General features: G+C 40.9%; 1 long non-coding RNA gene across 1 annotated transcript; it reads right to left on the reverse strand.

Moving 5' to 3' along the window:
* Positions 1 to 28,169: 28,169 nt before the first annotated feature.
* LOC114893229 lies at positions 28,170 to 32,298 on the reverse strand. The gene is made up of 3 exons (XR_003792855.1): positions 32,186 to 32,298; positions 28,426 to 28,642; positions 28,170 to 28,265 (listed from the first exon to the last, which is right to left on the reverse strand). It is a non-coding gene; the product is annotated as an uncharacterized LOC114893229 (long non-coding RNA).
* Between the last annotated feature and the right edge of the window lie 39,791 nt (positions 32,299 to 72,089).

The following is a 72,089-nucleotide window of genomic DNA, read 5'->3' on the forward strand; positions in this document are numbered from 1 at the left end:
GCCATGACCTGGATCAATGAGCAAGGACCCTTAGGCCTCTTTCTAATGCTGGATAAGTGCTCATCTAGAAGAACTAACGTTCCCCTGTGTGTCCTTCAGAGGTACTCCAGTCATTGAGATGTCCCTCCTGAGTGATAAGATCCGGCTAACATTGTCTCCGTGGTCCAATTTGATGATGTGATCTGTGCTCATTTCCTTTGAGACATTAGAGTAGACTGAGGTTGATTTTCAACCTCAGAATTTGATTTTATTTCAGAATTTCCCCTAAAATGGTGGGTAAAAAATTTGGACACCAATTCCTTCAAGGAACTCAGTGTCACAGAGGTGTTTTATACTGGGAATGATGCTTTGGTGTTCATGTATTGAGAACAGAAGTGCCCCTTTAATTACCCAGTTTTACCCTCCTAAGGGAGTCTCTCCCCTTCTTATATCCCCCAAATCCTACCTATTCTTCTGGAAATAGCTGAAATCCTGCTCTTGTGAGGCCTCTGTCCCCCACTCCCATCAAAGGTGTTATGTCCCTTCTTAAACTCCCAGAGTTCCCACCATCCAGCCATCAGTTCATTATTTGTGGAGCGTGGGCACCTCTTCCACTGATGGGACCAATATCTGGATATTTTACTGTTCAACTTTTACACAAGCTTATATATTTGATTTCCTTCACTAGAGTAGATGATACACTGGTTTGGAGTGAAGAAAGTAATTCCTTAGGTGACTCAAGGACTTGAACATATCTGGCACTTAGTAAATGTATGTTTCTGTTAGATTTGATTAACTTGCCAATGAGAATAATGGATGAAAGTCATGAATTCTACCCTGAGGAAACAGATTTACACTGCCTTCTTAGTAATTATTTGTTTCCTTTCATTTTTTTCCCCAAAAAGAAGTTAGCTGTGAATTAGGTCTCCAATGGTGCCAGCAAAGACCATAGAAACATAAGTTCTTTTGTGTGTGTCTGGCTTGAAGATTTTCAGGGAGAAGAAATCAAGTTAGAAGGAACAAAGAAGAATGTGTTTTAGGAGTCTTAAAGGGAAGTGGTCAAGAAAGTCAATATTTCAGGGACATACTTATGATATTTCTATTTATGATGGGGTAGCAGGGTAGAGTCTAGTAAAAGATGCACTTGTAATCTGTCCCTTGGAAACTGACTTACCTCCAGAGTGATTCTAAAAATGCACATTCCAGGGGTGGAGTCAAGATGGCATCCTAGGGGGACACGGAATTCACATCTCCACACAACTAGGGCAGCTACCAGGCACCAGTAGGGGACCATGGACACCTAAGGGGATGGGAGGAATCCACAGCCACTGGCTTGTGGGATCCTGGGTTCCAGGCTGGAGGACAGACCTGAGCTCCTGTGGTGGGAGCTCCAAGTCCAAAACGCTGGACTAACAGAGAACCTCAGAACCTAGGGAATATTAATCAGAGTGAGGCCTCCCGGAGGTCCTCATCTCAGCACCAAGACCTGGCTCTATCCAACTACCTGCAAACTCCAGTGTTGGATGTCTCCAGCCAAACAACCAGTAAAACAGGAATACAGCATCACCCATCAAAAAAAAAAAAAAAAAAAAAATGAAATGACAAAAAAATATGTTACAGATGAAGGAGCAAGGTAAAAACCTACAAGACCAAACAAATGAAGATGAAATAGACAACCTACCTGAAAAAGAATTCAGAGTAATGATAGTAAACATGATCCAAAATCTTGGAAACAGAATGGAGAAAATACAAGAAACATTTAACAAGGATCTAGAAGAGGTAAAGAACACACAAACAGTGATAAACAACATAATTACTGAACTTAAAAATACTCTAGAAGGAATCAATAGCAGAATAACTGAGGCAGAAGAATGGATAAATGACCTGGAAGATAAAAGGGTGGAAATAACTGCCAGGAGCAGAACAAAGAAAAAAGAATGAAAAGAATTGAGGACAATCTCAGAGACTTCTGGGACAACATTAAATGCACCAACATTTGAATCATAGGGGTCCCAGAAGAAGAAGAGAAAAGAAAAGGGGCTGAGAAAATATTTGAAGAGATTATAGTTGAAAACTTCCCTAACATGGGAAAGGAAATAGTCAATCAAGTCCAGGAAGCCCAGAGAGTCCCATACAGGATAAATCCAAGGAGAAACACGCCAAGACACATATTAATCAAACTATCAAAAATTAAATGCAAAGAAAAAATATTAAAAGCAGCAAGAGAAAAGCAACATTAATATACAAGGTAATCCCCATAAGGTTAACAGCTGATCTTTCAGAAGAAACTCTGCAAGCCAGAAGGGAGTGGCAGGACATATTTAAAGTGATGAAAGGGAAAAACCTACAATCAAGATTACTCTACCCAGCAAGGATCTCATTCAGATTCAATGGAGAAATTAAAACCTTTACAGATAAGCAAAAATTTAGAGAATTCAGCACCACCAAACCAGCTTTACAACAAATGCTAAAGGAACTTCTCTAGGCAGGAAACACAGGAAAAGGAAAAGACCTACAAAAACAAACCCCAAACAATTAAGAAAATGGTAATAGGAACATACATATCAATAATTACGTTAAATATAAATGGATTAAATGCTCCAACCAAAAGACATAGACTGGCTCAATGGATAGAAAAAGAAGACCCATATATATGCTGTCTAGAAGAGATCCACCTCAGACCTAGGGACACATACAGACTGAAAGTGAGGGGATGGAAAAAGATATTCCATGCAAATGGAAATCAAAGAAAGCTAGAGTAGCAATTCTCATATCAGGCAAAATAGACTTTAAAATAAAGACTATTACAAGAGACAAAGAAGGACACTACATAATGATCAAGGGATCAATCTAAGAAGATATAACAATTGTAAACATTTAAGCACCCAACATAGGAGCACCTCAACACATAAGGCAAATGCTAACAGCCATAAAAGGGGAAATGACAGTAACACAAAAACAGTAGGGGACTTTGACAGCTCACTTTCACCAATGGACAGATCATCCAAAATAAAAATAAATAAGGAAACACAAGCTTTACATGACACATTAAACAAGATGGACTTAATTGATATTTATAGGACATTCCATCCAAAAACAACAGAATACACTTTCTTCTCAAGTGTTCATGGAACATTCTCCAGGATAGACCATTTCTTGGGTAACAAATCAAGCCTTGGTAAATTTAAGAAAATTGAAATCGTACCAAGTGTCTTTTCTGACCACAACACTATGAGACTAGAGGGAAAAAAAACTGTAAAAAATACAAACACATGGATGCTATACAATACGCTACTAAATATCCAAGAGATCACTGAGGAAATCAAAAAAATACCCAGAAACAAATGACAATGAAAACATGATGACCCAAAACCTATGGGATGCAGCCAAGGCAGTTCTAAGAAGGAAGTTTAGAGCAATACAATCCCACATCAAGAAACAAGAAATATCTCAAATAAAGAACCTAACCTTACACCTAAAGCAATTAGAGAAAGAAGGACAAAAAAAAAAACCCAAAGTTAGCAGAAGGAAAGAAATCATAAAGATCAGATCAGAAATAAATGAAAAAAAGGGAAGGAAATGACAGCAAAGATGAATAAAATTAAAAGCTCTTTCTTTGAGAAGATAAACAAAATTAACAAAATATTAGCCAGACTCATCAAGAAAAAAAGGGGGAAGACTCAAATCAATAGAATTAGAAATGAAAAAGGAGAAGTAACAACTGACACTGCAGAAATACAAACTATCATGAGAGTTGCTACAAGCAACTCTATGCCAATAAAATGGACAACCTGGAAGAAATGGACACATTCTTAGAAAAGTACAACCTTCCGAGACTGAACCAGTATGAAATAGAAAATATAAACAGACCAATGACAAGCACTGAAATTGAGGCTATGATTAAAAATCTTCCAACAAAGAAAAGCCCAGAACCAGGTGGCTTCACAGGCGAACTCTACCAAACATTTAGAGAAGAGCTAACACCTATCCTTCTCAAACTCTTCCAAAATATAGCAGAGGCAGAAACACTCCCAAACTCATTCTATAAGGCCACCATCACGCTGATACCAAAACCAGACAAAGATGTCACACAAAAAAAGAAAACTACAGGCCAATATCACTGAAGAACATAGATGCAAAAATCCTCAACAAAATACTAGCAAACAGAATTCAACAGCACATGAACAGGATCATACACCATGATCAAGTGGGGTTTATCTCAGGAATGCAAGGATTCTTCAGTATATGCAAATCAATCAATGTGATACTCCATATTAACAAACTGAAGGAGAAAAACCATATGATCATCTCAATAGATGCAGAAAAATCTTTCAACAAAATTCAACACCCATTTATGATAAAAACCCTCCAGGAAGTAGGCATAGAGGGAACCCACCTCAACATAATAAAGGCCATATATGACAAACCCACAGTCAACATCATTCTCAATGGTGAAAAACTGAAACCATTTCCAGTAAGATCAGAAACAAGACAAGGTTGCCCACTCTCACCATTATTATTCAACATAGTTTTGGAAGTTTTAGCCACAGCAATCAGAGAAGAAAAAGAAATAAAAGGAATCCAAATTGGAAAAGAAGAAGTAAAACTGTCACTGTTTGCAGATGATATGATACTATACATAGAGAATCCTAAAGATGCCACCAGAAAACTACTAGAGCTAATGAATGAATTTGGTAAAGTAGCAGGATACAAAATTAATGCACAGAAATCTCTTGCATCCCTATAAATGAATGATGAAAAATCTGAAAGAGAAATTAAGGAAACACTCCCATGTACCACTTCAACAAAAAGAATAAAATACCGAGGAATAAACCTACCTAAGGAGACAAAAGACCTGTATGTGGAAAACTATAAGACACTGATGAAAGAAATTAAAGATGACACAAACAGATGGAGAGATATACCATGTTCTTGGATTGGAAGAATCAACATTGTGAAAATGATCATACTACCCATAGCAATCTACAGATTCAATGCAATCCCTATCAAACTACCAATGGCATTTTTCACAGAACTAGAACAAAAAATTTCACAATTTGTATGGAAACACAAAAGACCCCGAATAGCCAAAGCAATCTTGAGAAAGAAAAACAGAGCTGGAGGAATCAGGCTCCCTGATTTCAGACTATACTACAAAGGTACAGTAGTCAAGACAGTATGGTACTGGCTCAAAAACAGAAATATAAATCTATGGAACAGGATAGAAATCCCAGAGATAAACCCATGCACATATGGTCACGTTATCTTTGATAAAGGAGACAAAAATATACAATGGAGGAAACACAACCTCTTCAATAAGTGGTGCTGGGAAAACTGGACAGCTACATGTAAAAGAATGAAATTCGAATACTTTCTTACACCATACACAAAAATAAACTCAAAATGGAGTAAAGACCTAAATGTAAGGTCAGACACTATAAAACTCTTAGAGGAAAACATAGGCCGAACACTCCATGACATAAATCACAGCAAGATCCTTTTTGACCCACCTCCTAGAGAAATGGAAATAAAAACAAAAATAAACAAATGGGACCTAATGAAACTTAAAAGCTTTTGCACAGCAAAGGAAACCATAAACAAGATGAAAAGGCAACCCTCGGAATTGGAGAAAATATTTACAAATGAAGCAACTGACAAAGGAGTAATCTCCAAAATATACAAGCAGTTCATGCAGCTCAGTATCAAAAAAACAAAAACCCAATCCAAAAATGGGCAGAAGACCTAAATAGACATTTCTCCAAAGAAGATATACAGATTGCCAACAAACACATGAAAAGATGCTCAACATCACTAATCATTAGAGAAATGCAAATCAAAATTACAATGAGGTATCGTCTCACACCAGTCAGAATGGCCATCATCCAAAAACATACAAACAATAAATGCCAGAGAGGGTGTGGAGAAAAGGGAACCCTCTTGCACTGTTGGTGGGAATGTAAATTGATATAGCCACTGTGGAGAACAGTAGGGAGGTTCCCTAAAAACTAAAAATAGAACTACCATATGACCCAGCAATCCCACTACTGGGCATATACCCTGAGAAAACCATAATTCAAAAAGAGTCATGAACCAAAATGTTCATTGCAGCTCTATTTACAATAGCCAGGACATGGAAGCAACCTAAGTGTCCATCAACAGATTAATGGGTAAGGAAGATGTGGCACATATATACAATAGAATATTACTCAGCCATAAAAAGAAGTGAAATTGAGTTATTTGTAGTGAGGTGAATGGACATAGTGACTGTCACACAGAGTGAAGTAAGTCAGAAAGAGAAAAACAAATACCGTATGCTAACACATATATATGGAATCTAAAAAAAAAAAAAAGATTCTGAAGAACCTAGGGGCAGGGGAGGAATAATGATGCAGACATAGAGAATGAACTTGAGGACACGGGGAGGGGGAAGGGTAAGCTGGGATGGAGTGAGAGAGTGGCATGGACATATATACACTACCAAATGTAAAATACAGAGCTAGTGGGAAGCGGCTGCGCAGCACAGGGAGATCAGCTCTGTGCTTTGTGACCACCTAAAGGGGTGGGATAGGGAGGGTGGCAGGGAGATGCAAGAGGGAGGGCATATGGGGATATATCTATACATATAGCTGATTCATTTTGTTATACAGCAGAAACTAACACAACACTGTAAAGAAATTATACTCCAATAAAGACGTTAAAAAAAAAAAGAGAAAGAATGAAATAGAACAGTCGGCATGAAAGGCCTGGGGAGAGGATGCTGGCCCACAGCAGATGCATTATATATATATGTCTGTCAAACTGAATTTAGAAGAACCAGCTTTGTGAGTGAAAATCATGTTAAATTGATCAAAAATCAGATGTAAACCCATAATTAATCAGTTATGCCATTGTTTTTTCCTTTCTGATAATTCTTCTCAAAGAGTTTTCACCTATAAAGTTGTGTTAGAAAGGGTTGCAGATTTGATAGCTGTCTTTCCAGGGCCCTGACCCCATGCACAACACACACATTTGTTAAAAATTAACATTGTCCCTTTTGTGAAGTCTGTTATCAAGAAATCTCAAAAATAGTGCTCAAAGGACGTAGCAGTTTCTGTTTCCTCCATTTTTCTGTACCTGTAACTGAGACACGAAGCTAAGTCACAGGTGTGACCAGGTCCTTTTTGTCATTCAGCTGACTGAAGAGCTTCCCCGCCTGAATCATCCACCTAGATGTCTTAAAAGGAGGCAAAGGAATGGGAATTAAGTGAAGTGGAAACGCATAGTTTTAAAATGCTACAGTTTCTAATGTCAATTGACCAGAATTGAGGTTAAAGACATATTTTGTCACCATTTTCTCCATGGACCATTTCCTGTCCTCTCACTGTCATGTTTAGAGCATAAAACAAACCACACAGATCCATCTCTGCTCCACACTCTGCCAAAAAGCAGAGTTAGTGTTCACCAACAGCAAAGTATGCACACTACATCTACAAGTGTGTGATATAGCCTCACATTTTGTGTGTGACCACAGCCTCAAAGAAACCAAAAAAACAAACAAAAAAAAAAGTAAGAGGTTTAATTTCACCAGAGTAAGAAAAAAAAAAATCCAAAAGCACAATCAAAGCAAAGAATGTTAGACTTGAGAAAAACCTTAGAGTCTGTTTTAGCCAAACTTATTCACTTTACAGAAAAAGAAACTGGACCTCAGAGAGATTTCCAATTTAAATGCAGGTTATATCTGAGTCTGAATCTGAGACCTTTCATGATACCACCCAAAGACAGGGTTGGAATTAACCTTATACGTGCTGTATTCTAAGTTCCTCACTTTATTGACGTGGAAACTGAGGCCAAAAGAAATCAAATGACTGCTTTGAAGTCGTATACTTACTTAAGACTAAATCCCGTATGTTTATGCTTCTTAGAAAGAGCTTTGGTACCTTCCTCCTCTGCCTCAAACCCCATCCAGCAGGCTTCACCACTCCTTCATTCTATGAGATGGGCAACTGATCTTTTTCACATGGTCTTATAACCACATCAATAAGGTTTGAAGACCCACATCTCCTTTCCAACCAGATTAGCACTCCTTTATAGAAATTCAGGAGCCACCAATTAAGCCCAGCCCAGTACAAACACAGCCAGGTAGCATCTGGGCAATTTTAAATATCTGTGTGTGTTTTATAACCACCCAAAGTTGGTAAGCTTCAAGAAGATCAACTAGAAATGTTCAGCGTTTTTCCATGTTGTATTCTGTCTCTATTTACCAAAATAAATAAATTAGGATACTGAAAGACTACAGTAAACACAGATATTTTTACTCATGGTTACAGTAGCCGTACTGCTCTTCTGCTCTTAGTGGTAAATATACTGAGATAATAAGATCGCTAGAATTAATCAAATGTAGGAAGTTGTATAAATTCTATGTGATCCTGTAAAGAACTATTCCAATAATAATTCAGAAAAACTCAAGCTTTAGAGCCATTTGTTTCATTCGTTTAATAGTTTAGCAAAAATGGCTTACTATGTGCCCAGAACTTTCTAGGTGCTGGAGATACAGCAGGAAACAAAGGTCCTGCCCTCTTGGATGTTACATTCTAATAAAGAAACAAGCAAAGCCATAATATGTCAGAAGTTCATAAGTGCCATGGAGAAAAAGGAAGTAGAGGAGGTGGGACAGTAGGTGCCTGACTGAAGAGGTAGGGAGGGTAGTTGCTATGGTTTATGTATAAGATGGCCTTGCTGATAAACAGGGATGAAAGAAATGAGAACGCAAGTTCTGTGTGTAACTGAAGGAATTGCTTTCAAAGCAGAGAGCCAACAAGTGCAAAGACCTGAAGCAGGAGTGGCGTGTACTTGGAACAGCATGAAGGTCAGTGTGGCTAGCGTAAAATGAGTGAGGGGGCAGTGGAAGGAGATGGTGTCTGAAAGGCGGTTGAGGCCAACTGTGTGGGACCTTTTAGAGCAACGTAGGGGATTTGACTTGTACTCAAGGTGAGATGAAAAGGCAGTGGAAGACGTGGAACAGAGGAGTGACATGGTCTGATTTCCCTTTAAAAGTATCACATTACCTATGTGTTGAAAAACAATTGTAGCCTATTATTGGCTATGACAATAATCCAGGTGAGACATGATGGTGGCTTGGACCATAATGGTAGTGGTAGAGGTTGTAAGAAGGAGTAAGATTCTTGGAGGTACAACCATGGGACTTCTTGGTGAATTGGACATGGCTTGTGAGGAAAAGAGAAGAATCCATGACTTCAAGCTTTTCCTCTTGAGAAACTCTTGGGGGGAATTGCCATTTGCTACAATGAGAAAGCCTATGGGAGGAGTGATTTGCAGGGGAGGGGATCATGAATCAGTAGTTCAACACTAAACTTGTATGGCTGGAGATGCCTCTTAGATATCCAATTAATAGATACATCCTATTTCAGACACATCCTATTAGAAATGTGTCTTAAGAATGCAGTTGAATATACAGTAGAGTTCAGAGCTAAAATCTAGACCTGATATACAAATGTTGGTATTGTTAGCATCTGGATGATATTGAAAGCCATGAGATCAAATGAGATCATAGTGAAGGTGGATTAAAAAAGAAAAAAGGGGGCTTCCCTGGTGGCGCAGTGGTTGAGAGTCCGCTTGCCGATGCAGGGGACACGGGTTCGTGTCCCGGTCCGGGAAGATCCCACATGCCGCAGAGTGGCTGGGCCCGTGAGCCATGGCCTCTGGGCCTGCGCGTCCGGAGCCTGTGCTCCTCAACGGGAGAGGCCACGACAGTGAGAGGCCCGCGGACCGCAAAAAAAAAAAAAAAATGAAAGAGAAAAGGGGCCTTGAGACACTCCAGTATTTGGAGGTCAGTGAGGTGAGGAGGAACCAGCAAAGAAGGTGGAGGAAGGGACCAAGAGAGAGATACAAAGATCAGAGACCAGTATTCTCTAGTTAGGTGAGTGATCAGCTGTATCCAAAGCTGCTGGTTCTGGATGCAAGCTCAGTTATAATGGGCAAAGTAAAAAGTAGCTGCCTGTGTCTCCTGCTGTCATATCCACAACCTACTGTGAATAGTAATAATAGAAGAATAGTAACAATTAAGAACTACCACCTACTGAGTGTCTATCAAGTACCAAGGATTGTGCTTTGTCAAATCTCCCATGCCAACTCTGACGGATTGATAGTGCTTACCTGGAGCATTGTGTTGAGGAGTCTAAGGCTGCCTCTTAGCTTAAGGAAAAGGATTGAGTCACAGTTTCTGCCATGGACACAGAATGAGAAATTCTGGCTTCGTATCTGCTAGGTATTCATGATCCCTGTAATAGGACTCTACATACATTTTCAGTAGGGCTAACAACACTTCAGCGGTAGTATAATGAGCCCCATTTTACAAATGCAGAAACTTAGTTCAGGAACGTTTACTAATCGCACTGAGGTGGCACAGCCAGATGTGGCAAAGGGGAAACTTGCCCCAGGTCAGCTGGCCTTTGTCCCATACTGCACAGTTTCGCTCTCCATCCCATCAGAAAAGTGCACAGAATTTCGGGTCCCCAGGGTACACCTCTTCTAACTGAAACCTAGGACACAGAAAGCATATAGTCAAAGGTATAAACTTCAAAAGTAATGGTTCCTTTATGCTCAAAGAAAATATGGTACGGCTGGATCGATGAACTGATTTAGAGAGATATGTTTGCAAACTTAAGTACAGGAGAAAAAGAAGCAAAACATGACACAAGAGTAGTCAAAGTGATTCAAGCAGAAGTTTTTTGTTGTTTTTTTTTAAATTTTTTTTTGGCTGTGTCGGGTCTTTGTTGCTGCGCTGGGTCTTCGTTGCTGAGAGTGGCCTTTCTCTAGTTATGGTGAGAAGGGCTACTCTATTTTTTTTGTGGTACGCGGGCCTCTCACTGTTGTGGCCTCTCCCGTTGCGGAGCACAGGCTCCGGACGCGCAGGCTCAGCGGCCATGGCTCACGGGCCCAGCCGCTCTGCGGCATGTGGGATCTTCCTGGACCGGGGCACGAACCCGTGTCCCCTGCATCGGCAGGCAGACTCTCAACCACTGCGCCACCAGGGAAGCCCAGGGATACTCTTTGTTGCAGTGCGTGGGCTTCTCATTGCGGTGGCTTCTCTTGTTGCAGAGCACTGGCTCTAGGCGCACAGGCTTCAGTAGTTGTGGCACATGGGCTCAGTAGTTGTGGCGCACAGGTTTAGTTGCTCTGTGGCACGTGGGATCTTCCCAGACCAGGGATCTAACCCGTGTCCCCTGCATTGGCAGGTGGATTCTTAACCACTGCACCACCAGGGCAGCCCCAAGCAGAAGTTTTTTCAACCTAGGGCAGTTGAAGATGACACAGTAAGAGCAATCATTAAAAATATGACTATTATTTTGTCTTCGTCATTCCCATAGCAACCTAGTAGTATTGCCTGCCAAAAAATAACTCAGTAGGCACCAAGAATTCTCAGCTTCTCTTTTAGCAGCAAGCCCTTCCCACAGTCATTTGTATTAACATTTGCAAAAGATTTATTTCCCTTTGATTCAAATAATTCCACATTCCCAAGAATATCTGGACTGGAACATGGCCAGCTGCCTGCAGGGGCCTGCAGCCGTCTCCCTGGTCCTGGGTAGCTCCCTGGGTGCCCATGAATGGCTCATTGTTAAAGACAAACCCGCTGCAGAAAACAGAGAAAACACAGAAGAGGAATCAGTGTCCTGTTCGGAGGACTGGTCTGGATTTTGAGCAATGAGACTGCGTGGGAGTAGCAAGCACCTAAGGCTGTTGTGAGTCAGTGATTGATGACTGTCGGCAGGCCTATGGCTCCTCCGAGATGCTGCCCCAGGTCACCATCAACAGTCAACTCACTCCAGGAGATTCTGAACACAGATCCTTCCATGTGGCCAAGCAGAAGCCCCAAATGAAAATCATCTTCATCAGCCCCTTGAATCTGTTAAGCACCAACTGGATGCAGGAATAAACACTAATGGAGAAAAGTGGAGGTCACCTTCCAACAGTGTGTAACAATCCAAGAAAAGTATGACCTTTAGACTCTTACATAATGGAGACTGGGAACCCATATTTTGCTCTGAGTTTTGCTACTGGTTTTCTGCATATATTCTTTCTCTATGCCAGCTAATAGGGCACTTTGGAGAAAGGTCCAGCTGCCCACTTCAAAGTCCCTTGAAATCAAAGATAAGAAGTACTATAATTTTAGTATTTCTTGGAATTAATCAACCTTCCACTAAATTTAATTGCAGAGTGGAGTAAATGTTTTCCTGATGTATACTTTCCACATTTAGACCATGTTTATTATTTCAGAGATGTACTGATAAACCCCACACTTAATGCTAGATGAGTATAATTTAGCAGCCACAGGCCTATAATTTAGATATGGCGATTTTCAAAAAGTTACACCTTCTGATACTTATTCAGATCTTTCATTGTCCTTATTTGAGCTTTTTCTTTTTAATATTCAGAAAACTACCATATTTCAAGATAAAATTCTCATGCTGCATTACTTCTCCCAGTTCTCAAAAACCCACCCAAACAGGGAAAATCAATGAAGTGATCTAGAAACAATAGACTAATTCAGTTACAGTCATAATTAATCAATCTGCCAAAACAATAGCTATATCTGCTCAAGTGAAAATATATGACTTTATGCCATGGAGAAAAATAAACCTAACTTGCTAAAACATGCCTCTATCTTTCAACTGCCCTACTTAACATTCTGCAAATAAGGCAAAAAAGCTATATGGGGTCTGAACTTCTATCCCTGTGGACACGTCTCCGTCTTCACTGAGGCCATTAATACATTAAAAACACTGATGAAGGGCTAGTTGTTGGGTAAAGTCATTTTTCCCTTGACATTTATTATCAGTAGAAAAGTTTTTCTGTTTTAATACCCACATTCTGGCATATAATTACTGTAATAAAGTCTGTTTCGCTCTGGGTGACTGCTGCCAGTATTATGAAATCATGGCAATGGTTGTAAACATAAGGGAGGTCACAACCTTTCCACACACACACCCCCACACTGCAGCTGATATTAAACAGCTTTGGTGGGAAAACGCAGACCTTTAAACTTTCTCTACCAAATTCAATGCATTCTGTATTTAACTTCTTCTTCTAAAAAGTTTGTGTTTTAAGAATTCAAAAACTGCATATGGCCATGGGGGAAAAAAAGAAGAGGAAGGCGCTTATACTTGATTAGTTACTAAGTCCAACTTGGACAAAGCACAATAACAACCATTTCTTTGTGCTAACTATTTTTAATCATATGCATTACATGCATTGGCCTGTCTACTGCCCAGACTGTTCCAGCCTCAATCCTGCTTTACCATTACGGTTTTGGCAAAGGACAGCATCGAGAAAAGTCTCCATTTCGATGTTTTGCCATTTTGATAGGGATAATAACTCCTAACAACATGAATTCCCTCTAAACCTTAAACCGCCACCATGGCTTCCTGACCATGAGAGAGTCAACATCCAAGTACATCAGATGCTGTACAGATGTCCTCCTTACACCCCCAGCAGTACTCAACATTTTGATATATCCTCTCTGGGCTTAACCTGCTCAAATATTTTAATCCAATTGCTTTCAGCTATTCTCTTACATAACTGTTGGATGTAATTTTTCTACTTCCAGCCAAGACCCAAGTCAAGCTAATTCAGGAACATAATAAAGACAGATAGGCCCAGGAGGAGTATCTTATGCATTTTTAAAAATTTTCTTTATTCAATAGGAATTTCTTTAGGGAGGGTCTAAGGAAATACCTATTTTAAAAGTAGAATCTTGGGATTCCAAATTAAAATAATCCTTAGTAGAAATGCTGTTTGGGGGTTCAGAAGGTCAGAATCTCTCCTTGCCCTTGGAATGCGAAATCACTGGAATCCCTTGTCTTTTAAAGCAACAGAGGGAATATAGAAGCAAATAGAATGTTGGAGAACAGGGTGTGTTAGACCCACAAGAAAGCACCAACAAGGGCACCATACAGAGAAAGCCAACCCTGGGACTGCTCGCTGCTTCGATCAGAGCTGTGCTGTCATCTACTTTATTTCCTGACCTTATGCATCAGGTTTTGTTAGGGAGGAAAAGAGCTACTATAAGCACATTGAAAAACAATTTGAGGCATGCATACCCTATGACCAGCAATTCTGCTCCTTAGATATGTATCCTGGAGAAATGTGTACCTATGTGCCCCAGACTGCATGTATATGAATGTTCACAGCACTGTTGTCCATAATGGCTCCAAATCAGAAGCAACTCAAATGTCCATCCTTAGTACAATGGATTGATACATTGTGGTGAATTCATACAATGGGAGACTATACAGCAGTAGAAATTAATAAGCCAGAGGTTTGTGCCACAACATGGACGAACTTGCAAACACAATGCTGGATGAAAAAGGCAAGACAAAAAAGAAAACATAAAATTATTGCATTTATATAAAATTTTTAAACCAGCAAAATGAATCTATATTTTTTAGAGGTATACATACAGGCAATAAAACTTAGGAAGAAGCAAATGAATGGTTATTACAAAAGTCTCAAGAATATTTCCTTTGTGGGGTGAGAGAAGGTTGTAATCAGGACTCAGGGTGGGAACTATGGGAAACTTTCGGATGCTTAGTAATGTTTTGTTTCTCATCCTTCAAAATTTTTCTATATGGATATTTTATCTTTTACTTCAAAATTGCAAAAAACAAAAAGCATCACTCTTAAAAAAGAAAAGTCTGAAAATTCACTGCTTCAATCCAACTTTTTTGTGGGAAACATAAGGAACTGGAGGTCAGGGAGATTAAGTCAATTGCCCATTTCTCCTGTCACCTAATATGCAGCTCAGTCACGGAGCCTCTTCTCCAGTGCTTTGGAGGCAGGGGGGTGGGGGGGTGGGGTGGGGGGTGGGTGGGGGGTATGTGGAAGGGAGGGAGGGGGATATACATTCTGGAGCCTCAGAGGGCCTGTCATTGTCCCATTTGGCTCTTCAGTCCAGCTTGAAAGCTGTCCCACTCCTTTCCCTCCCTCATCTCAACGCCCCTCCCCTTCATGGCCAGCCCCCAGCATCTCTCCTTGTGGGTCCACAGTCAAGGTCCACCTCTGAGTCCACTGGAAAGATGTCCATACTATATATGCGTTCGCAGATAGATATATATGCCCACTTGTACCTTGTACCCTCTTTTGGGTCTACTAGACTTGCCAGCCCTATATAGAAAATATGTCATATTTAATCTATACCTAAAACCTACCATATTTTGCATGTTACAGACATCTAAAACCAAAATAAAGTTTGTTAGCTACAAATATTAAATCCAATGCTTCTATAGATACTTTTCAAGCATCCCTCCAATAACCAGTGGAAGGGACCGTGCGAGTTGTAGACTTGCCACTGGAGGGGTCCCTTCCTGAACTACTGCTCCTGAGCTGCACAGGATACGTTGCTTTTATAATGGAGTTTTAAAAGTCTTTATTATCCTCTTTGTTTTTTTAAAATAATCAGTTGCTGAGAAAACATTTAGCCAGAACCTTTTTTAGAAAGTAAAATTGTGAGTTAAGAAATTCTAGGGAAGGCATTGCATACAGATATGAATAACATGATTTTCGAAGCTTATACGGGAGTCTATTTACTAAATTTCTCCAAATCAGTGGTATTCTTGGATGTTCTTTCATATTTAAAGACTTATTTTCTTGCAGTAGCAGGAGCAGTTTTAGACTCACAGCAAAACAGAGAGAAAGATGCAGAGATTTCCCCATATACTTCCTGTCCCTACAGATGTATATCTTCCCCCATTATCTACCTCCCCCATCAGAGTGGTACATTTGTTACTGTTGATAAACCTCCACGGACACATCATTATCACCCAAAGCCCATAGTTTACATTAGGGTTCACTCTTGGTGTTGTACAGTCTATGGGTTTGGACAAATGTGTGATGACATGGATCCATCATTATAGTATCATACAGCATCTTTTTAGTGCCCTAATAATCCTTTGTGCACCACCCATTTATCGTTCCCCTTTCCTTTATCCCCTAGCAACCACTGATCTTTTTACTGTCTCCATATTTTTGCCTTTTCTGGAACAGTATATAGCTGGAATCATACAGTATGTAACCTCTTTCAGATTGGCTTCTTTCACTTAAGTTATACGCATTTCAATTTCTTCCATGTCTTTTCATGGCTTGATAACTCATTTCTTTTCAGCAGTGAATAATATTCTATTGTCTGGATGTACTTCAGTTTACTTATTCATTCACTTACTGAAGGACATCTTGGTTGCCTTTAAGTTTTGGCAGTTATGAATAAAGCTGCTATAAACACCCATATGCAGATTCTTGTGTGGATATATGTTTTCAAATTATGGAGTAAATGCCAAAGAGCACAACTGCTGAATTGTATGGGAAGAGTATGCTTAGTTTTGAAAGAAACCACCAAACTGCCTTCCAAAGTGACTGTACCATTTTGCATTGGACCAGAAACTTCAGATTTGACAAGGTAAAGGTAGAAAAGTGAAGCTATATCTCATACATGAGGAATTCTAAGATAATTCTCCTAAAAATGGAACTACAGAAGAAGCCAAAAATCCAAGACAGACAATCCCACCAAGCAGAGCAAAAGTACAGAAGGGAAGAACAAGTACAAACATAGGCAACAAAAGAAAAACATTACATAAGAAAATCCAAATAAAGGGATAGAGTTCTTAGCCCCTGAACAACTTCCCTCCAAATAAAACTGCTATCATTATCAAAGAAGCCCTATGCAAGGAGTAGTTTTCCAGCCATGGATAAACAAGAAAGAAGTGTCATTTCAAGAAGAGCTGGCCATGGGGAAAAAATGCTTTTGTCAGAAAAAAGGCAGTATTTCCAGTCTCCCACATTATCAGTAAAAGGCCAATGTAACCAAAAGCACCTGAAGAAGTCAAAATCCTCTATGAGTCATGCTGGTATTATACCAGTAGCAGATACAGCAAAACAAGAGGGGTGATTGTTGTTTTCTTTGAAACAACCCCATGCACAAAGATTTGGTTTTCTCCTGGAGTGCACCTTCAGTAGGATGAACTCATTTCATTAAAATTCCAGACCATATCACTTCTTGAAAAATAATTCCTGGAGAATTTGCTCTCTGGTCCTCCTGTCTGTGCCTAACGGTACTCTTCCCATCCTTCCCCGTGCTGCCCACAGTGACAGCCTCCTGGCTTTGAATTCCTAGGGCACATCACTCATTTGGACTCAGTTCCACAGAGCCCTGCATAGGGGCTTAATGACTCCCCAACCATGCATGGTTTATTTTTCCACCCAGATTTGAAGGTCATGGAAGACAGACCACTTGTGCTTTCTTGTGCGTCCCCTACCAAAGTGCTGAGCTCATAGTAGGTGCTCACACCCTCCCCAGTGGTTCATTTGCTCCATGCGGCCTTCCCTTCAACAGCTCACGATCATCACCAGAAGTAAATTCCCTTACAGCACTACACATCATGGAGCCACGGTTTTCCCTGACCTCTGTTACTACAGTGCCTTCTCTTTCTCTGCTTTGCTTTAAAAGCAGATGGTGGGGGCTTCCCTGGTGGTGCAGTGGTTGAGAGTCCGCCTGCCAATGCAGGGGACACGGGTTTGTGCCCCGGTCCGGGAAGATTCCACATGCCGCGGAGCGGCTGGGCCCGTGAGCCATGGCCGCTGGGCCTGCGCGTCCGGAGCCTGTGCTCCGCAACGGGAGAGGCCACGGCAGTGAGAGGTCCATGTACCGCAAAAAAAAAAAAAAGCAGATGGTGGACAGAAACTAAAATCACATCCAGGTCAGTGAGTGTACATTTTATGGAGATGGTTCCCAACATTAGAACACAGATCAAGTCACCACTACACTTTAACATACCTTGATGGTAACACAGTTCATAAATGGTAATAAACATGGGCAGGATCACTGTGAACAACAAACCAAAACAAGGAACAGATCGAAGCTTTCATAGTAATTTGGAATTAGACTCTCAGAGCTTTCAACACTACTGTTTGTTCTGCTATAATGGGATATGTAGATTCCTAAAAATAACCTGGTTTGCCAAAAATTGTGATATTAAAAGACTTGTTTTTGTGGAAGAGGAAGGTATTAAGGTTAGGATTAAAGTTTCAGTCACAATAACCAACAACAGAGGAATTCCCATAGTTATAAGTAAATGTTATTATCATAATCTAAAATGTATATATCCATTGATCAACGATGACAACACACACCCAAATGTTGCATTCCACATACTCAGGAATTTCAGTCTTCTCCATGCCCTTTGTCTTTTATTTTGCGATTCTGTTTGTTGAGCCCCTAATCTTAAACCAAAGGACAAAGGAGTATACACCAAACAGCAGAACAACTCACCAGGGTGACACACAGCAGCATCTTCCCAGGCTTTGCAGGACCATAACTTTCCTCCCTCTTCTTGGGTTCCTAGTCCCTCAGTCACCTACATAACCAGAGGCAGTTACATAATACAAAAATGCTCCTCAATTGATAAAACACCTCATATCTAATTTCCATTATAAAAACTCCCAATGTAGGAAAAATGGTTGAACATCAGGCTCAAAATTAAATTTGGGCTTTTCACATCTATCACTGGCTTCCTGCGGCCACATCTGTGATGTTTCTGCAAGGGGTCTATGGCCATAAAGACGTTAGCCTTGCCCATTCTAAACCAGCCTCTCCAGATTCACTTTCCCCTACCAATGGAGGAAAATGGTCACTGCACAATAAACAAAACCCAAAAATCTAGTAGAAAAGGCCAGGTGTGTTTCCTTAAGGTATAGGCACCTCTCCACAGCGAGAATGATTTTGGAGGTGAGACTTAATGGGCCTGCGGCCATACCTCCAGGACAGCTCTTCATGTCCTATGGCTCATTGGGATATGGTTCCTTAAAGGAATGTCATCAACTGTGAAAACTAGCAGATTCCTGAGGAAGGTAGGAATACAAATCTATATTTTAAAAAGTCATCTTGTTCGGCTTCTATGGAATCCACCAAATCCATCCTAGATGAGTGGGTGAAAACTCTTACTTCCGTGCTATCTAATTAAGACCATTAATCCCTTCCAGTACTAACATATCAGTCTGACCTTATCTGCGATTTTGACTAAATAGCTTACACAAGTTTTTTAACTTATTCTAAGTTATTGTGAGGCCCTGGGAGAGTCAAACCTGGCTGCTAAATGCTCTACCTGGATAATATAATCCATCCCCACAATATTTCAAGGAAGATTTCAATAGCCCCATTTCACAGATGAAGAAACCAAGGCTTAGGGAGGTTAAGTACCTTGCTCAAGAACATGTGCCTGGTAAACTTAGTGGAATCAGGATTCAAACCCAGATGCTCTGCTATAGCCGCACAAGGTTAACCACTACACCACACTGCCTTTCCCGTATAAGCCACAAGGACAAAGGGTAGAAAACATGATTGGTGATTTCTTGGCACCCATATCACATCCCCTCAGCCCACTTCTGATTTCAGCCACATTTTGGCAGAAAGTTCCATGAATCTCAGGCCAATTTTCTGCTTTCCTGCCTCATGATTTCCTCTGAAAGTGCAGGAGCCCACTCAGCCCATGTTCAAGTTGGCTTGGAAGTCCTCAACCAATGGGCCATGGGGACCTGGAGAAATGCTTTCCAAAGGACAATCCTGGAGACACCCCATATGCTTCTCAGAACCCCAGTGTCATCAGGGCCCTTTGCCCACCGCAGCAGCCATGATACCCTTTGCCTTTCTGCCACTCTCTCCCTGTTCTCTCATTCATTTCCCAAATAAACAACTTGCACCTGAGATCTTCTCACCAGCTTGCTTTTGGGGAATTAAGACATCCTGCCTTTGTGGTGTAATTAACTAGACAGTTTCTTATGGCTCCCTCCCAATCTTTTATTCAGTGACTTTTAAAATCACACACAAAATTTCAACAGTCTTCCAGTCAATTAAGCCTGAATTCATTAGCCCTGAATGAAGTCCATTAAGGCATACATTCTAGAAGGGGCTGCTGCTGTTGTAGGAACGTGGAGACACAACCATGGGACACGTCCCCCATGTTACAATTTACTGGAGTGTGAACAGCTGAATATGCATTTCCATCTAGATTTTCAGAGAAATGGCTGTTTACCTGGGAAGGCTCATTCTACTCACTCATCTATACAGAAGGCATGGCATAATTTTGTATTAAATTATCCAAAAAGACAGTTCTGGTCCTCACATTATCATTTGCTGTCCTTTTATCCAATCCAGACAAGTCTTGAAGCATAATTGACAAGTTCTCTTCATCCAAGTAAAAAGTTTCTAAGGCCAATCCATTTCTAATTATGTGACCTTAGGGGCATACCTATGACCCTATGGGGGACAGTCCCCCCAGATCTCTGAGGGTATGTCTACAGAAGGAGTAGGGACAGGATAAGAGACACAATGTTCACCTAATCCAACGGTATGTTTTCACAGGTGAGAAAAGTGAATTGCTCGGAGAGTTATTGGACTGTGCACCATGCCCCCCAGCCATTAAGAACTGGGAGAACAGCCCAGGTCCCTGCACTGCACTGCCTTCTCCACAGAAAGCCAACTGGTGACAAAACCCAGCCTGAAAAAATCCTTCACAGTCCCTGTCTCCAGTTTCTCTAGAATCAGTGTGGGATACTGCCTTGTGCAAATATTATAAAGACTCCCATCCTGCCTATACGAACAGTAATGAAAAAGCCATAGTCCCTCAGAAACATACCATGCAGTCAGCGGTATAATCGTTGTATAATAATCACAGGTTTGCAGTTTTAGAGCTGAAAGGTCTGGTGGATGGTTGTTCACTGTTAGGTGTCATTAAATTAGAAAAACTATGTATTTCTCATAATAACTAGCAAATTGGGTTTTTTTTTTGCATTTCTCCAAATATTTTATTTTTCAAGAGAGCAATAGCAATAATACTAATTAAGATTTATTGTGCGATTACCATGCTAACTGCCTTAAATGTATCATATATTCCCTATGTTGTAGGTATAATTCTAATCCCCTTTAACCCCCATAGCTGCACCATAAACTCAGAGTAATAAATTAACATTCAAGAAAAATAACAGAATCTATATTTGCAATTCCTGACATAATAAGGCGTCGTTAAATATTGTTTAGAGTTCTGTGACAGTAATGTTACTTTGGTTTAAGACCTATTTTCAGCACACTGATCGTTATGGGGAATGCTACTTCTTTGTTTGTTGTGGTAAAATACACATAACATAAAATTTACCATCTTAACAAATTTTAAATGTACAGTTCAGTAAAGTATATTCATACTGTGGTGCAACCCATTCCAGAACTTTTTCATCTTGCCAAACTGAAACTCTGTACCCACTAAACAACTCCCTATTTCCCCCTCCCCCAACCCCTGACAACCACCATTCTATTTTCTGTTTCTAGGACTCTGACCACTTTAGACACCTCAGATAAGTGGAATCATGCAGTATTTGTCTTTTTGTGGCTGGCTTGTTTCATGTACTGTCACATCCTCAAGGTTTATCCATGTTGTAGCATGTCAGGATTTCCTTCCTTTTTATGGCTAACATTCCATTGTAAGTATATACCACACTTTGTTTATCCATTCGCTGGTCACAGACACTTGGGTTGCTTCTTCCTCTTGGCTACTGTGAATAATGATGCTATGAATATGAGTGTACTAGCAAATTGCTCTTAAGTAAAATAAATTGGTTACATTCTGCAGTGTTCATTTCAGCTCATAGTCTTGCATTCACGTTCTCAAGAAAAACTAATCTCAGTCCGTCTTATCCAGTTATTTACACTTGGAATAATCTTAGCCTGTTGGCCAGTCATGACCAGGTGTAGCCATTCATCTCACAGCCCAGATGAAGAGGCAATCTGCCTAGGAGGAAACAGGTTCACAGAGGGCTGGCCTTGCAAAACTCATTTTATGAAGTGGTGATAAAGTTCTTTAGGGAGACAATATAAGCATAGTGATTATAAACATGGGTCTGGCCTCAGAATCCCAGCTCTAGCACTTACCAGCTGTGTGACCTCCAAAAAGTTACTTAATCTCTCTAAGCCTCTGTTCCTAATCTCTAAAACAGAAGCAGTGATAATAATAGTACTTACATCCTAGGGTCATGGTAAGAAATAAATGAAATAATCCGTGTAAAGAATTTAGCGTAGCGTCTGACATACAGTAGCTCAAGAGTTGTCAGCCTTTATTCCGTGGTTATAGGTCACCAATTCCAACCCCCTCATTAAAGATGAGGTCCAACAAGATAAAGCAGTGCACACTCCTGCCTTGATAGCCACAGAGCTCTGGATGGGCAGAGACCCCTTGTCTGACATGAAAGTGATCAGAGATTTACTCTTTTTAATCACAGAAGTTTGTTTTATTTCAAAACTTTGATAAAAAAAAATACACCACTTAACCTAAGGTTGACCATTTTAAGTCCACAGGCTTAAAAATAAAAGCTAAGAAACAGGAACTGAAAATATTAAAAAATAAAATCTGAGCAAAACCAAGTAAACATCACAGACATCTTTCTGCTAAGAAAGCCCTTGACCTTGTAAGTGTGTCTTAAATATTGTTTAAAACATATTTGGTTTTCTTTTGCTTTTGTATCAAATGTGGATCATCACAGCCATCGTGCAAAGACCACCACATTTTAAATAATAATCTATGCTTTTACTTGGCCTCTTCTCAGGCTGTACCTCAGCATTTCTGCCTTTGCAATTCTGACAGACTTAAGAGTTTAACACATTTGGGCAGTTCATTGGACGGCAGTCTAAGGCTTCAGGGCAACTAGGGGCCACTTTAGGATAGAATCAAAAACTTTTCCCTCAATCACCCTGCAGCTGAGCAGCTCCCAGCCCCAGAGAGGAGCCTTCTAGCTCCAGCATCCTCTCTAAATCCCTGGACCACAGCACTTTTCAAGCACATGGTGTGCTTCCTCTAGCAGTCCCAGACAACTTGAAGAACCTACCTGGCCTTTCTTTGATCAGATTTACATTCCACGATATTCAGGGTTCATGGTGATAAGCAACACTAAAGACATCTTTCTTTCCCAGGCTACGCTGCTTTGCTCCCGTTCACTGGTGATACCCCCAGGCCAAGAATCACCCAGCACATAAGTGGTTAGCAACCCTTGCTGTGCATTAGAATCCCCTGCAGCGCTTTTTTGTAAAACCATGGATGCCTGGAGATCACCCTAGGTCATCTGAAACTGAACTTCTGAGGATAGAGTAGAGGGCTCAGCAGTCCTCAGGAGCTCTGCAGGTGGCTGCGATGGGTAGTGAGGTTGAGAACCTCTGCCCTAATCAAAACAGGAAGTCAGAGTGTAGCATCAGGCACCGTGCTCCAAGGTAGGCCACACTCAAGCTGAAGGGCAGAATCTTTCAAGCCACACCACAGATTCCAATAAGTGACCTCAATTCACCACTAAAGGGGAAGAGGTCCTTCCCCAGCTCATCTAGACATCAAACCAGGACAACTCATTTCTAGCTGGGGCTACTGAAGCCCTGATCCACACTCCAGCCAACTTCACACCCTGAGTGCTCATCTTATCCAGCCAAACTCTGCTTCCAGTCTGTCTGCAGTGACTACACCTGCACGACTAGACTCTACTGAAGAGTAAGAGAGAATCGTATTCAGTCACGGCTCATAGGAAATCTCAGGGGCCACCAGCAGCATCTTTATAAGCAGCAGGACCAGTAAACATGAAATGGTCAAGACCCAGAAAGTAGGCAGACCACTGAGCGGGGCATCACTAAAGAAAGATGAAGGAGGCAGACATGCTGAAGGTGTTCAGCAGCAAAACTGAAAGGAGAAGAACATACAGGAGGCCCATCCCAGTACAATCAGAGTGGCAGACAAAGAACCAAGGCAGAGACTGAATATAGAAGCAGGGTGGCATGGTGTGTACACAATTGGGCTCCGGTTATAAATTGCCTGGATCGAACCCTGGCTCTGATCCATGACTGGAGGCAAGCAAAAGAACAACAACAAAAATAAAATAAAACACTCTAGGGCTTCCCCGGTGGCACAGTGGTTGAGAGTCCGCCTGCCGATGCAGGGGACACGGGTTCGTGCCCCGGTCCGGGAAGATCCCACATGCCGCGGAGCGGCTGGGCCCGGGAGCCATGGCCGCTGAGCCTGCGCGTCCAGAGCCTGTGCTCTGCAGCGGGAGAGGCCACAGCAGTGAGAGGCCCGCGTACCACAAAAAAACAAAAAAAAACACTCTAAGCCTCAGTTTTCTCATCTGCAAAATAGGAATAATATTACCTTTCTCATAGGGTTATTAAATACGATAGTGAGTATGAGGACAAGCACAATAGCTGGTGCTTAATCAAATGTTAGCAATATCATTATAAGAAAAAGAGGCAGATCCTAGGACCCAAGACAGAGGCTTAGGCAAAAGGAAATAAGACAAAAGGCCAGTTACAAATCAGAGCAGACCCTGCAGTAAAAACAGAAGCCTTGTCACCACAATGGCAATAGACTAGAGCTCTCAGTTCTAGTTTCTTTGTAAAAACAGGGTTGGCTCCAGAGCCTTGGGCCAACTGGACAGCTGTGACCTTAGCTGCAAAGGTTAGAGGCCTGGAGGCGGGGGAACCAAGCTGACTGTTATGCCCATTGGCTTGCCACAGGTTCAAAGCTGAGGCCACTCCCTGGGACTCCTAGAGCCCACTTTCCTTTGAATCCATAGGTCCTTCCCAGTGTGGCCCTTACCTTCAGGAATTACTTTAAAAAACAAAAAACAAAACAAACAAACAAAAACTCCTAGTATTTTCTACCTCCAGCTGCAGGTTCCCATTCTTGCCCTGGCCAGGGGCCCCCCTCCTGTGCTACAGTCATTTTAGTTTCTCTAGCACCTCCCCTGCTTTGCTCAGTCTCCCTTCCAGCCTTCATTCTAGGCCCTTTAAACAGGCCCACGGAGTCCCCAGAGTCCAAAAGAAGGCTTTCTTCCCTACCCTTTTTCCCCACTCCCAACCAGTCCCACACCCTGCCCACCCCCAACCAGCCAGAGTCTTATTAGCTTCCAGCTCCACCCTATAAAGCCTTCATTTAGGAATTCTCATACATATTTCCATGTTAATAACACCCACCATCTTCCCTGGAAAGTTCCCATTAGCTTTTCCTTAAGCACTCAAAATACAGTAAGACTTCACACTCATGTCTTAACACAGAAACCTCTGTCCTGCTGGCTCTTCAGTTCACTGTCATTAGGGGGAAGGGAAGCATTTGACAATACTCTGAAAACAAACCAAACCAGGAAGTGGATAAATGGGGACATTTTTCTTAACATGTTTACTTCTGACCTTCTCCCCTCCATCCCCCAAAGCTGACATACCCAGTGGACTGGACCAGTACTCTGCTTCTCACTGCAGCACAGAGATATTTGGGGTCTGTCTCCAGCACAGACCAATAGATCTGTTCTCTTCCAGGGCAAAGCTTGAAGCTTTAATCTTGTCCAGCCGTTTCACAAATTCATTGTAGAGCAGTTACAGATCTGTGATAAGGGGAACCAAGCAAGAGTGCCCACCTGGAGCCATCCGAGAGCATCAGTGTGGCTCAAGATCAATAGGCCCCCATGGTAGAAGGCCAAGAGGTAATTATCCTCCCGGCAGAAAGTACTCCTATCTGTGCCTGCAGGGTTCTATCTCCTGCTTATTTTCTGCACTCATGCATAGGAACTGAGGGAAAAAAAATTCAATAATGATACTGTGGTCAGCTGTACTCTCGGGTTAGGCAGTATTGGAAGAACATTCCCATTTTATAAAACTACCAAGTCTAGAATATTTTCAGAGCTGAAGGAACCTCAGGAGTAATCTCTCCCACTGCTTCATTTTAGAGATGAAGAAACTGAGACCTTGAGAAGTAAATGGACCCACAAGGGTCACCAGAGCAGAAGAGGAAGCAGCTTCTCTCTTCCTGTACTCTAGCCATTGTACCACACCAACCCACGGACAGCTTCATCTTGGCTATTTACAAAACGCATTTTTTAATGTAAATATATGACAGGGACTGAAAAACAACATGAGTGGATTTTTTTTCTTTGAAAAGTATTTATAATACCACAATGTTTTTACAAGAAATATACGTACCTGAATTGTCCTTAGAGAATGAGAAAGCACTAAGGATCAAAGAAGTCATTTGGTTGCAGAGAAGAAAAGGGGAAGAAAGTCATGGGTGTGTGTGTGGAAAAAAAACAAGATGCGAGGTTTAAATAGTATTGAGATTGAATGCAGCATGAAGAAGGGAAGAACGGGGCTGAAAAAGAACATCCGTGGAAGAAGGATATAGGAGATCAAGAGAGAAGAAAGACTCCAGAGAATCCTGAGGAAGTACTTTGAACTGTAAAGTGTGAGAATTCTTAATGTTACAGCTTCAAAATACTGTGAGTAATGGAAAAGGACAATGGGGAAATGACCTCTGTTAAGCAGGTGATTTACATATTTTCTCATTCAATCCTCACAAAATACCATTATATCTATTTTACAGATGAGAAACTATGTCTCAGAGAAGTTAACTTACCTATGGTCACAAAACTAAAATGTAGTAAAGCCAAGATTTTATTCAGGGTTGACACTGAAATCTGTCTAACAATCTAGGTTATGGCTTCCTTTCCACTGGAAACTGTAAAACAAGTTATAGTGCAGAGTTAAAATCTCATAGCTGCATTTGAAAAGCAGCAACCACGTGTCATATTAATACATTTAACATTACAACCTGGAAATGCTCTATTCTACTAACTTTTACTTTGGGCCATAAGAATTATCTCCAAGCATTATAGGAAGTTGAAGCTGGGTTTTGGGCCAATCAAAGAATGATCAATGTGAGAGGTCCTTTTATTAACTTAGTGATTAAAAAAAAAAATTGTATCAAGGGTTCATGTCCCCATTTCAAAGTAAAACAATGTGAGTCCTCACCTAGCAACCAAAATTTACGTTCCTAGCTCATTTCAATTCAGATTAGGTTTCAGAAGTCCTAGTACGTATTCAGTTTCCATTTCTTCATTCTTATGTATTTTTTAATTAAAGTGTGATATTTTCGACATAATTTAGCTCCAAAAGTTTTAATAGTTCCTCCATTAAGAATATACCACTAGATAACCACATACTGCGAAAATGCCAAAGAACTGATTAAAAGTTCAGATTCCCTTGTTAGTTTATGTTACTTCACGGGAAATGATTGCATATATGATAACAGTTTCTCTGGGAGGTATGTTTTGCTTTCTCTTATGATTACTACACAACTGGAAATTAATTTAATTTTCACCATCTCTTGTGCAGTTTCTTTTGTTCTACAGATCTTCTTCATCTCCCCCTCCCCCAAATATTTTAATATCAAAATAACTGAGCTGATATTATTTTTTAAAGTCCTAATAGAGAAGACTTTTAACAGTTACAAGAAGTTGATTTTAATAGACATTGAGTTCAGCAGATTAATTATAATTTCAAATGACAGTGAAAAGTTGAGGAAGGAATTGAAGAGAACAAGAAGAATGTGAGAAAAAAGGAGTTTCCCCAGTAGGACAATTTTTTGTTAATTTTTAACCCAAAATTGAATCCACTTTTTATTCATTTCCACATTAAATTATAAACACATTTTGAGGTGTTGTTTTTAGATGTTTTTTGTTTTGTTTTGTTTTGTTTTAGATGTTTTTAATTTGTCTAGTCTAACACACAACCTAAAAATTTTCCTTTAGGGTGTGACAATGCTTAAAAACAAAACGAAAACAAACCCTTTTTCCTGTTCTGTTTAAGGTGGGTGGATCAAAGAATGTCTGGGAAGATAAGAGAGCTTCAGACATTGGGCAACCCCAGTTACTGAGGAGAATAAAAAGGACGGTTCTTACAATCATGTCTATAAACAGTTTCTTGCTCAAAAAGGCAAGAGAATTCTCCAAACACTTGTTGGTAAATGTTCAATTCAGTTTGCTACATTTCACATCTTCACAGTCTTCAAAGGCTACAAATTTGAAACATTATTGGGTAGGAAGGTTTTGAAACTCAAGTTCCATTTATTCTTGGCCAAGTTCAATAGTCTGGTTCCTGGGATGGGGACCAGGGAGGGACAAACAGAAATAGTTTCTGATGATTTCCTCATCACTCAAGCTCCCCAGAGAAGGAGTCAAAAATGTTTGTTGTTGTTTTATTTTGTTTTAAGTATGAGTCTAAAATACAACTGAGAAAAGTGTTTTACTTTGTTTTGTGTTTCAGCAGCCAAGACCCAAGGTGCTCTGATTCTGTAGATTGAGTCCCACTTTTCTTCTTGGGTAACTTCTGTTTGGTTGGTTGGTTCATTGGTTGGTTTTTATTCTGGGCACACTGATGCTTTGAAAGAAATCTGAGACTTGTTAGAAAGAAGAAAAGAAAGAAGAGATTTTGAGTAGGTGAATTAGTTATCTGTTGCTGTATAACAAATTACCCCTCCCCAAAACTACCAGCTTAAAGTAACAAACATGTATTATCTCAAATAGTTTCTGAGGTAGAAGGATGGAGAAGCAGCTTACTTGGGCGTTCTGGCTCAGAGTCGCTCATGAAGTTACAGTCAAGCTGTCAGCCAGGGCTGTAGTCACTGAAGGCTCAGGATCCATTTCAAGGACACACACATGGCTGTTGACAGGCCTCAGTTTCTTGTTGGCTGTTGGCTGGAAACTTCATTTCCTAATCATGTGGGCCTCTCCATAAGGCTGCTCACAAGGCTTGCTTTCCCCCAGAGTAAGTGATCTAAGAGACAGAAAGACAGAAAGACCAACGACAAACAGATGCAACATGCCCATGATGGAAGTACAGCCTCTTAGAACCTAATCTCAGAAGTGACATTCCTTCACTTCTGCTGTACCTTACTGCTCACACAGAACACCCTGGCACATGGTAGCAGGGGCTTGCATGAAGCCACAAATACCAGGAGATGGGGATTGTTGGGGGCCATCTTGGAGGCTGACTATCACAGAAGGCACCTAGCAAATCTGCCAAACTTTGACCCCTTTTTTTTTTGCCATGCAGCGTGGCTTGTGGGATCTTAGCTCCCCGGCCAGGGATCGAACCCGGGGCCTCAGCAGTGAGAGTGCAGAGACTTAACCACTGGTCCGCCAGGGAATTCCCAAGCCCTTAATTTATATTTCATATGCCATTATTGAGACTTCACACAGCCACAGAACCTGGGACGCTCAACAAATATTTATGGGATGAGTGAGTTGAGAAACGCACATCTCAAGCTCCTGTGCTGTGCTGCTATCTCCCGGCCAGCAACTGGCAACATAACCGTCTTATTAGGACTTCGGCATTTCTTTCTGCAAATATTTCACGGGAGTGATTTTCAAATGATGCTCCAAGGGGTCCCAGGTGGAGCCCCTGGAAGGTACCCCCTCAACCCTTCTTGGTTCAGTCAGAGCAACTCCCCTGACATCTATTTTTACATGTTGGATTTCCTTTGAAAAACAATTCTTCAGCTAAGAAAGGGGGTGGGGGGTTGAAACTAAACCCTTCTTATGCATTTTACCTATGTTATTTTAAATAAAAATATTAGAAAATGTGGATAGTGCTGAAAAGTATTGTACTCTAAATTTAGAAATCCTTAGGGAAGCCCAAAGCAGTAAATCTTTAATGTCAATTCAGACATTAGGCTTAAGCTGGTTGACTTTGGATTCAATTATACAAAACATACACATGCAGGTGTGCACACACAAAAGACAGGGGAAAATATATGCAAAAATCTAGAAGGATGCAATTGAAGATTATGTCTTAAAAGTAAGGTAAAATTAAATTTTTTATATTTTTTCCAGCTCTTGAGAAGTGAGGACATTCTCAGAATATATGAGCCTATCTTTTGACTTTTGTGTCAGACTTTCCTATTAGTTTTGGGGGACAAAGTACATGGAGAGGTAGAATCTTGTCTGTGTGCTCCTAAATTTTTCTGGATTTATCATCCCATGTTTAAAATTCCCCATATTTCCATGGCTAGCCATACTCTAATCAAATACTAAAAGTGTTTCGAGGGACCCTTTAAAGCCATTGGGCCTTAACCTCACCTTAAGCCAAACAGAATATTTGGATTTCTATCAAAGTAACCTCTCTTCACCCAAGTTCGCAAAAACCACAAGCCTCTCAAGTATCTTCTAAATGAGCTCTGTTTTGTGTGTTCTACTTCACATAAGGCAAAGGTCATTTGCTTTACCAGTAGCTCCATGTCTCAGTTGATTGTAAAGTCCTCAAATAACTACACATAGACTATAAAATGTCATTAAGGTATATCATATCCTCTTAACTATTCCCACAGAAAGGAACAAGGAAAAAATTAATGAATTAGCCTCCACTTATAAGGAAAACAAAGAACTTAACTATTGAATTACACTACCTAAAAGTGAATGTTTGGAGATTGAATTGTGTCCCCAAAAAGATATGTTGAAGTCCTAACCCACACCATCTCAGGATGTGACCTTGTTTGGAAATAGGGTCATTGCAGAGGTAAAGATGAGGTAGGGTGGGCACCTAATCCAATGTGACTGGTGTCCTTAGAGGAAAAGAACAATGTGAAGCCTGGGAGAATACCATGTGAAGTTTGCATCTACAAGCCAAAGAATGAATGCCTGGGGCTACTAGAATCTAAGAGAGCAATGAACAGATTCTCCCTCAGAGCCCTCAGAAGAAACCAGGCCTTCCCACACCTTGATTTTAAGCTTCTAGCCTCCAGAACTGTGAGAAAAATCAGTTCTGTTGATTAAGTTACTCAGGTTATAGTACTTTGTTTGCAACCCTAGCAAACCAATACAGTGAATTCATGTCTTACAGCTCTAGTCCAGTTCCCACAATGCCTTTAGGAAAATTAAATCCCGGACTGCTCTGGGCAGACCACTGAAAGCTTCTATGCCTCTCCATTGTCCTCAGCAGGGCTCACAGGCTGCTGCCTGCCTTGCAGACAGGTTTTATTTTTGCCTATTTATTTTTTTAAAAATTTATTTTGACTCCAATGATAAAGTTGAGAGATTTCCCATCAAAATCTGGATTCCAACTTCTCTTGAAAAATCAGAAAATCTGGCAGGAAACTCAAACTCAATAGGATTCTAGTCCTTTCTGCATCTTATCTGCCTGGAGGTATAGTTATTTATATACCTGCTTTACCCTCTTCCAAACTTAGTCTCACCTATCTATTCATCCCTACAACTGTGGTTGTCAAACTTCAGCAGGCATCAGAATCCCCTGGAAGTCTTGTTAAAACCAAGCTCGCTAGGCCCTACCCCAGAGTTTCTGATGCAGCAGGTTTGGGGGTGAGGCCCATGATTTGCATTTCTAGGATTTCCCAGGTGACACTGCAGCTGCTGGTCCGAGGACCACACTTTGAGAACCACTGCCTTATAACACGATGTTGGTCTTGCACATAAAATGGGCTCAATAAATTGCTGAATTATTATAGTTGTTGCATAGTGATTAAGAGCACACAAATACCATTTGCAACTTCCAATTTCATCACTCACTATGACTTTGCACAAGTTACTTAATTTCCTTGTACCTCTAGATCCTTGCTTGTTTAATTAGAAAAATAAGAGCACCTGTGTACTTCAAAGGGCTGTTATCAATATTAAATGAGATGATACAGGTAAAATACTGCAGCTGATCATGCGTGCTCAGCGGACATTAGCTGTTATTACTATTTATTAATTCTCTCCTTTCCTAGTCTATAAGCTTGAAGCCAGTCTCCCTCTCATTTTCCTTTATATAACCACCCCCTGGACCCGCACCGATATCTAAAGCTGTGCCTCACCCAAAACAGGCACTGAATAAACATTTCCTGAATGAATAAATGAAGAAACTTAACATACACTCAAATTCCGTGGGTCGAACATGTCAGTTAGGACAACCAAGCTGAGTCGACACTCTTCTAGAGCCCTTATAGTTGCAACGCAAAGCTGAATTAAAACGGGTATTCCTAAATTAAAGTGTAAACTCAGAGATGATTGGCAAATTAATAATTCCCCAAAGGGGCATTAACAGCTAGCTTTTTTGCACACGACCTCGGTGTCAGGCACTATTCTCTGTCCTCTGGGCTTACTCACCCCTCGAATCAGGCCTCGTTAACGTTAAACCTCAGGTTGATATATCAGTTAGCAATTGCATTTGGCTACTTGTGACAGAGACACCAAAAATAATGACCCAAACACACAAAGGAATTTTCTCTCATAAGGAAAAACCAGAGGAGGCAGGTCAGGGCTGGTGTGACAACTCAGCAAAAGCTTCAGGGACCGAGGCACCTTCTCTCTTCCTGTACCTCACCTCAACCCTCAGCTGTGTCTTCAAGGTCACCTGGTAGTCCAGCATCTCTAATTGGGGCGCCAGCCTCATATCAGCTTTCCAGTCAGCAGGGAGACAGGAAGGGCAAAAGCGCCCGCCCTCCCTTTGCAGAAGGCTTCCTGGAAGTTCCACAGAATACTCTGCCCACGTCCAGTCAGCCCAAACCTGGTCACACGGCCACACCTACCTCAGGGGAAACTCGATCTCTGAGCTGAACACGTTGCTGCCCTGGGAAAGCCAGTTTCTGTTAGTAAGGAGAGAGGGAGAGCCCATCTAGAGCATTCACCATGTCTGCAACAGCTAATACAGGTTCACACACGTAAACACACACATACAGACAGGCAGTCTTCATCCTGGGCTCCCACTGAAGAGCAAATCACACGTTTGAAACACGTTTCAAATTTGTTAAGTAAGCTACTGTGAGTGTAGGTTTCACTCACACATTTTTGCTATCACCTTTTTGATGAGGCAAGACAAGAACCTTGACCATATCTCAGCCTTGGGGAAAGCAGCTGGCTCCCCAGCAGTGCCACGGGCTGTGTGTATGAGGAGTGTGAATTTGGATCACACACACTGTGATGATGCTGGCAGTGGGGATAAAAATAAGTACCTCCCAACACCCTCTGCATTGTGATTACAGTATCCAAACCTTGAGCCCGAGGGTGCTGAAAGCAAACAGCAGGAGAATGAACACACTGTAATGCCTCCTTCAAGGAAAGCTGATAGGATCTGAAAAAACAGGAGACATCATTTAGTAGGAAACTCTCCCTTTCCCTCTCTCTCTCTCTCTGTCTCCCTTTTCCCCCTCCCCCTTCCCACTATCTAAAATGTATCAGGGTTGTAGTGTTAATTAACTTTGTGACTTAAAGTGTAAAGCACCCCTATGCAAACCACCAAAGAGCACCTCCTCCACTGAAACCCTCTAAGCCATCAGCTAACCTGGATTTGCAATTTCTCCGTGATTGAGCCTCGCAAGGCAGACAAAAACTCCTTTATAAAAAAGCTCGGAAAGAAGTGAACTCTGAAACGATAGGGTCTCTGTGTTCTTTGTGTAGGTAGGCAATTTCCCAGCAAGGTTTCGGGTTTTGCAGTTAGCTTTTGTAATTACAATAAAAGAGAGATAGTAACCTTTACAGTGAGTGGCAGTAGCACCCTAACACTAGGCTGTGTGAAAACAGATCACATTACCTAGAGCCTCACATTGCAGCGGGGGGTTATTGTATAAAAATGGGTTCTGTTGTAGGCATCCAGGTAGCCTTTCTTCATCGAGGCAGGCCATTGCACCTGTGTGAGGGGGATTTTTTTTTTTTTTTCAGTACAGGAAAATCTCTCCTCCCAGCAATTCAATTGATATTGAAAGTCACTTGCTAAGTGGATTTGTCGGGGAGTTGTGTGGGGGGATGGACAGAGAGGAGGAAATCTTGCAGGTGGGAGGGGAAGCATCCACAAGCTAAGTAAACTACTAGGTGAACAACCTCAGGGGTGAGACTGCTCTGGGATTCCTTTGGTTGCTGTATGTGGCTACCCTGACTAACAGAGTTTGGAAGCTGCTGGTCATCATCACTTTTGCTTTCCTGTGATGAGAATGAATGCTATTAAACTAAGAACTGTTTTCATTTTTGAAGACTTTGTTTTAACTTAGTTCATGGAACATGAGCATTGCATAAAATTATATCCTACCTAATAAATACCAACATTAAAAGTCACATTTTCACATAGAAAATTGTCCTTCGTGCTGAGCTTCTGCTAGTAGAAGAATTTAAAGAGAGTGGTTCTTATCTATCGATGTTAACGGGCCTTCACATCACCATGGACGGATTGGAACTGTGTGCAAGAAGGCACGGATCGTGGAAATTCAGTGCCGGTAAAGGCTGCTCAATTGACAGAAGATGTGTACTGAGGAAAGCAGTCATGCAGTCAGTAAATATTTATTGAGTTAGGAGCTTTAACGGGATATTGTCAGAGCTTAAAAGAGGATGTGTATGCATGTGAAATGGTCTAAGACTAATAAATTTACAAGAGCAAAACCAAACTGGAACAAATTGGGAAGTGCTGAGGAGTTGCAGAAGGGAGCGTGGTAAGGTGAGGCCAGCCCAGGAAGGCGGTTTGGGACCAGGCTAACTCTGAATCGGAAGTTTAGGGCTCGTGGCCCCAGGTCCCTGCATAACATGTAAATTCCTGCTGGACCCAGCCAGCCATTCACTGAGGGCAAGAACCCATCAAGGACATTTTAAGCATGTATATGTGTCCTATTCTATTTTCCAGGCTTCCTAGAGAAGGAAAGGTATGTACCTCAGAGGTCAAAAGTGACCCCAAATAGCCTTGTGTTTGGCCTGCAATTTTTTTTTTTTGAGCTAGCATTTAAAAATCAATGGAGAGGGCTTCCGTGGTGGCGCAGTGGTTGAGAATCCGCCTGCCAACACAGGGGACATGGGTTCGAGCCCTGGTCCCGGAAGATCCCACATGCCGCGGAGCAACTAAGCCCGTGCACCACAACTACTGAGTCTGCGCTCTAGAGCCGGTGAGCCACAACTACTGAGTCCATGTGCCACAACTACTGAGTCCATGTGCCACAACTACTGAGCCCGTGTGCTGTAACTACTGAAGCCCACGTGCCTAGAGCCCGTGCTCCGCAACGAGAGGCCACTGCAACGAGAAGCCCGCGCACCACAATGAAGAGTAGCCCACACTCGCCGCAACTAGAGAAAACCCGCACGCAGCAACACCCAACGCAGCCAAAAACAAACAAATAAATAAATAAATGTAAAAACACAAAACAAAGTACCTGTAGCACACACACACACAAAAAAAGCCCCCACCCCCCCAAAAAAACAATGGCGATTTCTGTCTTCTTTAAGAGAAATTAGGAGATAATTTGGTGCGATCTGGATTTGCACCGCTGAAATACGAGTCCAGAGCTGGTAAATTTCAGACAGCCATCTCACCGTCCAGGGGAGGTGGGCCTTGCCTCCCCACACACAGTCCCCGCCACTTCCCGCAGCCTCCCCTTCTCCTCTGCTCTGAAGTCTCCCATCAGCTGCCATTTCCCATAAGGGTTACAAGGTTGGTATTTTATAGGAAAGAAATATCTTCTTCCAACGTCACTATCAAATATGGGGACATGACGGACCTGAAGGATTATATATCAAGGGGAAAAAAATCATTCTTTGCTTCATTCTACAACTATTTATTGAAGACCTACTATGAGCCAGGTACTGTTTTAAACACTAAGGATATAAGGGCAGGGTCGGGGGGAATGGACATGTTCCTCCCCCTGTCAAGCCGTTTCTTATTTGTAAGAGAGAGACGATAAACAAAAAATACAATAGCACTGCAGAGAGTGGTATGTAATATGAGAAGAAAAAAAAAGCAGGGGTAGAGTAAGGGTGGAGGGTCGGGATGGGGTGAAGGGGCAGATATGTTGGTCACAGAAGGCCGCTCCAATGAAGTGGCATTTGAACAGAAATCAGAATGAACTGGAGGAGTGAGCTTTGAGAAAGTGTATTTCTTTGTGGAAGGGAAAAAATTCTTTCAATGTATTTAATATGCAAAGGGCCTTTGTGTCAAAAGAACTCAGGCACTATTACGAAATAAACCAAGGTAAAAATTATGGAACAGCAAACAGAAAAATTGAGGCCCAGTCTTCAAGAAGCCTGCTTTTTAAATGACTTTTAAATTAAATGATCTTTAAAAGAAAGATCTATATTTTGAATTTTTATATTCATTTCACTAAAGACCAAAATCCAGTTTGATATTAGCAACCTAATTACATTTCCATCTTAGTGACCTTATGGGATAGGGAAGAATATCTCCATTCTACAGATAGAAAAGCAAGGCTCAGAACCGTTAAAACTCGCTGCGCATGGCAGCATCGTTACTACGTAGACAGGACAAGGCTATCCTGATTCCAGTCCCAGCGAATTTCCAAGGCTAGTGCTTTAATATGTTCCTCCTCTGAAGCACCTGTAACAAGAGCAGAGCGAAAGCAAACCTGGGTGAGGAAGTGAGGGGGTACAGAGTTTTAGAGGGCCAGGAAGTGTTTCTGAGCAACCGGCTCTAGATACAAAATTTCTTTATGATCTCATGTTTTTTTTGAAATACAAACACATTTTACATTTGTTCCATAATGTATCTGTATTCTTTCAATTTTGATCAAATAAACACACTACAAGAAGATGTGCTGTTTTTACTGCTTAACTTTGCCTACCATCCCCCCCAAATGCACTGAGTACCCCAGTTTAGAAAACAGGGCCAGAAGGTCTGCAGAATTAACAAGTAGAACCAGAGCCAACAGGGACTTGAAGACCCATCAGGGCTACAGACCATGATATTCTCCATCAAATGCACAATTATTAAGATACATAAAGATAATTAAAATACTCTCTACATTGCAAACATAAGCAAGCATGTATTACAAAATGGTATTCAAGATCAAACATTCAGTTTATTACTTTAGTGTAATTTTCAAGATGTTGTGCACATCTGGAGTTAAAATAACACAATCTAAGAAAACTGGGGATGGTAAGGTCCAAGAATAAAGTTATTGTCTTTGCACACAAATCAGTGGATTGCTGAGACAATTTTTCCTTTACTGCATAGTTATTATTTCATTAAGGGTAAAATACAACGTTACTGTTCAGGAATGTATCACATAGATGTTTCCAAGGGTTGGTGTCTCTGCACTCTTCTAATCATAAACTGTTACAGATGGGTTTCTGGGGTTCTGTGGATCACATGATAAAAATAACTCTCCCTTGCCTTGTCTTTCAATCTTTGTGTAATTGCAGGGGGTACTTATCAGTTTTTGGCTCATCTGTAATGGAGGACCCTCTTCCCTGACTTTTCCCTAAAGGACTCTATTTATATTGCACCTGATATGTACCCAGTCTCCAAGTAGAAGGATGAACTTGGCAAGAGTCTTTCTTCAACCCATTCATCACGGCCATTGCAAATGTCTGGCATGAGTCCACGTTATTTCCCTCACATTCCAACGCATGTCGTTCCAAGACATCTTTCCACGTACCATGTAGGAAATAGCTCCATGCACCAAGAAACAAAACCCAGCCAAGGAATCTGATATTCTGTCCAAAGACCTTTGAAGAAGATGCTGATGTTGGTTCACTTGAACTAAAGGCTTCTAGAAATAAATCTGCGTATGAGTTAGTAGTGGATTTAAAAGAAGGATGCAGAACTGTCCTTCTAGGGCCCATTTCAAGGGAGGGGGGAAAAAGAGACTTGTTTCATCTGCAAACCATTTGAGGAAGCAACTGACAGGGAAGTTCTCTTCACATGCTTTGCTGTGGCCTCTAACCTTCTGCTGCTTCCCTCCCTTCCCTTCCCCCACCGCCTTAGTCCTGTTCTTTAAAAGCACTGATGATGCAAATCACCGTAGCGCCCACTTGCTCCATTGCCCTAGGTCAGGCTGTCCTTATCTGTCTTCCCCATTGCTGGAACCGCCTGTCCCTAGCATCTCCTCTCTCAGGTCTACCCTCCCCACTGCTGCCAGAGCAAACTTAGCAAAGCACAGATCTCATCCAGTCCCTCTCCTGATTAAAAGTCTCAGAAGCTCCCCATACCTGCAGGGGAAGGTCCTTCTCATAGGACCCGGATTACCTTTCTCTCCCATCTCCGACAGTTCCCTGCCCCATGTACTCTGGGCCCTGCTCTTCCTCCAACACACCTGTGCACCTGCTGGCCTCTCCAAACGGAAAACCTGTCCTTCTCTCTGCCTGTCTGGCTTCTGTTTGAATTCCTTCACAATTCAGCTCTCCTCTCTCAAACATCCCCACTCCACCGCAGCTCTGCTCAGAGCATCTCAAACAGAGCTCTAACTTAGCAAGTATATTTTAACTTCATTTGTTTTACCACCTCTACCCAGGCCTCACCATCCCTCAGAGGATAAAGACCAGGTCTTCAATTCATATCCCCTTCCCCCCAGGGGCATTAACTCCCCCACACATCCAATCTACCCTGCCTTAAAAAAACCCCAAGGCTGGAAGCAGAGAGATGTAGCACGTGCTTGAGATGGGCTCCCAGGAGCAACACCGGGACCTGCCCAGCACAGCTGCAGCAGAAATGAGGTGGGCGGAGGGCATGCGGCTAAGAGCATAAAATGTGTCTGCTGCAGGCACACAGGTTTGAGTAACCATGGAAACTCAGAGTAGGAGAGCACCTCAGAGGCCCCCTGGCTCAGCCTCTCATGCAGTGCAGGGATACTTTTGCAGATCGCTGACAGATGGGCAGCTTCTCCTCCTCTCCTCCCTTGACATAGCCAGATGTTATCACCAGACAGCTCGCTGCTTGGCATTTCTACCAAACATAAATTGATCTGATTTTAATAATATTTAAAAATTAAAAAATAATAACATTATTGAATGTTATATGCCAAGTACCATGCTAAGAGCTTGGCACGTACCATTTAATCTTCACAAGTACCTTCTCTGGTAGATACAATCATCATCTCCATTTTCTAGGCAAAGACTCCAGCAGGTGCTGCCTGTGCCCTGACCATCGCCTCTCAGACCCGTCATTTTAGTGCATGCTGGCAGGACTCCCCCACGACACACCTGCATCTCTGGGCCAGAGCCCACTTTCCTGCAGTATATTTGACCAGAAGTGCCAGAGAATTAACACCCCCTTAGAAGCATCCCTCAACCAATGACCAAGAGGACTGCTCCTCAGGTGGGTCGGCTCTGCAGTGTGTGGTCTACACTGGCTCTCAGAGTTCCCCAGTAGGGTGAAGCTCTGGTCTCACAATTGTAACACGCTTGATAACTCAGCTTTTATTGGCCACTTTCCCTTCATCTGCTTACTTCCCCACTCCCCTACCAGTGTTTTCTCAGATCACCTCCCAATATTTGCACTTGAACCTGATTGATCACTGGGTCTACTTCTGGAAAACCTAACAAAGACAAGGAGGCAAAGGCACAGAGATGCAGGGACACACTCAGGATGATGTCTCACTCCAGGGCCCTCACTTGTCTCCACTACCTTGTAATGCTTCCTCATCCAGGCTTCCCACTGGAGAAGGAAATGCCATCTTCTCCTTCCACTATAACCAAATACATGAAGGCAGCCCAAGCAGCTCCTATTCCTTCTGCTGTGACTGATACAAATGTGGTTTCTATGCCCATCACCCCCTTGTGAGGCACCCAATCTAGTGTCAAATTTTCCACTTACACTTAAACATATGAAATTTTTTCTGCTTTAAACCTTTCATAATTCCATGCATATGTTTCTTAATCCTGTGTCATTGTAGAAGCAGAGAATTCAGAATATAGTCTAGTAAGCCATTCAACTTTAACCCTATTTTAATAGGAAAAAAATGCCTGGGACTATTTCTATGTTCAGAATAGCATCCATGCACACAAAATGTTGAATTGATTACAGTGAATCTTATTAAATATGGCAATACAAGTAATAATTACGTTCTTATCAATTTAGCGAGATATAAATACTGAACATCTACTATTTATTCATTAACAAAATAACAATAAACACTCTAATAGACTCCTACTGTGCATCTTAGTCAATTGCTCCCTCATCCAGAGGTCCTGGATTTACCTCTGATATACTTTCTTCTCTAGCATCTTCTAAGTTGGCTATAAATAAAAATGCAGATAGATTTTTAACCTTAGATTAACTCTACAGAAAGTACTCCCAGAAGTTAGCCACTCCACGGTGGGCTGTGTAAAACATTTTTGCTGGGTTTAAAGTTCTTGATCTGCTACAAGGAATCAATCTAGGTACAACATAGTCAATGTACAATAATTGATAACTTCAGGAATTATGTCACAGATTACAAAATGACGACTTATAGAATATTAGGGTAAGAGGAACCTTAGAAAACACCTATTTTAATTTCATATTTTGCAGAAGTAAGACCTTACAAACAGGTAGTGACATAATCAGAATTAGAACTTAGGTTTCTAAACTCTCAATTCAATGCTTAGTCCATTTACCATAATCTGTCACATAGTCTGAATAATTTTCATTTTCCATCCAATTACAATAGAGTATTCCCTACATATGGAGTCACTAATTCATCTCCATGATAACCAGCACCTGGTTTGATAAGTGAAAATAATCAAACTTGTGTCTCAGGAATTTAAAATTAGGACAATGAGAGACTGAGTCAGTGGAGAGAATTTGAACTGAGAGATTGTGCTAAATAGTATAGAATTAACACTGGGTGCCATGTTGGGTCTATACAGTAAGATCAGTGTAAGTTGCCACAGAGTCCCAAAGAGATAGAGAGTAGCCTGAGTCTCACTTTCCCAGAGTTCTTCTGAGGCCTGGTGACATTTGGACTTCATGAAGGTTATTTTTATTTTGATGTAGTATCCCTCAACCAATTTACTTGAACCAGCTTGAGTAGGTTTCTCTTCCATATAACCAAAAGTCCCTGGGTAGAAGGCTGTTCCCTCTTCTTGCTTCTAAACTAAGCAACTATAAAGATGGGTGTTGAATAATGGGAGAGTAAGAATGGCCTTTGGAATCAGCACAAAGAACTGGAATAAAGCAGGAGACTAAGATTAGCCAAATGCCAACTGTGGTTAGAGAATGTCATTGGGTGGGAAAAAGAGGTTGAGATCCCTAACTTCTTAAGCCAGTTTCGGGGCAGTCCCTTGATATGACAAATGTATGGGTTTTGAGTGGTAAGTTTTCTGTCCCCCTCCTCCTCTAGACTTACCCTCATACAATAGGGCCTCTTCAATTTCATACTGGTATTACTGGTTTCCTGTAGACCTCAGACAATCAATATACGTAAATATAATAAAGCATTTTAAAAAATCTTCTCCCCAGTTACATTAAACACAGTTGTACTGGCACTATTTGTTCTCAACCAGCAGCCATTCTCCTACTTCTTTGCTCATAGAATTGTTCTGTCAACAAGGTGACCCTATTTCTATCTCACTAGCTCAAAAAAAAACACAAAAAATCTGGCTGAATTTAAGATAATCATGAAAGTGCCATTCCCTTTGTCAGTGATTGGTACAGACATGGACTTGTGACATAAACCTAGCTGATGAGATAATGGTAGCTAATATTTATTGAATGCTAGTTATGTGCTCTGTTTCAAGGGTTTTACAGGAAATCATTCTTTTTTCTTTCATTACAATTCTAGAACATAAGGTCTATATTTGTCCCTACATCATGTCTTCTTAAAAAGTGAGATAATTCATTTTCTGCATGGTTTAAGTCATTTTGATTTGTATTTTCTATTGCTTGTCACTACAAACATTTGAACCAATACTCCAATTAATTTGTCCTCTTCTCTTTAGAATACCATTTAAGCATGTGTACAAAGATAGCAAATTGCAATTCTTTCCTTTCCAGTTCTTGTAAGAGTTTTTTCTTATCATTTACTATGAGTGAAGAAGAAGAGGCAGAGGAGGAAAAGTTTCATTTTCATCTATTAGGTTTATTATTAGGATACCTTATTGTTGGTTTTATTCATGAAAAAAATCACCTTGTAAATAAATATTTTCAGTGCAAACCCTATCAAAAAGATAGACAAATAGCTCTTTCCAAGCTTGTGTTATTTCATTTAGGAGTATCACTTGCTGAAGCAATGACAGATCCTTCCATTGCTCCTCCCAGGACTCTGCATGGTTATCGAGTGAAACCCAGTCTTCTATTACAATTTACATTTTTATGGGACTTCCCTGGTGGCGCAGTGGTTAAGAATCTGCCTGCCAGTGCAGGGGACATGGGTTCAAGCCCTGGTCTGTGAAGATCCCACATCCTTGGAGCAGCTAAGCCCACACGCCACAACTACTGAGTCTGCACTCTACAGCCCGCGAGCCACAACTACTGAGCCCACATGTTGCAACTACTGAAGCCCGTGTGCTCTAGGGCCCATGCTCTGCAACAAGAGAAGCCACCTCAGTGAGAAGCCCCCGCACCGCAACAAAGAGTAGCCCCCGCTCGCCACAACTAGAGAAAGTCCACACGCAGCAACGAAGACCCAACGCAGCCAAAAATAAATAAAATTTTTTTTAATTTACATTTTTATGATTTTAATTTTTGAACCATTTCAAATCATTGCTAACTGGTAAACCATTCCCCCATAAAATAACATTTTTGTTACATGTTTCCTGGTACTTTGGTTACATTTGCACATATTTTCGAAATACAGGAAAAATTATGTTTAATTTCTTTAGTAGATATATGAAATAGCCATTATATAGGCTCTTGGCTATTATATTCCTGATATTATATTAATAAATTAGGATTCAGGTGTTTTCTTATTGCTCTCTGGCCAACATAAGGCAATTTAATCTGACAATTTTTATGTTATTATAAATATTTCAGCTGTACTGAAGTAGCTTATATAGTAGTAGAAACAGATAACTAGATGTAAATGCTAACTCTGTAACTTACTATGTTTGTAACACTGGGCAAGTTAATAACAGGTTCGTGCCCGGGTCCAGGAAGATCCCATATGCCGCGGAGTGGCTGGGCCCATGAGCCATGGCCGCTGGGCCTGCACATCCGGAGCCTGTGCTCTGCAACGGGAGAGGCCACAACAGTGAGGCCCGCGTACTGCAAAAAAAAAAAGAAAAAAAAAAAAAAGGAACAAACATATACGAAGCACTTAGAAAATTCCCAGCACATAGTAAGGACTCTAAATGTTATCATTATTATTATTACCAGGGTTAACCTGTAATAAACAGAAAACTTGATTAACAGTGGCTTAAACCATAAGAACACATATTATTTACTTAATAAGAAGTGTGTTGCCCCTGGGTTTGGTTTACAGCTCAAAGATATCATGAAGGACTCAGGCTCCTCCCATCCTTCCTCTTTGCATTTCTCATTGTATTGGCAAAATTTCCCCTCATCACAAGATGGCTGCTTCAATTACAAGTTCTTTAGGCAATAGGGTCCTAAACAGGAGGTCACAGGATGAGAGCAAAACTAAAAAAAAAAAAGGCGGGGGGTGACTTCTCCTGATGAATATTTATCTTTTCAGAAGAAAAATATTTCCCAGAAGTAGTCAGCAGATGTCTTATTGGCCATAACTGTGTTATATGACCACTTCTAGACCAATCACTGGGTAAGAAGAATAGAACTGCTATGATTGATTTAGAGCAACCATGAGTCATTTTTCTGGGGCTGGACCTTTTGTTGCCTGATCAAAACCAGGTTTCTATCACCAAGAGGAAAAAGAGAATAGCCACTGGGTGCACAACCAATAGTGTGTATCATCAACAAGCATTTATTTGTTGCCTATTATGTGCTCAACTTGTGCTCCTAATAAAACTGTAGAAACTACCAAAAGAACAAATGATATTTTCTTTGTCCTTGAGGTCCTATTTACTTGACATCTTTAGACTGAAAGCTACTTCTGCTAGGCCCTGCTAAGCAACTAAACCAGAGCCTTTAAGGCCTCCTTCCTGATCCACTCACTCTGAGTGGCTTCACTTACTCCCCCCCAAATATGTTCGAGCTTCCTTTTCTTGGTCACGTCCTTGCATTGCATGTTGAAGTGCTTCTCCACTTTCAAGTAGTGATAATTGATGGATTGCAGAAAGAGTTAATGATCCAAAATTGCATGTTTAGAAGCTCTGAGCAGCCCAGATACCCAGGGGCAGATTCCATTTGTCTTTTTTTCTTTTTTTTCTTTTCTTTTTTCCTCTATTGAGGGCCTACTGTGAGCCAGGCATTTTCATAAAATTCTTTCCATTAATTCTCAGCCAAAAACTCCATTAAATATGATTCAGATAAAGGAAAGAGAGATTAAGACAGATTAAGTGATTTGTGCAAAACCATAAGCTAGAAATAGGAAAAATAATTACCCCTTATTGAGTATTGCTACATATGAGCCAAATACTATCCTAAATGCCACATGTGAATTCATGCCTTTAATTCTCTTAACCACTCAGTGAAGTAAGCAGTCACTCACCACAGATACTTTCCAAACACCCTCTATCTGCCATTACACAGATAAGAAATCTGCCGCTTCAAAAGCTAAGTAATTCAAGTTCACCCAGCTAGAAAGTAACAGGTATTGTATAAAGCTGGGTCTAATTCCAAACGCTTTATGTTAAAGTCCCACCCACCCCTACACTGCAGGAATTTGAACCCAGGCCTCTTAACTCCTGGGCTCACTCCAAAATCCCTAAATCAGGATAGAACACTCTGCTGTTTTATTCTATCAGCTTGTTCTGTGAGGTGTTCTCCAAGTAGTTCATAATTGGTCCAGTTGTCTAAAACGAAGTTGGGAATTTATCCAAAGTATTCAGCAAATTAGCAACTACATCCTTCCTTTTAGAGAGCAGACAGGCAAAGCTAGCTGAACCCTACTGAGTTTAAAGAAAGAGACTTCTGGGGAGGCAGATTATGAACATTTATCACATTTCTGCTCTGCCCTCAAGCCCCAAATTAGAGGTTAACACTTGAATTAAGCAAAATTGTGCAGTTGTCCATTTTACCTAGTCTAAGTTTTGTTAGCTGCTCTGTGTTTTAGAAATAATATGACTAAGAGCTCTGCTATAAACCATTAAGACCTGTAATTCCCTGTCAGCCCCAGATTAGAGCTTGCCAGGAAAGAGATTTAACAATTGCTAACTGCTTCAACTTCACCCCTGAAGGAAGCTTTCTATCCCTGCATATCTGTGTTGTGTGGCCTTGCTCTGGTAGCCTCCTACTCAAAAATCAACTGGGACATTATCCATAGAAATACAGAGTTCAAAGGATCATTCCTTGCCTGTTGCCAGCCCTGCTAGAGACTTAGAAGAAGTGGGAGGTGTAGAGAGGCATTTCTTTCTTTGTTCCTTTTTCTTTTAGTTTTGTTTGTTGTTGTTTTGCTTTGGGTACCTAGGTTTTAAATATGCCACACGTCAAAATATTACCAAATCCTGTCCCAAAATGCATTTATTTTCATGACAGCGTGAAGTTTCAGAAAGAAAAACCTGATATCTGACACTAACTCCATATAGCTCTACACGTGTGGTCCCCAGTAGCTGGGAAATCATGGGTTAGGGAAGCACATGTGTGCTGATCGGTCCAGCCATATAAAAAATCCACCATGTTAAAAAAAGACGGTATGAGAATCCCAGTGATCAAGATATTTCAGAAGATCCAAAGGCCCATGTAAATTAAATTAAACAATGTTATAGTTATATTTACAGTTTTCTTTCATTTACATACCAAAACACATATATACACCCCCCAGAATATCATTTACAAAGTTCATGTGGGTGGGACAGAAAGCATGATGTAGAGTTTTAAGTAAGGTCTTTCACACAAATGAAGGAAAACGTTGAAGCCTCCCTAATTCTGAGCCCCAATTTTTTCTTTGTGAAACAAGTCTTTGATAGACCTAAGAATTATCTTTAAAGTTTCTTTTAGGTTGAAAAACTTGCTTCTTCATCTCATTTCACCTGTTTTCTATAGGTCCATCTATTATGGTACCAACTACATTCCATTGTTCTGTAATTAGCAGGGACATTTTTTCTGTCTCCTACCATTAGACATGAAGGCGAAGCCAGATATTAACCCAGGACAGGGTTTCTGGTGGAAATGTAGCAAGTGTTCATTAAAGTGAGATGGGGTCTATGAACCTGTTCATTTCCATCTATATTTTGAATGCTATAAGAAAGTTTTCAAAATCATCATGATTCTAGAAATGTCCATGAAGCAAACAGTTAACTATTAGTAAAAACAATGTTTCAATAATATTTGGGATAAGACTCTTGAACATTTATCTAATATTTGTTGAATATAATTATAAGATATGTACAATCTTGCTTTAGTCAGATGAGTGGATTAATTTAAATGATTTTTCTGTGAGGTTATGGCAGTCCATCCCAATCATTTCCTGATTATTCTTCATATATTTCTCCCCTGTCAAAACTACCTAAATCCCAAGCTCCACTAAATCATTGGTTTTCATAGTTCATTCCATGGCTGAACCAGCTAGAGTGTGCATCATAAATACAGCTTCCAGGGCCCTCTGGCAGCCCTGCTGAACTAGATTCTCCAGAGGTAGAACACTAGAAGCTTCACGTTTAATAAACTACAGGTGATTCTTGTTTAATAAACCACAGGTTCTGATGCACACTCATGTGTGAGAACTACTGCTCAGGACCCATGAATTAAAACTGAAGAGCAAACAGAACTGGACTGTGGGGATCTGTTGACACAATTAATTAAGTGGGCTGAAGGTCCATTAGGTTACAAGATTACTTTGAACCCAGCATCTAAGAGAAGCACCTTGATTTCTGAAACCACTAACCTGAGATTTGACTCAGAGGTCTATCACCATTTATAATCACATGATCTTCTGGTTTCTCTCTGCTTGCTTTCCCTGTGAAGTGAATCATCTCCTTCTATGTCCATGGCAGTTAATATACATTTTATATTTAGAAACAACATCCTCTCACCTCCTTTCAACATTCGCCCCTGCTTTTTAAAAAAAATTTTTATTGGAGTATAGTTAATTTACAATGTTGTGTTAGTTTCAGGTGTACAGCAAAGTGAATCTGTTATACATCTACATATTTCCACTCTTTTTTAGATTCTTTCCCCATATAGGTCATTACAGAGTATTGAGTAGAGTTCCCTATGCTATAGAGTAGGTTATCTCTTTTATATATAGTAGTGTGTATATGTCAATCCCAATCTTCCACTTTAAACCCCCCCCCGCCCTTACGCCCTGGTAACCATAAGTTTATTTTCTACATCTGTAACTCTATTTCTGTTTTTTTTTTGCGGTACGTGGGCCTCTCACCGCCGTGGCCTCTCCCGTTGCAGAGCACAGGCTCCGGACGCGCAGGCTCAGTGGCCATGGCTCACGGGCCCAGCCGCTCCGCGGCATGTGGGATCTTCCCAGACCAGGGCACGAACCTGTGTCCCCTGCATCAGCAGGTGGACTCCCAACCACTGCAACACCAGGGAAGCCCCTCTATTTCTGTTTTGTAGATAAGTTCATTTATACCCTTTTTTAAAAGATTCCACATATAAGTTATATCATATGAATTACTTGTCTTTCTCTGACTTACTTCACTCAGTATGACAATCTCTAGGTCCATCCATGTTGCTGCAAATGTCATTAATTTTTTCTTTTTATGGCTGAGTAATATTCCATTGTATATATGTACCCCCCATTTTTATCAAACCTCGCATCTCTGCCTTTCCTATAAAGAAGGGACACCTAAAATGTTGCCTCCTTTACAGCCATTTCACCCAGGGTTCTGCTCAATGGTAGGGTACTCTCCTCTGAACCAGAAATAACAAAACCATCATATTTAATAGAAAGTAGAAACTTCATGCTAAGGAGAACATGTTGTTACTGAAAAGATAGGTATTTTAAAGATTTTAAAGTGACCACACAAATACTCGGAATTATTAGCAAACATTTTTGGTGAAATCAAAAATATTTTGACAATCATAATAATGGTACCACTTAGGCAAATTCTCATCCCAGCAAGTACCCACTTCAATGAGAGAGGACATAGGAGTTCACAGAGAATCTGATGGGAAAACCTTGCCAAAAGAAACCATCCACTGTGGAATGTTCATTGGTCTCCTGCATATGCCTTTTCCAGCAATGAGGGGGCATATTCTGAGATACAGAACTAAAGGAGTTTGAAGGAGATAGCATATTTTTGTTCTATATTATTAGAAATAAGGTGCTATCACAGAGTGGATACTCAAAAAAAAGGCAATGAATGAAAAGTGTGTCCCTTCAAAGGAAAAGGCAAAACAAAAAATGTACAGAAGGAAAGAGGAAAGGAGGAATGAAATCCCTAATTCTCTTGGTTTGACACAAGTTTAAGAGGAAGTGAGGAAAAGGGACAGATTTCAAGAGCAAGCATGATATAATGGGAGAGCCCTAAGAGGAAAGTCTATTCATTTCTCCGCTTCTAATGGGATGCAAGAGCTCCCCGCTCCACCCAGCAGATTCCTCATGCCCTGGAGGAGCGGCTTGAAGAAGCAACTTTGCCAAGGACGTATGATTCTTTGAATTTTGATTTTCGACCGCTAGATAACAGCCACATTAATGAAGGAATTTACCAAACTTAATCATGTTAATCCCCACCCCCACCCTAATCCAGAATGGAATGAGTGTTTTCTTTCCAAGAGAGATAGGCATCCTCCAGTCTTCCCAGTGCTCAGATCCTGCCTGCAGTAGATTGCCTCCAAGTCTCCAGAGGAAAAGAACTTGAGTAAATAACCTACTAAGTAGGAAAGAGGGCTGTTGTTCAGACAATGCCCATCTCACCAGGTTACTGGCTACATCCCTCTGGCCATCCAGAATGGATCTGAATTAGGAGAAATTTTCTCCAGGTGGTTGTATGATTGAGCCATTCATTCCATGGAGTCAAAAACAAAAACAAAACACACAAAAATAAAGGAAGGGGGGGTCAGAAAAAGTAGGATGTGACATATTATGTGTCACTGTCCTCCTTTCCCCATTCTTCCAAGAGAAAATGTTTTTTTACAAAAACCCCCAAACAATTAACAAAATGGCAATAAGAACATACATATCAATAATTACTTTAAATGTAAATTGACTAAATGCTCCAATCAAAGACACCAAGTGGCTGAATGGATACAAAAATAAGACCTACATATAAACTGTCTATAAGAGATTCACTTTATTAAGTACAATTTGTTTATTTTTGTTTTTATTTCCATTACTCCAGGAGGTGGGTCAAAAAAGACCTTGCTGTGGTCTATGTCACAGAGTGTTTTTCCTATGTTTTCCTCTAAGAGTTTTATAGTATCTGGTCTTACATTTAAGTCTTTAATCCATTTGGAATTTATGTTTGTGTATGGTGTTAGGGAGTATTCTAATTTCATTCTTTTACAGGTAGCTGTCCAGTTTTCCCAGCACCACTTATTGAAGAGGCTGTCTTTTCTCCATTGTAGGTTCTTGCCTCCTTTGTTGTAAATTAGGTTAACATATGTGTGTGGGTTTATCTCTGGGCATTCTATCCTGTACCATTGATCTATATTTCTGTTTTTGTGCCAGTACCATACTGTCTTGATTACTGTAGCTTTGTGGTATAGTTTGAAGTCGGGGAGCCTGATTCCTCCAACTTCTTTTTTCTTTCTCAAGATTGCTTTGGCTATTCAGGGTCTTTTGTGTTTCCATACGAATTGTGAAATTTTTTGTTCTAATTCTGTGAAGAATGCCATTAGTAGTTTGACAGGGATTGCATTGCATCTGTAGATTGCTTTGGGTAGTATAGTCATTTTCACAATATTGATTCTTCCAATCCAAGAATGTGGTATATTTTTCCATCTGTTAATGTCATCTTTGATTTCTTTCATCAGTGTTTTATAGCTTTCTGAGTACAAGTCTTTCACCTCCTTAGGCAGGTTTATTCCTAGGTATTTTATTCTTTTTGTTGCAATGGTAAATGGAAGTGTTTCCTTAATTCCTCTTTCTGATTTTTTTGTTGTTGGTGTATAGGAATGCCAGAGATTTCCGTGCATTAATTTTGTATCCTGCAACGTTACCAGATTCATTGATTAGTTTTAATAGTTTTCTGGTGGCATCTTTAGGATTTTCTATGTATAGTATCATGTCATGGGCAAACAGTGACAGTTTAACTTCTTCTTTTCCAATTTGTATTCCTTTTATTTCTTTTTCTTCTCTGATTGCCATGGCTAGGACATCCAAAACTATGTTGAATAAGAGTGGCGAGAGTGGAAAACCTTGTCTTGTTCCTGATCTTAGTGGAAATACTTTCAGTTTTTCACCATTGAGTATGATGCTTGCTGTGGGTTTGTCATATATGACCTTTATTATGTTGAGGTAAGTTCCCTCTATGCCCATTTTCTGGAGAGTTTTTATCATAAATTGGTGTTGAATTTTGTCAGAAGCTTTTTCTGGATCTATTGAGATGATCATTTGGTTTTTATACCTTAATTTGTTAATGTGGTATATCACATTCACTTTGTCTAAAGTGTATAGAGGGCTTCCCTGGTGGCGCAGTGGTTGAGAGGCCGCCTGCTGATGCAGGGGACACAGGTTCGTGCCCCGGTATGGGAAGATCCCACATGCCACGGAGCGGCTGGGCCCGTGAGCCATGGCCACTGAGTCTGCGCGTCCGGAGCCTGTGCTCCGCAACAGGAGAGGCCACAACAGTGAGAGGCCCGCATACCACAAAATAAATAAATAAATAAATAAAGTGTATAGACATTCACTTTGTCTAAAGACAAACACAGACTGAAAGTGAGGGGATGGAAAAAGGTATCCCAGGCAACTGGAAATCAAAAGAAAGCCGGGGTAAAAATACTTATATCAAACACAGTAGACTTTTTTTTTAAATAAATTTATTTATTTTATTTTTGGTTGCGTTTGGTCTTCATTGCTGCACGTGGGCTTTCTCTAGTTGCAGCAAGTGGGGGCTACTCTCGTTGCTGTGTGTGGACTTTTCTCATTGCGGTGGCTTCTCTTGTTGCGGAGCATGGGCTCTAGGTGCGTGGGCTTCAGTAGATGTGGCATGCGGGCTCAGTAGTTGTGGCACACGGGCTTAGTTGCTCCGTGGCATGTGGGATCTTCCTGGACCAGGGCTCAAACCCATGTCCCCTGCACTGGCAGGCAGATTCCTAACCACTGTGCCACCAGGGAAGTCCCCACAATAGACTTTAAAACTAAGACTATTACAGGAGACAAAGAAGACATTATATAACCATCAAGGGATCAACCCAAGAAGAAGATATAACACACGTAGATATATATGCACCCAACATAGGACCTCCTAAATATATAAGCAAATATTAACAGACATAAAGGAAGAAATTGACAGTAACCCAAGAGGAAATGTTTTCCGTAAGGAACTTACAATGTGAATAACATAAATACCTTAGAGTTGAGACAGATTTCTAGTCTAGAAGCAAAAGCACCACTGCCAAAATTAAAATTGTTCTGTGACACAGAGGAACCACGGCCCATTGCTTGCAACATACAGCCCTAGTGCTTCAGCTAACCACAAGGAGTTAACAGTTATTGAATGCTTACTCTACGGATTAATCACCTACATGCATTACCTCTTTTGAAAATCATATTTGGAACAAAGATTTACCTTCATGCCTATAGCACAGAATCTATGCTAGAGATTATTATGTTTAGAGAAATTATTTCACCAAAATAATTATAGCCACTTTATCAGCTACTTTGCAAACCCTGATTTAAATATATATATATATATATATATATATATATATATATAAAATCTTGGCTCAGAAACAAGCCAAAAGAGCATAACACAGTCCTCTAAACTCAACCTTGAAGTTGTCCTTGTCTCAATCTCATGCTTTCGTTTGAAAACCCAGCCTTTACATAAAAGTCCAACTTCACTGGGTGTGGCTGGCAGGCCCAGACAGGAGAAGTGCACATTTCTTTTTGGGGATCAGCATTTGGGGCAATCTCAGAGCAATGTCACCATGTGGCTAGATCTCAGGATAAAAGCTGAGGAGCTGAATAAGCTGAATAAGAGAATATCTGGGAACAAAAGATGGAGACCCGACCACAAGTTAATGTGGAACAATTGTCAAGTCTGGAGGCCAGTTCAGGCTGAAGGGAGACAGGAGGCTCACAGTGTGACAGCCGTGGATCCTGATGGAATCAGACGCAAGTTTTCCAATGTGCCTGTTGGTGCACTGAGGAAACCAGGAAAGCCTATGGCAATGCCAGACAAAACCAGATCAGGATAGCTGCCCAAAAAGTAGCCCATGAAGCAGCCTGTACAGTCAGCAACCCTGAAATGAACACTGCTCACAAATGCAATGCCAGCTGGGCCGCTTCATCAGGACCAAAAGTGATCTTTCTTTTGATTAGTTCAGAAACTTGCCTTCCAGAGATCAAAGGAAATTAGCTCTGGAGAGGTCGGATGCAGTTGTGGAAAGAAAAATGCTCAAGCTTTAAGGAGAAAGTTGTATATGTTCCTGACCCATTGACTATCTTCCTTACTCTTTTTTTCCCTGCCTGTTCAGCAGCTTCTTTCCTTACTTGAAAGTTTTTTTTTTTTTCCTTTGCAATGGAAATTTCCTTTCATACTAGGGTTAGATTACATTCATTTTAATTTTCTTTTCTCCTATAATGTTTTTTTCTTTAAAAAAATCTATGAAAATAAATTAAAAGTTGTCCATTATAGAATATACAGAAAAAAATACAAAGAAAAAAATTAAAGTCATACCTAATCCCACCACATGGATTACCACTGTTAATCTTTGTCTTTATTGATTTCAAGTCTTTTAATTTTTCTTTGTGTTTGCATGTATATATGCATATACATACATTGTACGTATGTTTGTACATATAATCAGTTATTTTACAATATTGGGATCATTCCAAAATACAGTTTTGTGATCTTTTTTCCACTCAATATAATGACAGCATATTCTTAAACCATGAAATATTCTCTGAAAACACATTTTTAAAATGACTATAATTACTATTCTTATTCAGGCTTTAACATTGAGTACAGTAGATTAAATGGAATAATGTATGGATTTTTCCCCTTTTTAATGTAACTTTGAGCCATTTGTATTTGATTGCACTCATCTTAATGCACTTTCCTATTGCTTTTCAAGATCAGACAATTTAAGTGCAGCCAATTAAATTGAAAACACTAAAACTGAGAGCATCAGGAAAGATTTATTGCTGGTATAAACTACCGAGGAAACTTAAGCCAGCTGTATTTCTCAAAACAGCCATATGTACAATCAAATAAAGTTCACCTCCTTTAAATAAGAGATAGCTTGTTTTGTGTGATTTTAGGTGTTACAATAGGCTGGCTTAATTGTGTCATGACCTGGGATGGCACTATGTCCTTAGCTATCGGTTATTTACTTGCAAACATCTGAAACCTTTCATCCCATTAGATGGCATAGCATCACACCATATGGTTATCTAGAAAAATCTGGGTAATTGACTGCATTATCAGTTGGACTTAACTTTTGAACAGCTTTTATTCCCAATGTTTGCTTCCCAATGTTTGGCTTCAACCTGGTTGTTTGGAGCTCTCAGAAAACATTCTCCCAAAGAAACAACCTCTAAGTGGTAGCTACCTGACAATGAACCAGAGACATAATATGCCATGTTAGGGGTACCATATACTAGTGTAATAATCATACTGGGAGAACATGAATTCAGAGTACTTTGGTGGGATCAGTGACTTTTTTTCTTATATTTCACCCCAACTACCCAGCAGCAGGAGTTAGGATTCCAGAGAGCAATCTCGGGACACTCAAAGAAGCAAAGTCCCGAAAAGAAGGCTCAAGGGCTCCAGGGAAATGTGTCTCCTTCTCAGAGCCTTCTCAGTGTGGGTCACTTTCCAGATACTTTGCTCTGAGCACCTCAGGGTGGGTCTACCTGCTTCAACGTTCTGCCATAACCATCTATTGACACCCCTCATGGTTGGCTCCCTACCTTTGCCCACTTCCCAAATTCTTTTAAGCCTTCCTTTTCCTATAACAAGCTTAAAATATTTTTTAAGGTTGTCTAGGAGTTTGTGTTGCTAAGAATACTAAGAAAGAGGGCTTCCCGTGGTGGTCCAGTGGTTAAGACTCCACGCTTCCACTGCAGGGGGCACAGGTTTGACCCCTGGTCCTGTAACTAAGATTCCACAAGCTGCGCAGCAAAGCCAAAAAAAAAAAAAAAAAGATTACTAAGAAAGAGAAAGTGAAATCTCCCCCCAAAGTCCAACCATAATTTTAATATTCTATAGAAAGACGAGGGTGGCAGTGGTAGTAAGGGCATAAAGTGAGATTAGAGATCACAGGGGTCTAGAGAAAACAAAACAATCATCTACATTTCAGAGGAATATTCCATTCCAATGAGTCCCCTGAACATTAGGGCCCCTGGAGAGTAAGAAAGGAGAGTGAAAGGGTAAGGTACAGATGAGGCTTCTTCCACGAGGGACCACAGGAATATTAAAGGAGAAAACCTATTGGAGAATTAGCTTCCTGTCTCATTTTCCTCCATTTTGCTATTATCATATCACCACTTAAGTGGATAGAAAATAGGGTATATTAAGATGGGAATCAATGTTATCTAAGTTTTTACCATGGTCCAGGCCCTAGGCTTTGACAAATGAGGAAACTGAGCCTCAAGGAGGTTAAGTGAGAAACAAGGACAAAGGGAAGCAGGAAGAGGGTGCAGTTCTTAGCAGGAGCAAAGCCAGCAAAAGCAAGTTGGAGGACTGAAGGAAGCCTCAGAGAGTGTCAACTGGGAAGCAGAAATAGCTCCCTGTTCCCTGACTGCCATTCCCTGATCCTTGCTTAGAATGGGGCTGCCATTCCAAAGACAGTTCCTACATATGGAATGAAAGTAAAGCATGCATCTGTAGATGGGGCTGTATTCTGATTTGGCATCATGTATACACCACCATGGCATGTTTCGGTTTCTAACCGAAAGAGGTTCAGAAGAAATTATTAACAGTTAAATGTTTCCAACAAGACAGCCATTCCTCCCTCTCTCCCCATCCTGCACTGTCAAGCTCTGAATTTGGTTCCAAGATCCTACATGAGTCTACAGTCTTTAATGCTGGAAACATGTCGTGATTGAAACAAATTCAATTATTTTCAAAATGGATGGCGCATGTCTTACTTTCAGTTGTTCTTACATGAATTTAATAGGATCTTTTTTTCTTCTGGGGGATAACCCAGTTCTAAACTTCATTTCTTTTCCCTTTAGCTGGTTACATCAGTTTCACATTTTAAGCTTATTTGTTCTAAGCCGTCCAACAAGTCTAAGCCGTCCAATAAGTCTAAGTTGCAGAGTCTCTCCCTACGATCTCTAGAAAAGTTACCTATCCTAAGATAATTTAGCTTTCTCATCTTATTTTAATAAATAACTTAGCATTATTCTCATTCATAGATAATATTAACAATAACAACAACAAAAAACCATTCCTAAGCAAAGGAGATGACTAGAAAGTTCAGACAAGAACTGATATCCTAATAAATATTCTCTCATATTTAGCAAATTTCATATTTCTGCTCAGCTCAGAACTTGGCATCACAAATGTTGTAGAAACAAAAATATGAGCATTCCTGGGGGAGTCTTATTTTTAAAGAGCAGGAAAACACTTGACAGTTGTGCAGAAAAGGTCTAGACCTTTCAGCAGTGAATCAGGAGGAGGGTGAGGTTCTTACCAGCAGCAACATCAACAAAAAGGAACATTTCAGAAAAGTCTCTGAACTGTCTATTATAAAGTAGAAATTCTTTGGGTTTCTTCCTGTGCCCACTGTCCCCTAAGCGTGGAAAATAAGCAACAGTTTCATTAGCAGCACACTCAATAAGAACTTCTTCGCAGTCTAAGCGTATTGGACAACTTTACTGCTGAAGAAAAGCAGGATCTAGCTCCTCAGGCTACAGCCATGCCAAGTCCCAGAGGCAAAACAAGATTTTCTTTATTGTTACGATGGGATGCAAGATGTTTCTAAGGTTTAGAGTTCAACTTTTACAAGCACTTCCCTTTGTCTCCAGAATTACTTTATACTTACAAGGTATGGTCCCTTAATTCCCACAAGGAAATTTATTCCCTGAAAAAGGAGTCCAGACTCAAAGAAGAATAAAGGCTGAAAGACTTAAAGTCCAGAGGTTTCTGAAGACTTTGGATTTGATTTATATTTTGCTCCTTGGGGTTATTATTTGTGTGGATTGGGATATTGTGGGTAAGGAGAACTTGTTCTTTCTTTATAAAAAATTGGTATTATGGGCTTCCCTGGTGGTGCAGTGGTTGAGAGTCCGCCTGCCGATGCAGGGGACACGGGTTCGTGCCCCCGGGAAGATCCCACATGCCGCGGAGTAGCTGGGCACGTGAGCCATGGCCGCTGAGCCTGTGTGTCCAGAGCCTCTGCTCCGCAATGGGAGAGGCTGCAACAGTGAGAGGCCCGCATACAGCAAAAAAAAAAAAAAAAAAATTGGTATTAAAATTAGATGAATGGAAAATCATGACAAGTCAATGCATTTATAGCATATTAGTATGCCCTAACATGCATCATTGCTTTATTTTCACTATTCAGTCACTAATAATTATATCTTAAAATAATAAGCCCTATCTTTCATCATGAGTATTTATTTACAAAGCACAATTTCAATAACTGTAATTTTCCTTTCTAAAGAGTTATGTGATATCTTTCAAATGAGCCTGTCCTTTTTAGTATTCTGTTCCATTATTATGATTTCCCCTTATTTTATTTTAGACACTTATTTTATAATATCCTAATTTTCATATTGCCTTAATAAGTTCCTGGGGTATAAATTTTCCTAATTTTTATTCTATTTCATTTTGTGGCATGTGGAGTGTGTACGTGTGTGTGTGTATGTGTGTGTGAATTCTGTATGCTGTGAACTGTAGAAATGTATTTAGAGAATGATTTTTATTCTTTTCTGTAAAGGAAGCCCAGGGGTTTCATTAGTCTACAGTAAGTTCCTATATTAATTTTTCAGCTTGGGATTCCCCAAGAAGCAAGTAGGGTAAATTTGGATTCCACACCATGCATAGCACACTCATAGAGTTTCAATTTGTCGTGGAAAATATTTTTTCCACCAGGACCCTGGGTACTCATGAGCTTCCTTGGAGGTTCCCTGGGCCTTTGCGGAGTTTTTAAAGTTTACCTTTTATTGAAAGGGCAGGCATCCATGGCCCTGGCTTCAGGCTAGGATCTCAGCAGCCTGGAGTAGGCCAGGGACAGATCTTTGGGCATTGAAACCCTACCATCTCCCTAGGCATCTGGTGCATATATCAAAGTCTAATTCTCTTCTGGGCCGTGATAGCAGCTGCTCATGAACTTATCATTCTGGTTTTGAGTTCCCTCTTTTTTTCAGATACCTGGAGATTTCCCTTTCTTCCTTTCGGGTACAACTTTCTATTTTTAACATTTTATGTGGTTTTTTTTAAAATTTTTATTTTATACTGGAGTATAGTTGATTAACAATGCTGTGTTTCAGGTGTACAGCAAAGTGATTCAGTTATACATGTACATGTATCTATTCTTTTTCAAATTCTTTTCCCATTTAGGTTATTACAGAATACTGAGCAGAGTCCCCTGTGCTATACAGTAGGTCCTTGTTGGTTATCTGTTTTAAATATAGCAGTGTGTACATGTCAATCCCAAACTCTGAATCTATCCCTCCCCCCCAACCTTTACCCCGGTAATCATAAGTTCTTTCTCTATGTCTGTGAGTCTGTTTCTGTTTTGTAAATAAGTTCATTTGTATCATTTTTTTTAAAATTCCACATATAAGTGATATCATACCATATTTGTCTTTCTCTGTCTGACTTACTTCACTTAGTATGATAATCTCCAGGTCCACCAGTGTTGTTGCGAATGGCATTATTTCAATCTTTTTAAAAAAAAATTAATTATTGTTATTTTGTGTGTGTGTGTGTGTGTGTGTGTGTGTGTGTACAGAACTTCCATGATAGTCTGTCATGTTTCTGGGACCAACAATCTAAAGAACTTTTATGTAATTTTTTCATTTACTTATCAGGACAGGGAAGTTAACATATTTTCCCAATTTTAGAGACGAGGGAATAGAAATTCAGACATCTTAAGTCACAGAGCTAATGCATGATGAAGCAAAGCTGGTGACATCTAGACCTATATTCTTTCCATTCTGGAACTACACCTCAGGTCCACTCTGCTAGAGATTCCTAGTCAGGGTGTTCTTCAACCTTTTGGCACTAAGAACTGTCTTCAGGCTCAATAAGCAATGCCTTAACACATATATTCTATTATGTTTCGAATATATCTGTTTGATTTTGTGATTAATGAAATATAGCTTCATTTAAAAGTAAAACTCCCAGGGAGTCTACTTCTTTTTTTTTTAATAAAAAATAACTTTGGTTTTATTATACTGCTACAACAAAATCAGAGGTAGTTAAAAAAAAAAAAGAAATATCTAAGCAACACATATCCACCAGCAAGTCTACTTCTTGGGGTTTAATTCAGAGATACTGGCCATATAGTCCTAAGGAGATTACATATACATACACACATATGGATACACACATACACACCAAATGATGATTGTGCAACACATTTCATAGTAGCAAAATGTGAGGGAAAATATAAATGACCAACAAAAGGGCAATGAATAAACTATGATATTACACAGGGGTTAAAGAAAGTGGGGCTCTCTATGAACTGACATGAAACAACTTTCAGGACACTGTGTTGAGCTGCAGCGTAATGCCGTAGGGTGTAGTTTGTTAAAAATGCATATACCACACGTAAAAAGTAGTACCAACTATTTTTATAGATGCACATCTGTATATGAGAGCAGAGAAAAGTTATGGATGGATACAATCTATGGTACTAATACCAGTTCCTTCCAGGGAGGGGCCTGGAATTGGAGCTCAGGTCATGAGATGGGAAGGAGGCTCCAGCTTTACAGGTTGTATAACTGAAGTTAATAAACAGTTGTATTTAAGTACATTTAAAAAGAGGCCATGTAACTGAATTCACAATTGCGTCATCTTTTTTTTTTTTTTTTTTACATTGTGTTATTTCTCAGTCAACAGATACTGAAAAGACATATGTTAATCCATGAAAACTTTTGAAGCACAGTGGGCCTCCTAATCACATTACTGGTGACCTCTGTCCTTAGCCACATGCCTCTTTGTGTAATTAATGGCTATGCTGGTGAGGCTAGAAAAGCAATCTGGCATTATTGTGAATCTATAAATCCTGGATACGCAAAGTCCATGACGAAGGCTAGTAGATCACACCAAGGTGTATGTTAAGAAGGAAAGTGTCATGGAAAACAGAATGTAATTTCTTCAAAAAACTAAAAATAGTGTTGTCATGTGATCCAGCAATCTCACCCCTGGGCATATGTCTGAACAAAACTCTAATTCAAAAGGTTATCTGCACCCCAATGTTCATAGCAGTACTATTCACAATAGCCAAGACATGGAAGCAACCTAAAGGTCCATCCACAGATGAATGGATAAAGATGATTTGGTACATATATACGATGGAATCCTACTCAGCCATAAAAAAGAATGAAATAATGTCATTTGCAGCAACATGGATAGACCTAGAGATTATCATATTAAGTGAAGTAAGTCAGGAAAAGAAAGACAAATGCCATATGATATCACTTATATGCGGAAGCTTATAAAAAAGGGTACAAATGAACTTATCTACAAAACAGAAACAGACTCATAGACATAGAGAACAGACTTGTGGTTGCTGGGGTGAAGAAGGGGACTGGATTAGGAGTTTGGGGTGAGCAGATGCAAACTATTATATATAGGATGGATAAACAACAAGGTCCTACTGTATAGCACAGGGAACTATATTCAATATCCTGAGATAAACCATAATGGAAAAGAATACGAAAAAGAATATAGATGTGTGTATAAGTGAATCACTTTGCTGTACAGCAGAAATTAACACATTATAAATCAACTATACTTCAGTAAAATAAATTTAAAAGAAGAAACAAGAAGGAAAGTGTCATATGAACCCTCTGCTGCCACAAAAGTTAATATAAGAAAGATAATATATCACAGGCTCTCACTGTGCAAGCTGCCTTTATACAAAGATCAAACAACCCAAAAATTCTTATTTTCTTGCGTCTTTGTCGCATATCATTTCCTGTTTTTGGAGATCCTTGCTACTTGGTATGGAAGAGGCACACTAGGTGTTTCTATTACCACTGAAAAAAACAGCACTTATTTTGTTTTCCCCTTTTGTTTAAAAAAAAAAATAAAAGGTAGCCCAAACGTATTGAGACCTCCTTCTGCTACAAATTTCTACAAATACAGACTGAAGGACCTTTAGAGTCAAATCATTTTTAAAGACCCTGTGGTGTTCCAGGAGGACTCATGGAGAAGAGGCCAAGGAAAAGATGGTTGGGGAAAGTGCAGCCTCAAACAATCAGACACTGACCATAAGTTAGCCATGCTTGAGCCTAGACATAAACACTGCTGATAAGTGGGTTCAGCCTCCTTCAGTCCAGTAAATTCTTTCAGATCAGCAGAATGCGTCTTTGCCAGAAGTGAAAAAAGGAACACCAGCTAACGTGTACCTTAAAAATAAGAAATATCTTTAAAATGGGTAGGTCAAATTCTTCCATAAATACAAATCAATTTATAAATCTGGAATTAGCCAGAGGAAGGAGTTCTGTAACGCACAGCCATAGTAACCAGGTCCAACTTTAATCCTAGATTGATCTGCAAGGTCCTCTCCAGAGTATCTTGAGAAATATGTGTATATAAATGAATCACTTTGCTGTACACCTGAAACTAACACAGTTTTTAAATTAACTATAATTTAATAATAAAAAAAAAGATCTTGGGGCTTCCCTGGTGTCGCAGTGGTTGAGAATCTGCCTGCTAATGCAGGGGACACGGGTTCGAGCCCTGGTCTGGGAGGATCCCACATGCCGCGGAGCAACTAGGCCCGTGTGCCACAACTACTGAGCCTGAGCATCTGAAGCCTGTGCTCTGCAACAAGAGAGACCGCGATAGTGAGAAGCCCGCGCACCGCGATGAAGAGTGGCCCCCGCTTGCCACAACTAGAGAAAGCCCTTACACAGAAACGAAGACCCAACACAGCAAAAATAAATAAAAATAAATTAATAAACTCCTACCCCCAACATCTTCTTTAAAAAAAAAAAAAAAAAGATCTAGCATAACATCCATGAAGAAGTCAAAACACTCATGGATATCAGTGCCTTTCAGTGACGTTTAAACCCATGTTGCTGACCGAAGTCCTAACACAGGATATAGAGAAGGCAGTCCTTATTCAAAAGAAAGAAAGAAACATGTTCAAAAGTCATGGGAGGAATTCCCCAAATGCTTGCTTTAGAAGACAATTTCCCATCGCTCTTTAAAAAACACATTTCCTGATAAAAGACATTTTCATACAGATTTAAGCACTTTATTCAACTTTCAAATGCAACAAAATCATTCCTCAGATGTTGGTTGAAAAACGTGAAGACTCCAGAACCTTGTGGAAGCACTGGTTTTTAACTCAAGATGCATTAACTTTAGAAATGCCAACCAGGTAAAGCCCTTAGTTTTTTTTTTCAGTTTCTTCATAATAAGCACAATTGTACACTTTGCTCAAAATTTAATGAGTCTTAATGTTATCCTTTCAAGCAAGGTGTGCCTTGTATCCACAGAAACATCCCTATAAATCTGAACAGAAGTATATCTTAATTTCCTCCACTAGATAGAATCTTGGTTTAAAGTTTGCAGTGAAAAGTTGCACTGCATAGGAATTGAACGTTGAGTTCTCATCCTTTGTATATGGCTTATTGTTCTCAGCTGTGCATTAAGATCTCCACCTGATGTCAAATAGGTTGGCAGTTTTGGCAGATATGCTAAGTATAAACAGGGAGAGAGAATTAGATCCAAAATTCCATCAAGAGCATGTGTCATCACACAAGTCGAAGACCAAGCATCACAGGAGTATTATTGTCACAAAGGTCTTTACAAATCTACTTAATTTTTCCATTTGACAGAGGAGGAAACAAATTATAATAACTCTGGCTACCATCAATAAAGCACTTTGCTTTAATGCATCCTCTAATTCTCAATGCTACCTTATGAGGGAGGTACTATCATTATCCCATTTAGGAGGAGAAAACTGAGGCTGAGAAAGACTGAGACTTCCTTTAGATCTCCCCTCAAATGTTACCTTATCTGTGAAGTGCTCCTTTCATAAAATAGCAACCCCTCCTCGGCACTCCCTTCTCCCCCATTATCTTGCTTTATTTTTCTCCCTGCCATGTATTGCCAACCTGACACATCCTACATTTACATTTTTTGCTGTCTATCTTACCCTTGTAGCTTATAAGCCTCATGGGAAAGGGGCTTTGCTTTGTCCACTACTATATCCCCAGCACAGAGAGTACTAGGCACGTACTTGGTGCTTAATAAATATCTGTTCAATAATGAAATTGTTGAAGAAATCTGTCTAAGGCCACTGAGCTAGTATTTGGTGGACCCAGTATTTGGATCCAAGACTATACCTCTTGAACACACGCTTTTAAACATTTTGCTATTACTTGAGGTCACTTCATCTTCTCTAATATATTGGCTTATTTCACATCAAGATATTTTGCAGGAATTCCAGGTCGTCCTTCATTTTCTCTGGTTGCCTCTCTTGCTGTGACTACACTAAGAGGATACTTATTTGAAGGACTCCCAAACGGGCTGGGAGTCCTAGATGAGATTCTACACTCAGCTAACTGGTCATCAAATCTCTCTACATCTCATTTCATCAACAAGGAGCCTTCTTTCTGTTCCAGCTCGAACACTATCATTCTAAATTCTCAGAACAGAGATTTACAATGTGCTGAAGACGCCCCAGTGACTCCAAATGCTGGTGGAAGCCTCCAAACCAAATTCATTTTAATTGAATTAAATTAAAAACTGTGTGTTTCCCACATTCCACCTTCCCAATGCCTGCCGCCCCCACCAAGAACAAAAACAAAAAAGTACCTCTTGATGGAAAAGTCTGCAAGAAAATACACAAAGATATTAACAGAGGAGGTCTGTAACAGCAGGGATATTTTTTTTTTAATTTTTACTCTGTATTTACCATATTACTTTTGTAATGAAAAAAATACACTTTAATTTTAAAATAAATCTAAAAATAAAGATACAGCCAACAGAACTCTTAGGGAAAATAGAGTTTTATCAAGAAAGCAACAATTCATTTGTTGTATTATTTTTTAAGTGCCATTATGTGTTAGGCACTATATTATTCCTCCAAAAATAGATGATCAGTCTTTATAAAGTTTAAAAACAGCAAGAGTCCAGGATAAAAAGTTTTGCTAGATCTGATTTCATTTTAAGAATGGGTTAGATTTAATGATAAGATAGAAAGAAGAGAGACTACTCTGACCCTTTAACATTTATCTTTTCCACAGACACCATGCAACTGCCAGGTTTCATTCTGGTTCAGGTATGTGTGACAGTCAACTTAAGATTGACTTGAGTCTTGATCAGAGTAGAGACACTTTTCTAACGAACATAGGGTGGAATTCTCAGTTTTGAATTCTCCCCCTTTCCTTTCTCCCATTATGGTGGTCCACTTGACTCTCTTGCTCTCCTGGTCCCTGGAGTCTCCACCCACCTTGATATTTTCTTTATCAACCAGTGCTCTCAGTCATACTGACAGCCAGCTTCCTGGTGCCCATCCTCTCAGATTTGCCATAGCAGAACAACACACCTAACAAGATGGGGCAAGAGGAAAGCAGCCAGGCTCGCCTGCAGCCCCAGTTTATTGACTCATTAATAGCCTTGGTGTAACCTAGTCTTCCTAAAGCAATAGGGCAGTAATTAGCTTGGCCTGGCCTGTCAGCCAGCCCACAATAAAAGGCAATAAAATCGGAATAAATGGAAAGATAAAAAATAAAATCAGTTTATAAGCAGCATACCTTTAAACATTTTATTATCTTTTAAAATTAGAGGGCTTTGACTTTTAATTCCATAATGAATAGCCCACGAAGTTACTTGTCTGGACAAAAGGCATAGCAGCTTCAAGCACCAGAACAAGAGTGCCTGGGAGCACAGCAAGTTGCAAATTATAAATTCCTTTATAGACAGCAACAATGTCTCCAATCCTCTGATCTTCCTCATGAAGCTGCTTCCAGAGAGTAGTAAGTGTTCTGCTGTCCCTGAAGGAGCCTAGGACCAGCAGCCTAGGAACCTCACAGAGCAATTAGCAAGCAGTTCCTTACTTTTAGTGGAAGCAACAATGTTTATTTCTGGACTTGGTGCCCACTTCACAAACACCCCAGTATGTTTTCAGTGTATATACATGTATGTATGTGTATATATATATATATATTTCAGTATATATGTATTTTTATAAATATATTTATATATATATACACACACAAATATATATATATAAAATGAACCAAGCACGAAGCCAAACAGAAATGTCACTTCAGTTTACATCAATGCTGGATTTCAATTTAGTTATTCAAATTGTTTCCATGGTCATCCTGACTTGCAATGTTATGATGGAGAAGCCTCAGATGTTTCAAACTAGAAATGAGGAAGTGGGGATCTTACCACCACTGTCTGGTTCATCCCCAAATCTGTTTCCTCATCAGCGAAAAAAAAAGTTACCAGTGTCATTGAGAACGATGGTCTTGGTGGCATTGTCCCCACGGTCTCATCTGAGCAGGTGCTGCTACTGCGGTGTCTTGAGTGGGGCAGGAGCAGTGAGCTGTGCTGAGACCCTAAAGCCCAGAGAAAACCAAGAGAGGAAGGAGCCGAAGCTAAGGAAGTGTGGCCAGCAGGAAGTGAGCCCCTAAGGGGAGCAGCCAGAACTAGAGTGTACAAAGGAGCAAGGTGACCTCAGGCTCAGCACAGACCAGGATGCATGACGCTCTGAGTTGCTAAGTGGACACAGCACCGGAGACCCCAGACAGACAAGTACCAGCACACTAATTCTAGGATGTCCTGGTTCAAAGCAGGATCTAGCCCAGAAAAAAATCTCTCTAGAAAGGATTAAGGAGTACACATATAGACTCCGACTATGCAGGCTACACTTCAAGCCTCGTTCCCAGAGGACAAAAAGTAAGGCATGAGGAGGAAGGCCGAAGCTCCTACTGCAATGCTCAGACCCACAACCATCCCAGGGATGAGAGCCAGGTATAAGCCAGGAAGAAGAAGCAGAGTTGCTAATACCCTCCAAGCTTTGATCAAGATTGGCTCCAGATTGGAATCTATTGGTGGAAGATCCTTGATATTACAGCAGAGCCGGATTGGGGGAGTAAACTAAGGGAAATCAGAGACTACCTTGAGATTCAATGAAATTCACCAGTGAAGGTTCTCAGCACCCTGGCATTAAGTAACTGAAAGGCCCCAATGGGAAAGAAAATGTACTGAGATAACTACAATAGTTATTAACATTTGACATCTACCCTAGCTTGAGCGTTGGTGGAAAACTGCTTTCAAATTTTTGTGTTTCCTGAAAGTGAGCATTTGCATGAAAAATCAGTACTTTGAATTCCTCAGTGTGTGTCTGCTGTCATTGGACAGGGGACATGGCTCCTCTGGGCACAGGCCTGGGAACCGTCTCCTTACATATCAAGATCACCGGCAGGGGCACCAATCTGCCAGGTTCTACATGGAGCCACCCTCCAAAGCCAGAAGAGAAGACTAGGAATTTTAACGAGCTACTGTCTTGACACTTTCAAGTGACTCCAGTGGTTTACTTCCGCTCTTGGCCAGGAGTTTCCTAACCAGCTGCTGGGTAAATGCTTAGTTAGCATTATTTTCAATCCGTCTGGGTCTGTGACTAAAAGGTTAGCAGTGCTTTGTTTTACAACATGAGGGGAATTTGGTGCCTTGGAAACAGAGTGGCTAACTCAGACCAGTGGTTTTCATCTTTTAGAAACTTAAAAAATAAAAAAAACCGGCGTCAGGGCTCTACCCCTAGAGATTCTGACGTAATCTGTCTTGGGTAGGCAGTATGCCAGGGAATGTTTTAAAAGCTCCTCAGGTGATCCTTAGCACTTCTCAAACTCTAATGTGCAGCTGAATCCCTCAGGATCTTGCAGAATTCACAGATCCCAATCCAGGAGGTCTAGGCTGGAGCTTCAGATTCTGTATTTTTAACTAACTCCCAGGTGATGCCCAAGCTGTCTGACTATAGGCCATAGGTTGAGATGTCAGAAAATGGGGGGGAAAGTGTCAGGAAAGAGGATTCCACATTCATTTCCTCCCGGGGCTTGGGGGGGCGGGGCAGTGAGTAGATGAGCCCTCCCTGACCAGGGCAGACTCCACACCCCTCCACACCCCAAGATCCATGGCTCTTTCTTCAACCATCTGCCAAGTTGAGCAGATGCTCCCAGATCTCAAAGATGACCTTCTGAGTTAGCTATGAAAATAAGCAATTATCCAAATGTCCAGTAAGGCCTCAAATCAATCAGGGCGACACTAATGGGAATCCAAGAGTCAAGCAGTGAACTTTAAAAAAAAAAAAGAATATGCCTTTGTTTCGCTTTGGCTCTGGGCCTGTGGGGAAACTCCGTAAGCAGAAGCTTAGGTAGCCCTTGCCCGTCAGATGGTGAGCAGGGGCTGAAGGAGGAAGAGGGCTCCGTGTACACACAGCGGCTCGGTAGGGCTCTCTACGCAGTCCACAAACCTCTGAAGACTTAAGTCTTTGGCCACCTTGAGACTGGACCCAGTGAGGTCCTCCTGCAGTGGGTACCACTGTCTCCTTTGCCTTCACCTTCCAGACATTCTGCTTTCCTCACCTCCCTCCCCGATCACACATGTCTAGCAAGTTGAACTGTAAACTCTCTGTGACCTCTAGATCTATGGGATCCTCAGCCTTACTTCCCAGGACATTCTTTTTTCTCCTCCCAAGCTCAGAAGCCGTCTCCTCAGCCAGGTCTCACAGCATGGATTCCCCTACCTGGAAAGTCTCCCTTTCACATTTCCAATGACTGAAATACTCCTACTTCCCAAGGCCCCGCTTCAGTCCTATCTTTCTTGTCAATCCTTCCCACACCCACCAGGTCCCACCAGGTCCTGGACACTTCTAGGACCTTCCTTGTCATCCACGGCTTTTACATGCCCTGCTACTCCCGAGTTACTATCTTTTCACAAGAATATGGTGTATCTCCTTAAGCACATCATAAACTTCTGTCCGGCAGTACTGTGCCTATACTTCCTTGTACCTCCTGTCCCTGGTACAGTCCTTTGTAAATAGACGCTCAGTAAGATTTCTCACCTGTTTACCAGAGAGCTCACCACAGTTGATGAAACTGAGATTCCCAGAAGCAAGATTCTCAGGAGCGTCCGCTCACAGACAAGACTTCCTACCACTAACAGAAGTATCAGTTGCCTTGGTGCCTCAGATCCCTCTCTCATCCAGGGATGTTTGCCATTATGCAGCACCAAACAGTCCCTCTTCTGGATTCCCTGAAAGCCCTATGCTTTATAATCCGACAGGCCTCCTGTCCAGGCCAACCCTCGTGTTGGGATGTGCGTCCAGTTCAATAACTGAATCTCAGGCCTGTGCAATTTTCACTCCTCGTAAGGAAGTCAGACGTCTTTCAGGATCAGGCCCTCGGTCTGTTCCTCTGAAGAGAAAAACAACAGGGTGTGGTTGGGAGAAAAGTAGAGACCCAGCCAAACAAATGTCTCCTGGAAAAACCACTCATGCAGCTAGAACAAACAGGTATGACCACTCCACTAGCCCTGAGCAGAACCCTGCACCAGTGCAGGCCGCAGATGTATACCTAGCAGCACCATCCAATGCCGTCTATCCAGGAACCACCACCAAACTTTCCGATGGGGGGAAAATTTTCCCAAAAAACAAAAATGCTGGAAATTACCGTGTGATTATTGGAATGCACCATAGGAATACTTGGAAAGCAGAACCTTGCTGAGGGGTCTCAGGAGTGTCCTAGTGTTCTGGCAGACCTTGACTAACAGCAAAAGAGAAAGGAGAGGGCCCAGTGCTCAAAGGCTCTGCTCCTTTCTCCCCCAGGACACAAGGCCAAAGATGCTGCCTTAAGATGCACGTGGGACTTGCCCTGGCCAGGTTCTCTGTTGGCCTTGGGCACTAAAGGCTGCTCTGAATCCTCCCCCGCTGCCCTCAGGCTCCTCTTTTGTTTCAGTCAGACTTCTCCCAGGACCCACTCCTCAGGCATTACAGAGAAGGAAGAGAGTTAGATTCAGTCAAGGTGGAGGGGGGAGAAGACTTTGCAATTAAATTGCTAATTAAGGAAATACCAACCTGAAGAAGCTAATTTGCACTGACCTATTTAAAATATCTAGCAGCAGATCAGGCATGCATTGAGGTACGGCCCTTTTATGCGCCAGCCAACTGGCTTTCTTTCAGAGCAGCGGCTATCAATAATTCCATGCTGAGGAGCATCTGATAGGAAATCAACCGCTGGCCCCTGGAATGCCAGCATTCCCCACTGCTCTGTTTTCCCAGTTGTCAGCTCTGTTTATAAATTGTCCATTTATAGCAAATCCAGCACCTGCTATGAACACCTCATCCTGCCAAGTGTTGGAGTGCATCTCAGAAAGAGCCACTATAGACTTTTTCAGTTCCTTTTAACCTTTTCCCAGTCCTTGAGTTTGAATATTTGCATAGGAATTCTGTACAGAAAAAAAGGCTAGATAGTCTATTAAAAGTTAGCATTTTGCTCCACTAAAAAAAAGAAAGAGCAAGAGAGCAAATCATCATTCTCTTGGGAGACACAGTGCTCTTTCTGAACAAGTCTGACATTGGGACACATTTAAAATAACCCTAAAAAATTCCACAGGGTAAAAATGCTCTGGAGAAAACTTAAGGAAGGCTTTCTTTTGAACTCTATTATGTAGCTTTTTAGCTCACTGTCTCTACAGCCACTTAGATAATGCTGCCTGCTGCTCAAACACATTATGTAAAATATATTTAAAAACACCTTCTTCAGTGCTGGAAACCCACTATGTGACCTAGATTTGGGGTTGTTTTTTTTTTTTCCTTCTCAGTTATCCATTTGTAAAGTACTTAAAGTTAATTCTCAAAATTCCACCCCCTCCCCCCAATCCCAATATGCTTCTGTTCATTTTGTTCTATGCAAAACAAAATAAAATCAATGGCACACGTAGAATATTGGTGGAGTGTGGGTTCATGGTTTCTAGAGGGCTGTGAAGGTCAAACGAGGTGCGTGTGGATAACCTTGGGGTGCTGGGGCAACAGGCTTGATGCTTCAGTTTACAATTTGCCACAATAATCCTCCTCGAGCTAAGATGGTCACCCTTTGAAAGCCCTGAGGGAGACCCTGATTAAGACCACGTGAGCAGAGGCAGCTGGGCTGAGGGGGGCAGCATTCCTGAGCCCCAGCTCCGCCTTCATCCAAGTGGGCAGCCCCATATTTTTATGAGAGGACTCAAGGGCTTGATGCTTCTTCTTTCTTAAAAATAAAGTTGAGGGCTTCCCTGGTGGCGCAGTGGTTGGGAGTCCACTGCCGATGCAGGCGACGCGGGATAGTGCCCCGGTCCGGGAGGATCCCACATGCCGCGGAGCGGCTGGGCCCGTGAGCCATGGCCACTGAGCCTGCGCGTCCGGAGCCTGTGCTCCGCAACGGGAGAGGCCACGGCGGTGAGAGGCCCGCGTACCGCAAAAAATAAAAAATAAATAAAATAAAATAAGGTTGAGTTATCTGGATATAAAAGACAACCCAGGCGAGGTTATTATTATTATTCGCGGTCCAGCAAAGTTAGGTGGTCGTGAAATCGGGAAAAACTGAAGTGATTCAAGAAATAGAATCAGAGGACATGGAATTAAATACCCGTGAAAGTGGAAATGTTGCTCTGACACAATGTGTTTTCCTTTGCACAGGTCAGGGTTGTCAGCGTTCCAAAACATTCCAAAAACGTGTAGCTTTTGTTGCAATCCATATAGATTAAGCTAATCTTAGATTACATAGGCATCAATTATTTCTTTCCAAAGTGGGATTGTGCTTAAGCAGTTACACGTTACTCCAATGCAAATCATCCTTGCTTACCTTTTGCTCATTCGATGGCCATCTGTTTTACCAACCTGGATTCTCTCACTCATCACAGAAGTCAAGCCCCTGGAGATGATCTCTGAGATGCCCCTGCTGGAGAAAGGAATGTGCAAATTAGGAGACCACAAATCAGTTTGAAAACTCAATGACTCCTTCCCATAAATCTGTGTCCTTAATATTAAAAATCATTTAGAGGTGCTGAAAAGAAAGAGAACTGATCGCTAACAGAAAACAGCAGCCCTACTCTCTTCGGGGCTCGGATTAGTAGTCGAGAGGGGTAACGCAGGTCTAAATCCATATTCTGCTACCAAAAATAGAAGAGAGGAAACCTTTGAAGCCAAAGAAGGCCTAAGAATAACTGTCAGCAAAGAGCTAGAGGGACATGGGCAGGAAGCAATGCTCAAATGCCAGTTTTGTGCTGCCTTTTTTTTCTTCCCCTCCCAGTGGCTTTCACATTCGTCCTGTTAAAAAGATAGCTTTCAAAGACTTCCCTTCCTCACAGATACGGAGCCCTTCACAGCCTGCCTTTCCGCAGTGGCTCAGGGGCCTGGCACTCCACATTGCTTCCATGCAGCCCTTGGATTTGGTGCTACTTCCCCACATGGATCACTTCAATCTGTTTAAGGTTGAACAGTGAGCCCTTCATAGACCACGTTCCACAGAGAGCCCTCAGTAGGAAATGGTTGGCTGAGCAAACATTTGTTTCCTGTTTTGCTTTTGATAATTTTACACTTCAGCTCAACCTAGCTTTCCTCTTTTAAATTGTTTTTGTAGTCATAAAAATGAACGCACCAAACCAGTGAAGTTTGTTTGATCTCATGTGCTTTGAATGATGCTATTAAAAATATACTTGAATACATCTTATAAGAGGTAGTGGAATTAGAAGAGATTCCTTGGAAACAAGAGGGTGAGGGAGCTTTGGGATGGCCTTGGGATGCCTGGAGAGACACAGAGGGTAAGAGGGTTACTAGAAGGAGATCAGCTTCATGGGTGGTGATGAGGTAGCTTAAAGGCCTGAGAATGGAAAATAGGGTATGGGGGAGAATGTAGGTAAGACAGGCATAAAGACAGCACAGCCTCTGCTAGCCGTACAACTTTATGCAAATTAGAAGGAGGCACCCCTTTTTCTGAGCACACACAAACATGTGAGGGCACAGGGCTAGATTTCAGCCCTCGCTCTTCCCTTTGGCCAGGTGCCCTTCTGCAAGGCAGAGCCTGCATATATAACATGTGGGGCTCGGGAAGAATGTGTGCAAGAGATTGAAAGGCCCAAATGGGGAAATTTAGAATTGGCAAAAAAAAAAAAAAAGGGTCACGACGAATGCTTCTGGTAGCGTACAGGAAATCCTGTTTTGAATCATAGATCTGTGCTGGCATGTATGGGTGGGAGGATGGTTGGCAAAATGGATTTCTCCACACCAGCTGTATCAAAACGTCTCCGTGGAATGTTTGATCCTTTGTCATGTTTCATATGATACATGTATTGTTCATTTCACAAGAACTTTGTGTTCCTTACATCTAATGAATAACGTCCAGGATTAATACAATTTAATTTGTCAGGATCATAACCCATGCCTTGGCACAAATTATTGTGACTAGTTATAATGTGAGCAATCCTCAGCCAAGACCTGAGAACATTTAGACTCCACAGGATGAACAGTTGCGGACGCTTAACTGCCTTTATCTCAAAACTCTTGAATGTCTTATCGAAACAACTGGTTAAACTTCAGCCAAACAAAAAAATGTAACAACCTCCACTCCTCAGACAGATTGTTCTTCCAAGGTCATGGCCCCAATTTGTAATATAATCCCTTATCAATCTGTCTGGGTTAGGTCCATGAATTGCATCATGGTTAGCACAACTGAAGTGGGCAAAAATCAAAATCTCATAGAAAATAGAGAAACAAGAAAAAAAACAGAACATGACATTTCATACCGATAACATAATCAATATGTAGCAAATGCACTACTCTCGCTCAGGACCTGGGCATTCAGTGACTACTAGGGAACCATTAACGTTTATGTGACAATTTACAGATTTTACAGTTCCTCAGCAACGGTTCCATGCACCATATTGTCAAATCATCAGAACAGTCCTTTGAGGTAAGTATGGTTTTGTCATCACCTTTCGATAGATGAGAAAATTGAGAATTCAGACAAGCTGAGAGACTTGCCCAAGACTGTCCAAATAGTAAATGACAGAACCAGGCTTCAATCCCAGGCCTTCTGGCTCAAATCAAACGAGCAATCTTGCTAATATACCGATTCGCTAGTTCAAACGGAAGCATCTCCTAATGGCTTTCTGCATCACAGACAGGGTCTACCTATTTCTGGGATGAAAAATAGCCTGATATGCGATGGGATTAGCAATTATACATTCTGGCAACTTCAATGACTTAGCTTTTGAACATC

The sequence above is a fragment of the Monodon monoceros genome, unplaced genomic scaffold (genome assembly GCF_005190385.1).
Source record: "Monodon monoceros isolate NGI ecotype Baffin Bay Population unplaced genomic scaffold, NGI_Narwhal_1 Super_Scaffold_12, whole genome shotgun sequence".
Lineage (NCBI taxonomy): Eukaryota > Metazoa > Chordata > Mammalia > Artiodactyla > Monodontidae > Monodon > Monodon monoceros.